Source organism: Haliotis rufescens, unplaced genomic scaffold (assembly GCF_023055435.1).
Source record: "Haliotis rufescens isolate VD_foot unplaced genomic scaffold, xgHalRufe1.0.p SCAF_18, whole genome shotgun sequence".
Lineage (NCBI taxonomy): Eukaryota > Metazoa > Mollusca > Gastropoda > Lepetellida > Haliotidae > Haliotis > Haliotis rufescens.
Window position 1 is genome coordinate 14,465,356 of NW_025963868.1, and position 63,912 is coordinate 14,529,267.

Below are 63,912 nucleotides of genomic sequence, written 5' to 3' on the forward strand. Positions count from 1 at the left end.
GAGAGACATGGGGTTTCCCACAAACAGTGGTTGATGGAGTGAGAGACATGGAGTTTCCCACAAACAGTGGTTGATTGAGTGAGAGACATGTGGTTTCCCACAAATAATGGTTGATGGAGTGAGAGACATGGGGTTTCCCACAAACAGTGGTTGATGGAGTGAGAGACATGGGGTTTCTCCCAAACAGTGGTTGATGCAATGAGAGACATGGAGTTTCCCACAAACAGTGGTTGATGGAGTGAGAGACATGAGGTTTCCCACAAACAGTGGTTGATGGAGTGAGAGACATGGGGTTTTCCACAAACAGTGGTTGATGAAGTGAGAGACATAGAGTTTCCCACAAAGAGTGGTTGATGGAGTGAGAGACATGGGGTTTCCCACAAACAGTGGTTGATGGAGTGAGAGACATGGAGTTTCCCACAAAGAGTGGTTGATGCAATGAGAGACATGGAGTTTCCCACAAACAGTGGTTGATTGAGTGAGAGACATGGGGTTGTCCACAAACAGTGGTTGATTGAATGAGAGAGATGGGGTTTCCGACAAATAGTGGTTGATGGAGTGAGAGACATGGAGTTTCCCACAAACAGTGGTTGATTGAGTGAGAGACATGGGGTTGTCCACAAATAGTGGTTGATGGAGTGAGAGACATGGAGTTTCCCACAAACAGTGGTTGATGCAATGAGAGACATGGAGTTTCCCACAAACAGTGGTTGATGGAGTGAGAGACATAGGGTTGTCCACAAACAGTGGTTATTGGAGTGAGAGACATGGGGTTTCCGACAAACGGTGGTTGATGGAGTGAGAGACATGGGGTTGTCCACAAATAGTGGTTGATGGAGTGAGAGAGATGGGGTTTCCGACAAACAGTGGTTGATGGAGTGAGAGACATGGAGTTTCCCACAAACAGTAGTTGATGCAATGAGAGACATGGAGCTTCCCACAAACAGTGGTTGATGGAGTGAGAGACATGGGGTTTCTCCCAAACAGTGGTTGATGCAATGAGAGACATGGAGTTTCCCACAAATAGTGGTTGATGGAGTGAGAGACATGGAGTTTCCCACAAACAGTGGTTGATGCAATGAGAGACATGGAGTTTCCCACAATCAATGGTTGATGGAGTGAGAGACATGGGGTTTCCCACAAACAGTGGTTGATGGAGTGAGAGACATGTAGTTTCCCACAAACAGTGGTTGATTGAGTGAGAGACATGTGGTTTCCCACAAATAGTGGTTGATGGAGTTAGAGACATGGGGTTTCCCACAAACAGTGGTTGATGGAGTGAGAGTCATGGGGTTTCCCACAAACAGTGGTTGATGGAGTGAGAGAGATGGGGTTTCTCCCAAACAGTGGTTGATGGAGTGAGAGTGATGGGGTTTCCCACAAACAGTAGTTGATGCAATGAGAGGCATGAGGTTTCCCACAAACAGTGGTTGATGGAGTGAGAGACATGGGGTTTCTCCCAAACAGTGGTTGATGCAATGAGAGACATGGAGTTTCCTACAAACAGTGGTTGATGGAGTGAGAGACATGGAGTTTCCCACAAACAGTGGTTGATGGAGTGAGAGACATGGGGTTTTCCACAAACAGTGGTTGATGAAGTGAGAGACATGGAGTTTCCCACAAACAGTGGTTGATGCAATGAGAGACATGGATTTTCCCACAAACAGTGGTTGATGGAGTGAGAGACATGGGGTTTCTCCCAAACAGTGGTTGATGGAGTGAGAGACATGGAGTTTCCCACAAACAATGGTTGATGCAATGAGAGACATTGAGTTTCCCACAAACAGTGGTTGATGGAGTGAGAGACATGGAGTTTCCCACAAACAGTGGTTGATGCAATGAGAGACATGGAGTTTCCCACAAACAGTGGTTGATGCAATGAGAGACATTGAGTTTCCCACAAAGAGTGGTTGATGGAGTGAGAGACATGGGGTTTCCCACAAATAGTGGTTGATGGAGTGAGAGACATGGAGTTTCCCACAAACAGTGTTTGATGGAGTGAGAGACATGGAGTTTCCCACAAACAGTGGTTGATGCAATGAGTGACATGGAGTTTCCCACAAACAGTGGTTGATGGAGTGAGAGACATGGAGTTTCCCACAAACAGTGGTTGATGGAGTGAGAGACATGGGGCTTCCCACAAATAGTGGTTGATGGAGTGAGAGACATGGAGTTTCCCACAAACAGTGGTTGATGGAGTGAGAGACATGGGGCTTCCCACAAATAGTGGTTGATGGAGTGAGAGACATGGAGTTTCCCACAAACAGTGGTTGATGGAGTGAGAGACATGTTTTTTTTTTCCACAAACAGTGGTTGATGGAGTGAGAGACATGGAGTTTCCCACAAACAGTGGTTGATGCAATGAGAGACATGTAGTTTCCCACAAACAGTGGTTGATGGAGTGAGAGACATTGAGTTTCCCACAAACAGTGATTGATGCAATGAGATACATGGAGTTTCCCAAAAACAGTGGTTGATGGAGTGAGCACAGGGTATGGAAGTTTTACTGTAATTGAACTGATACGATTAGGTGCCACGGGAGTTTCGATTACGTTCCGACGGATGGTGATTTAGCCCCAATTTCATTAAAAGTCAGATCTATTATTTCGGGTGGGTGGGGGCGCATAGCTGTGTGACTTTCAAGCAGAGAGGTAACGTATCGGAGTAAAAGATCTGGTTTCAATGAGATTGATGTCACACGGGAATAATACTTACCAAAACCGACACGTATGTGTCATTTGCCGTGGAGTTGCTAGCCGACGGTAACGAAGGAACGTCAACCGAGACCGTGACTTCAGTCGAGATGTTTTGCAGTTTTTTGTGTATCTCAGTTTCGGTCTTACTCAGGGATAACACGGCTGAAAGAATACAAATCAGTGTCGGGTATAACTGACTCGGCTATGAGAAGGCCATTTTGCACATCTTCGAGCAATTGCAATTAACACCGAGGTAATATTCCAGCTAAATCACGGCAGTCTCCAAACAAACCTATTAATAGCTATTAGGAGCAACGTCTCACGCCGTCTCAATCACCCAAGTCACCGAGCAAACCAAACGATCCGATTATCCTCTGCCGAAGGGTAACAAAGTGCTGGGGATCTATTCGTTTTTTGCCTCCTATCCTAGTTTTAGGCGACGGTTGGGGAATGTGTTAGGTTGTACGTAGGCATATGACCGACCAGCGATACCCTATCCGCTATTCGTACAATAAAATTTGACTTACACGTGGGAGATTAAAGGTGAGGTGAAATGGGGTTTAACGTTCGTTCAAGATAATATTGCACTTATAATAGCGACGTGCATGCACGTGTGTGTGGCTGCTTGTACTAGTTCAGAATAGTTTCATAGTTTTATAGTGTTAAATCACTCATATATCATGCCGCAGTTTAACATGTATACCCCACTCAGACACAGAATACCTACTCCGAGCCTACCAGTCCTTATTTCATCCCCTTAATGCCGGGCTCCACACAGGGTAACAACAAGCAGTTTCTTTACCGTCTTTTGTTACAACGAAACAAGGGAATCAAACCATCGACCTTCTGCTCTTCGGGATGATGCTCTATCCACTACACTATGAAGGTGATCTTTCTATTTTAGCATCTATCATCACAAGTGCCATTACTGCTGGTGACTGTTGTTTGATCTAGCCACCCCTACACCCAGTGCCACTACTGTTGGTGACTGTTGTACCCGTCTACATTCTCATGCACCTAGTGCCACTACTGCTAGTGACTGGTGTACCCGTCTACATTCTCATGCACCTAGTGCCGCTACTGCTGGTGACTGTTGTACCCGTCTACATTCTCATACACCCAGTACCGCTACTGCTGGTGTCTGTTGTACCCGTCTACATTCTCATGCACCCAGTACCGCTACTGTTGGTGACTGCTGTACCCGTCTACATTCTCATGCACCCAGTACCACTACTGCTGGTGACTGTTGTACCCGTCTACATTCTCAAGCACCCAGTACCACTACTGCTGGTGACTGTTGTACCCGTCTACCAACTCATGCACACAGTGCCACTACTGCTAGTGACTGGTGTACCCGTCTACATTCTCATACACACAGTACCGCTACTGCCGGTGACTGTTGTACCCGTCTACATTCTCATGCACCTAGTGCCGCTACTGCTGGTGATTGTTGTACCCGTCTACATTCTCATACACCCAGTACTGCTACTGCTGGTGACTGTTGTACCCGTCTTGCCACCCATACACCCAGTGTCACTACTGCTAGTGACAGTTGTACCCGTCTACCCACTCATACATCCAGTGTCACTACTGCTAGTGACTGTTGTACCCGTCTACATTCTCATACACCCAGTACCACTACCGCTGGTGACTGTTGTACCCGTCTACATTCTCATACACCCAGTACTACTACTGCTGGTGACTGTTGTACCCGTCTACATTCTCATACACCCAGTACCACTACTGCTGGTGACTGTTGTACCCGTCTACATTCTCATACACCCAGTACCACTACCGCCGGTGACTGTTGTACCCGTCTACATTCTCATGCACCTAGTGTCACTACTGCTGGTGACTGTTGTACCCGTCTACATTCTCATGCACCCAGTACCGCTACTGCTGGTGACTGTTGTACCCGTCTACATTCTCATGCACCCAGTACTACTACTGCTGGTGACTGTTGTACCCGTCTACATTCTCATGCACCTAGTGTCACTACTGCTGGTGACTGTTGTACCCGTCTACATTTTCAAGCACCCAGTGCGACTACTGCTGGTGACTGTTGTACCCGTCTACATTTTCAAGCACCCAGTGCGACTACTGCTGGTGACTGTTGTACCCGTCTACATTTTCAAGCACCCAGTGCGACTACCGCTGGTGACTGTTGTACCCGTCTACATTTTCAAGCACCCAGTGCGACTACTGCTGGTGACTGTTGTACCCGTCTACATTCTCATGCACCTAGTGCCGCTACTGCTGGTGACTGTTGTACCCGTCTACATTCTCATGCACCTAGTGTCACTACTGCTGGTGACTGTTGTACCCGTCTACATTTTCAAGCACCCAGTGCGACTACTGCTGGTGACTGTTGTACCCGTCTACATTTTCAAGCACCCAGTGCGACTACTGCTGGTGACTGTTGTACCCGTCTACATTTTCAAGCACCCAGTGCGACTACCGCTGGTGACTGTTGTACCCGTCTACATTCTCATACACCCAGTACCACTACTGCTGGTGACTGTTGTACCCGTCTACATTCTCATACACCCAGTACCACTACCGCCGGTGACTGTTGTACCCGTCTACATTCTCATGCACCTAGTGTCACTACTGCTGGTGACTGTTGTACCCGTCTACATTCTCATACACCCAGTACCACTACTGCTGGTGACTGTTGTACCCGTCTACATTCTCATACACCCAGTACCACTACCGCCGGTGACTGTTGTACCCGTCTACATTCTCATGCACCTAGTGTCACTACCGCTGGTGACTGTTGTACCCGTCTACATTCTCATACACCCAGTACCACTACTGCTGGTGACTGTTGTACCCGTCTACATTCTCATACACCCAGTACCACTACCGCCGGTGACTGTTGTACCCGTCTACATTCTCATGCACCTAGTGTCACTACTGCTGGTGACTGTTGTACCCGTCTACATTCTCATGCACCCAGTACCGCTACTGCTGGTGACTGTTGTACCCGTCTACATTCTCATGCACCCAGTACTACTACTGCTGGTGACTGTTGTACCCGTCTACATTCTCATGCACCTAGTGTCACTACTGCTGGTGACTGTTGTACCCGTCTACATTCTCAAGCACCTAGTGCGACTACTGCTGGTGACTGTTGTACCCGTCTACATTTTCAAGCACCCAGTGCGACTACTGCTGGTGACTGTTGTACCCGTCTACATTTTCAAGCACCCAGTGCGACTACTGCTGGTGACTGTTGTACCCGTCTACATTCTCATACACCCAGTACCACTACTGCTGGTGACTGTTGTACCCGTCTACATTCTCATACACCCAGTACCACTACCGCCGGTGACTGTTGTACCCGTCTACATTCTCATGCACCTAGTGTCACTACTGCTGGTGACTGTTGTACCCGTCTACATTCTCATGCACCCAGTACCGCTACTGCTGGTGACTGTTGTACCCGTCTACATTCTCATGCACCCAGTACTACTACTGCTGGTGACTGTTGTACCCGTCTACATTCTCATGCACCTAGTGTCACTACTGCTGGTGACTGTTGTACCCGTCTACATTCTCAAGCACCCAGTGCGACTACTGCTGGTGACTGTTGTACCCGTCTACATTCTCAAGCACCTAGTGCGACTACTGCTGGTGACTGTTGTACCCGTCTACATTTTCAAGCACCCAGTGCGACTACTGCTGGTGACTGTTGTACCCGTCTACATTTTCAAGCACCCAGTGCGACTACTGCTGGTGACTGTTGTACCCGTCTACATTTTCAAGCACCCAGTGCGACTACCGCTGGTGACTGTTGTACCCGTCTACATTTTCAAGCACCCAGTGCGACTACTGCTGGTGACTGTTGTACCCGTCTACATTCTCATGCACCTAGTGCCGCTACTGCTGGTGACTGTTGTACCCGTCTACATTCTCATGCACCTAGTGCCGCTACTGCTGGTGACTGTTGTACCCGTCTACATTCTCATACACCCAGTACTGCTACTGCTGGTGACTGTTGTACCCGTCTTGCCACCCATACACCCAGTGTCACTACTGCTAGTGACAGTTGTACCCGTCTACCCACTCATACACCCAGTGTCACTACTGCTAGTGACTGTTGTACCCGTCTACATTCTCATACACCCAGTGCGACTACCGCTGGTGACTGTTGTACCCGTCTACCAGCTCATACAAACAGGGTCACTACCGCCGGTGACTATTGTACTCGTCTACATTCTCATGCACCTAGTGCCGCTACTGCTGGTGACTGTTGTACCCGTCTACATTCTCATACACCCAGTACTGCTACTGCTGGTGACTGTTGTACCCGTCTACGAACTCATACACCCAGTGTCACTACTGCTAGTGACTGTTGTCCCGTCTACCAACTCATACACCCAGTGTCACTACTGCTAGTGACTGTTGTCCTGTCTACCAACTCATACACCCAGTGTCACTACTGCTAGTGACTGTTGTCCCGTCTACCAACTCATACACCCAGTGTCACTACTGCTGGTGACAGTTGTACCCGTCTACCAACTCATACACCCAGTGTCACTACTGCTGGTGACTGTTGAACCCGTCTACCCACTCATACACCCAGTGTCACTACTGCTAGTGACAGTTGTACCCGTCTACCAACTCATACACCCAGTGTCACTACTGCTGGTGACTGTTGTCCTGTCTACCAACTCATACACACAGTGTCACTACTGCTAGTGACTGTTGTACCCATCTACCAACTCATACACACAGTGTCACTACTCCTGGTGACTGTTATACCCGTCTACCCACTCATACACACAGTGTTACTACTGCTAGTGACTGTTGTCCCGTCTACCAACTCATACACCCAGTGTCACTACTCCTGGTGACTGTTGTCCCGTCTACCAACTCATACACCCAGTGTCACTACTCCTGGTGACTGTTGTCCCGTCTACCAACTCATACACCCAGTGTCACTACTCCTGGTGACTGTTGTCCCGTCTACCCACTCATACACCCAGTGTCACTACTGCTAGTGACAGTTGTACCCGTCTACCCACTCATACACCCAGTGTCACTACTGCTGGTGACTGGTGTCCTGTCTACCAACTCATACACACAGTGTCACTACTGCTAGTGACTGTTGTACCCGTCTACCAACTCATACACACAGTGTCACTACTGCTGGTGACTGTTGTCCCGTCTACCAACTCATACACCCAGTGTCACTACTCCTGGTGACTGTTGTCCCGTCTACCAACTCATACACCCAGTGTCACTACTGCTGGTGACTGTTGTCCCGTCTACCAACTCATACACCCAGTGTCACTACTCCTGGTGACTGTTGTCCCGTCTACCCACTCATACACCCAGTGTCACTACTGCTGGTTACTGTTGTCCCGTCTACCAACTCATACACCCAGTGCCACTACAGCTGGTGACTGTTGTACCCGTCTACCAACTCATACACCCTGTGTCACTGCTGCTGGTGACTGTTGTACCCGTCTACCAACTCATACACACAGTGTCACTACTGCTGGTGACTGTTGTCCTGTCTACCAACTCATACACACAGTGTCACTACTGCTGGTGACTGTTGTACCCGTCTACCAACTCATACACCCAGTGTCACTACTGCTAGTGACTGTTGTCCCGTCTACCAACTCATACACCCAGTGTCACTACTGCTAGTGACTGTTGTCCCGTCTACCAACTCATACACACAGTGTCACTACTGCTGGTGACTGTTGTACCCGTCTACCAACTCATACACCCAGTGTCACTACTGCTAGTGACTGTTGTCCCGTCTACCAACTCATACACACAGTGTCACTACTGCTGGTGACTGTTGTCCCGTCTACCAACTCATACACCCAGTGTCACAACTGCTGGTGACTGTTGTACCCGTCTACCAGCTCATACACCCAGTGTCACTACTGCTGGTGACTGTTGTCCCGTCTACCAACTCATGCACCCAGTGTCACTACTCCTGGTGACTGTTGTACCCGTCACTACTGCTAGTGACTGTTGTCCCGTCTACCAACTCATACACCCAGTGTCACTACTGCTAGTGACTGTTGTCCCGTCTACCAACTCATACACACAGTGTCACTACTGCTGGTGACTGTTGTCCCGTCTACCAACTCATACACACAGTGTCACTACTGCTGGTGACTGTTGTCCTGTCTACCAACTCATACACACAGTGTCACTACTGCTGGTGACTGTTGTACCCGTCTACCAACTCATACACCCAGTGTCACTACTGCTAGTGACTGTTGTCCCGTCTACCAACTCATACACCCAGTGTCACTACTGCTAGTGACTGTTGTCCCGTCTACCAACTCATACACACAGTGTCACTACTGCTGGTGACTGTTGTACCCGTCTACCAACTCATACACCCAGTGTCACTACTGCTAGTGACTGTTGTCCCGTCTACCAACTCATACACACAGTGTCACTACTGCTGGTGACTGTTGTCCCGTCTACCAACTCATACACCCAGTGTCACTACTGCTGGTGACTGTTGTACCCGTCTACCAGCTCATACACCCAGTGTCACTACTGCTGGTGACTGTTGTCCCGTCTACCAACTCATGCACCCAGTGTCACTACTCCTGGTGACTGTTGTACCCGTCTACCAACTCATACACCCAGTGTCACTACTCCTGGTGACTGTTGTCCCGTCTACCAACTCATACACCCAGTGTCACTACTCCTGGTGACTGTTGTACCCGTCTACCAACTCATACACCCAGTGTCACTACTCCTGGTGACTGTTGTCCCGTCTACCAACTCATACACCCAGTGTCACTACTGCTGGTGACTGTTGTACCCGTCTACCAACTCATACACCCAGTGTCACTACTCCTGGTGACAGTTGTCCCGTCTACCAACTCATACACCCAGTGTCACTACTCCTGGTGACTGTTGTCCCGTCTACCAACTCATACACCCAGTGTCACTACTGCTGGTGACTGTTGTACCCGTCTACCAACTCATACACCCAGTGTCACTACTGCTGGTGACTGTTGTACCCGTCTACCAACTCATACACACAGTGTCACTACTCCTGGTGACTGTTGTCCCGTCTACCAACTCATACACCCAGTGTCACTACTCCTGGTGACTGTTGTCCCGTCTACCAACTCATACACACAGTGTCACTACTGCTGGTGACTGTTGTACCCGTCTACCAACTCATACACCCAGTGTCACTACTGCTGGTGACTGTTGTCCCGTCTACCAACTCATACACCCAGTGTCACTACTGCTGGTGACTGTTGTACCCGTCTACCAACTCATACACCCAGTGTCACTACTGCTGGTGACTGTTGTACCCGTCTACCAACTCATACACCCAGTGTCACTACTGCTGGTGACTGTTGTACCCGTCTACCAGCTCATACACCCAGTGTCACTACTCCTGGTGACTGTTGTCCCGTCTACCAACTCATACACCCAGTGTCACTACTGCTGGTGACTGTTGTCCCGTCTACCAACTCATACACCCAGTGTCACTACTGCTGGTGACTGTTGTACCCGTCTACCAACTCATACACCCAGTGTCACTACTGCTGGTGACTGTTGTACCCGTCTACCAACTCATACACACAGTGTCACTACTCCTGGTGACTGTTGTCCCGTCTACCAACTCATACACCCAGTGTCACTACTCCTGGTGACTGTTGTCCCGTCTACCAACTCATACACACAGTGTCACTACTGCTGGTGACTGTTGTACCCGTCTACCAACTCATACACCCAGTGTCACTACTGCTGGTGACTGTTGTCCCGTCTACCAACTCATACACCCAGTGTCACTACTGCTGGTGACTGTTGTACCCGTCTACCAACTCATACACCCAGTGTCACTACTGCTGGTGACTGTTGTACCCGTCTACCAACTCATACACCCAGTGTCACTCCTGGCGCCTGCTGTGCATGTATATCCACCCAAAATGATATCTATAAACATTGAGTTGCTTGTGTGGTCAAGTGATGTAAAACGCTGCGATTTAATTGTGTAAAATTGCCCAGCTGCCAAGAAATATAAATTGTCGGTTCCTAAGGTTCACCATAATCTGAGCCAGGGATCCGCAGACCGTTTGATGCGTCTATGACGTTTGTCTTGTATTAACACAATAATCGTTTGAAGAAAGCAGTCAACGTCTACGACCTGTGTCACCTTGGGAATTTCCCCCACTCACTCACTGACTCACCTCTGCAGGCGCTGCGCTGTATCTCGTACAGGATTGTGTCTATCTCAGCGAAATTGTTCAGCAGGAAGTAGTGGGTGCAGTTCGGCTGTGTGGCCACGCTCATCAGCTCATCCGGGTTCACGCTTCCAATTCCAATACTAAAGAAAACGACACCCGCTTCTTTCGCTCTCTCTGCTGCGGCCCTCGTCTGTAAAGTACTGTCTGACCCACCATCAGTTAGTAAGATGGCTAATTTGGACGCCTGTGACCTCATCCCATTGGATGTCGTAAACACGCTCGACATCATCTCGTCTATACCACCAGCTGTGTTAGTACTCCCTCCAACATAGAAGATCCTGCAATATCACAAATATATAGTTTCGCCCAATATGTTCATCGTTGAACATGGTATAAATGAACGACTGAATAACGCTCGGGATTGTTGTAGGTATTTTGGTTTTATTGACCAAAGAGTTCCCCATGTGTACACACTATGATTTGGTTTTTTTAAGATTTGATAGCCTTTCGTTCACTGAAGATATGTGGATTTGCCAAAACCCAAGACATTATGCTTGTAAAGTGTAAAGGCAAATGAGAAGTTGTAGTTGTAGAAGAACAACTTTTACGAAATAAAAAATATTCTGGCACCCCCAACTGCAGCAAATAAGCCAGGGCTACCGTTGTGAAAAACATAATTAATTCGAGAAAGTACAGGGAAACATTGGCTTCAGACCTCAGTCCCTAAGAGTGTTCTGAAATAATATGTGTTGTGGATATAGTACAAAATGAAAAGCTCCTTCCAAAGTAAAACGGGGTGGTCGGATAGCCAAGTGGTTAAAGCGTTAGCTCGTCACGCCGAAGACCCGGGTTCGATTCCCGACAACGGTACAATGTGTAAAGCCCATTTCTGGTGTCCCCCGCCGTGATATTGCTAGAATATTGCTAAAAGCGGCGTAAAAACATTCTCACTCACTCACTCCAAAGTAAAACACGCTTGTCGTGAAGCAGCCACGACAACATATTTTGTCCCTTCGAAAAATTATACGTTCAATAACCTTCCTTAACATATTTCACAGCACCCTCGGTCATCCATTTCAATTCCATTATGATTAATACCGTGGACCTATTCGCCACTTAAGCTTCGTTTTGAGTTCCAAAATAGCCATCCATTTACATTACACGACATTTGTTACAAGAAGTACTCTCCTCGTGTTATTGTGTACCGTCTAATATACAACTGAACGCCACCCCTCCCATCATAATACTCAGGAAAACAGTTTTTCCAGCAAGAAGTTCATTCTGATCCATGAAACATATCGAGGGATCGCTCGAAACATGTATGAGGTGTATGCCAAACTCTCGTATGGAAGATTCATTTTGATTGGTTGTTGATGTCAAGCTTATGCGCGAAATCCTGTGGTTGGTTAGGGATACAGTAGACAGAGGTCGTGACGTCACTTCCGCAACGAAGCTGAGGTGCCGTATGAGGCCATGTTATATGAATCAGAACGGAATAACGATTTGATAATAATAATAATAATAAAAATAATGGATAATCGGGAATAGTTTCACAGGATCAGGTGTTCGGCTTCAAGCATATGGATAGACGAAAGGTGTTTTTTCTTGCCTATGGATATTTCTGACAATGTCATCGGTGTCGTAGTATTCATTGAGGCGGAATACGACCGATGGCGAGGAACTGAAGCGGACGATGGCGACGTGTGTCCCTGCACGACTCACACCCAGGCCCTCCACCACCTGCTGCAGGAAGCCCAGCATTACACTGAAGTCAGATGATCCGATACTGCCCGAACTGTCCACCAGGAAAGTCACATCCAACTCTGCGTCGCAGGATTCTAAACACACATAAGTCCTTGCATTAAAAAAATACAATTTTCTACAAGAAGTACAAAAAGAAACTACACCGCTCGGTTGATTTTATCATATGTTTGATTCTCAATTGGAAAGATCTAAGTTTGCGATATAATATCCAAAAATTAACTATACTGACTCTTTGTAAGAACTCAAAGAATACTTCTACAGTTGCATATTTTCTAAAATATATTTTGATTTACAAACTCTGAAAATTAATAGACATGTTGCGCACTGTTGATCCGTGTCTTAGGCTTCATGTTCATTGAATCAATCTTTTTTTACACGAAATTACCCAGCCACGGATTGCTTTTTACAAATTGTTGCAGGAATGACTGATGCCATCGTCTATATCTCTTGGGCTCTCAATTCAGTAAACCTACACTGGATCGATTACTGGGGTTCTCGCGATTTCAAAGTACCAATCCTTGATTTTCAATTTGACATTACCGACCAATCAAATATCGGGATAAGGAAAATGGAAGTGGGTTAGTGACTTGCGTAGGTCGTGTCAATGGACACGAAGACATCCTTTCCATCAAAATGATTTATGAGGGCTTTCTTTGCTTGTCAGTCAGTTTTCAATGTTAAATTTTTCGCAAACTCTATCGTACTCGATGATACCAACCGCCAGGTTGTTGATATCGCCAACCCAACATTGGCGAGTTTGTAACTCGCATTCTGATTGGTCCGTTAGACTGAGTAGCAAATCAAATTAGCTATGAAAATCAAGGGCAGATAATTTGAGATCGCGAAAACGACGGGAATGGATACAGGGTTTGGTGTAGGTTTACAAAAATGCTGTAGATATAGAAGATGAAGTGATGGTTAAATAGTGACAGTTCTTTCAATTTATGTAGAAATGTAGAAAACAAACTCGGTATACTTTGTTTTGCCCCTTAGTTTATTTATAGGGACCAAAACCAGGCCAAGATTTTTTTCCATCACCGATGGTCCAAATAAAATCCTGTACAATGCATTTATCAGAGTCCGTATGTAATCCACAAAAACAAAATTACTAAACACTTCATTGTCGAAATTACAGATTGGCTGGACTGCCACTATCTTCCGTAGGAATTGCGGGTCTTGGTCTGGTTATGCAAATCTTGGACTTTCACCACTTTTTAAAAAAAACCCAAAGAGTTTGGGAATAGTGCTGACAAACACTGAAGCACTATCAAGGCGAATCTTGGATTCGGACCCACGATCATATATTTCTGGCACCTTAAAGGGCAGAAATCTTGCCGTCAGTTGGTTTGTTGTTTAACGCCGCACTCAGAAATATTCCAGCTATATGACGGCGGTCTGTAAATAAATCGAGTCTGGACCAGACAATCCAGTGATTGACATCATGAGCATCGATCCACGCAATTGGGATCGATGACATACATCAACCACCGTCACATGTACAATACATTGAACATACGTGTAAAAAAGTTCGCTATACCCATACTGTCATCGAAACTCCTTATTCACACACACTTTATTCAGTGATTTTTGTACAAACGAAATACAAGTTAGGTGCAAACAGTATATTCGAATACAACATATTTCTTTGTTTTTCTAATGATAGCAATTTTAACATAATTGCATGTTATCAAAGTTGGAGTATTTGTGTACTAACAGCATTGGCATAAAACAAGTACTTTGCTGTATTCATATTGGATAAAGGCTCCTGCGATGACAAAATTTAGATTTTATGTAACTTTGCCTTAGATGGCTACACGCTGGACAAATTAACAAAAAGTTTTATCCTTTTTCTATATGGTGTAAGCTACAAACTTTACATTTTCTAAATTCACGAAGAATATAATTGTCGTCCACGTTCAACTTCTAAATTGTTAGAACTAAGCCGACTAGTCAATGTGGTACTTAAATTATTAACAGTGATACTACTCAAATAGTTCTCACATAAAACGGATGTTCTAAAACTGTGCATACTAACACATTTGGGGACTTTCGGATAAATCACTGTGCCAAACCTGTAAAAAAGTTATCTTTTAACCGTTGCCGTAACATGTTTAGTAATACGGTTTTATTACCACATGTTTGAAAGAGCCAGACATTACCAAATCCTAATCTAAATATAACAACTTTAAGTTTCTTTACCAAATTAACGTGGCCTTGGTCATCGAACAAACGTAAGATATAACAACAGTTTTTGGTAAACGAGATTCCTGCATATGGATAAGAGACAGCCAATATTTCAAAACATCAAGCGACAAAATAGAATAAACTCGTATACCACACTCGTCTAACACCTAAAAAGCACTTACAGCCATTCAAGTGAACATTTTGTAATGGTTCTATGTCACTGAACCCCAAATTTCTGCCCCGTATAAAAGTATTGGTATTATCTCTGCATCAAATAATTTGAAGTAAAGGTGAGGCGAGTATGTTTACAGGGAATGTATACTGCTTTACAAGACTATGAACATCTTTCTTGTCTGAATTGCTATATTCTTTGTAGCTTTTGACCACGGTAATCTCTTGCTAAAATGCAAGACAAGATAACTATATCCAGTAGTCAACTACTAATTTTGTTTTCGTTAGATCATCATGGAATATATCTAACTTTATTTGTAAGTTGTTGACAGTATTGTCAAACTAAATAAGGTCATCAACGAAAAGAAGTAGAAAAATATCAATAACAATAACTGAACACCAAAACGACAAAATTTCAACTTGAGTAACCAATTAGTTCATTAAAAAAACTGAAACAGAATGTACTAAGCGTACACCCTTGCCTCACACCTATGAGGCAAGGGTACTCTATTCTACTCTACAAATACTCTATTGTTTGAACGAACACATGCCTTTGCATCACTGTAAATTAATAGTATCAATTTACCCATTTTAGTACTCAAACCGTGTTTGTAGAATAGCTTCCATAGAAGAAGAAGCTGGACTCTAACATACCTGTTACCACGAGGGAGGAGAAGTTGGCAACTGGAGGTTTTGGATGGTATATGTTTTTCCAAATCTGGCTTTGGGCATCCACGCTCCCTGGAATTATGTCGTCATCTTGCCGCAGCTGGATGTAGAGGGAAGCAGCTAGACCAGAATATAGCGGTTTTAAGAGATCCCGCCATTGAACCTGACTCCAGTCAATGCGGAATTTGATCTGGATCTGGTTGCAGACGTGTCGGATGGATGCGGGACATGCAGTGGTAGCTTTAAACATAGACTCATCTACCTGTTGCAATGAAAGGAGTTAATGAATGGGATTTAACGCTGCTTTAAACAGTATTCCAGTTCAGTTGGAGGACAGGTCAATGTATTGAAGGCTGTTTCACCCCCCTACAGTAACATCAGTTTTGTTTCTTGTTTAACGCCGCACAATATTCCACCTATATGACGGCGGTCTGTACATAATCGAGGTCTGGACATAAAAATTCAGGGTACGATGACATGCATCAGCCAAGTAAGCGACCCAACCACCTGATACCGCCTCTATTGCCACAAGCATAGTTTGCTCGAAGACCCGTTCTAACCCAGGGTTCACCTCTGTCAAAAGTTTCCATGTCATTTCATGGTATGTATCTTTAACTGACCTGCCAAATACCGCCATAATATCCGCTTCTGTACGTCTTGGAGTCAAGGCCATCCCTGGACTCGACAAAGGCTAATCGTCTCAGAAAAAGCCTGTCCTTGGGGAAGATACAGCCATCTCGAATTTGGTCAATAGTTGCTTGGACAACATTCGTGCCCCTCTGATTGTCCAGTCTGGTCAAGTCTATGTCCGCTACAACTCCCACCCCAAACCAGAGCAACACCGTAACACACACCGCCCTCATCCTCGCCATCTCCTACCTATCTGGCACCGGAGACAATAGGTTTCAGCAGCCGTTATCAACTCCTTGTCAAAGCGCATGCGTAATAAGTTCAAGTACATATTGTTTTCCAATATTGCGATAACCTCGTGGTGTCACCTTCAACCGGGAAGTTGCATTATCATTTGAAGGGCTCTCGTCCTCAGATTCCAGACTTGAATGTATGGGTTGGGTAAGATTAAGACGTTGCATGCGTGTTATCAAATTCAATGCATAAACTATTAAAGCTAGATGGTCGACACTTCAAACAGGAAGTCCGTCCAGCCTAGGTCCTGTACAGTAAGGAATGGGTCAGTTCACACTGAAGGCCGAGGTAGGACAAGAGCCCTTAGTTCTTGGAAGTTCTTTGTAATAATGATATGAAAGTTATCAGACATGTTTATATGGTTCACAACTCGCCATTATTTTTCTTCCATACACTTGCAAGTTGTTATCTTCTGGCATGTCCAAATAGACAAGAATGGCTGAAATGAGCGTAAATGGCCAATATTTCCCACCTTAACTATGAGTTAAGTACACTGTTTGTACGTCTAGAAATAGACGTACAGGTCGAATCTGGGATTCGAACCCATGATCATAGGTTTCTGGGCCGCCTTAGGGACGCAACTCTGCACAACAAATTGCGGCGCCTTTAATGACTTGATCCCGGCGCCGGTCGAACAATCCTCACTATTGTTACTCTTTTAGTTTACGGGAAAATGTCGCTGAGCCTACTAGTCACACAAGGTCAAGGTTGAAAATTGAATTAACGTGATCGAATTACGGACATTCGTACTTATACATCTACACACGACAGCCACGTCATTCAGTGAGTGAATGTTGAAGCACGACGTTGTCAGTAATATTTCAATGTACCAAAGAATCTTGTAAATAATCCAACCATGACCAGGCAATCAAGTGGTTGATAGTATGAGCAACGTCCCACACCGTCGGAGTACGATAACAGCAATCAACCCATCAACCTGACCGCCGGATCCAGATCGCCTCTGACGACAACACAGATCACTCAGTTCAATTCTGGCCACAATCCTCACGGAGTTATTGAAGCAGAACCTGTATAGTGTGGAAGAAAATGAAGCGTAAACGCTTTTTGCATGATAGCTCTAATACCATGAACCTAACCAGTGTTTGCTTAATTGCCCAACCTTCCTTATCGCAGCATTCGCGATTCACTGCTTTTTAACAGACAATTTTACCGACAACAAAAACTTTTAATTATGTGAGTAAATAAGAGTGTTTATGCATGATTCTAGACAATATGGATGACTAGATATTTGAGCTGACATGCAAAATACGGGTTGAGCTTCATTAAGTAGCAAACTTAAGTTGAGTGTTTTCATTATCAGTAACTTTGCCCAAACTATTTGACAGGGCTGATACTAAATATTCTCCTGGCTTGATCTCCTCGCGAAACGAGTCCGACGTTTAGTGTACTTCAGTCAGATCGTATGATATTGAAGACAGTGGCTATCTGTTCAGTGTCGCAGTGTCACGATTAGATAGTATGATAGATGAGTAATGTCTTTGTCAGATTGTGGTCCTATAACGACTACTGAAACATACTGTTATTCGACACATACTATTTACGACACATACTGTTTACTCAGATGGTATATCGTTCATATTTCCACGTTATAATGTCCCCGGCAATCCATACTTGTCGAAATAGATCAAATAGTCGGGCTCGGCGGCTGCCTGAATGCGGGTCATCGTGCCCTAACGGCGTGGCAGGTTGCTCATCATATCAATCATCGGTTCGTCTGGTTCCATCATTTACATACAGTCGTCGTATAGCTGGACTGTTGCTGAGAGCGACGTTGAACAACATATATTACAGTTGCTCATTTACCCGGTTCGGATTGCCCTGATACAGCTGAAATATTGCTGACTGCGTCGTAAATCAACATTCACTCACTCACGCTAGTGTTCAAAGTGGCGTTAAACCCACTCTCTTCCCCTTATTCGTCCTGTGGAAAATACTTCTGTCCGTTCATTGAAGCACAGCATGAAAAGTCAACCTTTGGATGGGGATTAAGTACAATCCAATTTCTAGGGGCCCTATGGACAAGGAAGCACGGCCCTATCACAAATTTGGGATAGCACGAATTACAGTATAATGCAGACAGTTAATACAGTTTGCCAATTCAAAAGAAACATATTGAAAGGATAATATATGTTAAACTGAAAAACAGAAAACGGGGTCCAAGATTCTTCTCTAACGTCTTTGCGGACAAATTGTTTTCCCAAGAAGTTTTAATGGAAAGGATATTGGCTTGGGACCCTAATATATGTCCAAATCTGTCACGATCCAAAGAACCCGTTGTCAAACCCAGAACGGGTCGCAGAAACGCAACACCTTCCAAGGTTTAAATGTCACGAGAGAGGTCATGACTTTCAAATAGTCCGTAACGAAACGGAATCCTCTCTTGCCCTGTCCTATCCCATCTGGCTGTTAACTGTTAAAAGGTGATTGGCAGTCCAAAACATTAAGAGTTGTCCCCAGCATTTCTCCAGCACAGATAACTTTCAAAATATAAGATGTCCCTTTAAAAGCACAATGCCCCGAATGTACACTCTTCAAAAGAAGAAACGCACAGGTCGATTTTTAGTACATTTATTGTACCTTATAAAGTCGATATATTTAATTTAATATCATAGATACAAATATGAAATTTTGGAGCTCGATAGTCACATGTTGTCGCTGTACAAAGGCATTGAGAACTGTTCATTGTCACGTCACATAAGGCCACAAGGTTGCGCTGAACTCAGTATCTCGTGTGAACGCGGGCAGCAAACACTCGGCATCCCCTCGGCACTGACGCGATAAGTGTACGAATTCATTTTCCAATAACATATATCCAATTTATATACCGGATTGTTTGTGTAGTCAGGTATAATGAACTACATAGTACCTGTACGTTTCTTTTTTTGAAGACAGTATCTCGTGTGAACGCCCCGGGCAGCAATCACCGCTCTGCATCTCCTCGGTACTGACTGGATAAGTGTACGAATTCTGTCCTAGAGAATTCTGCGCCATTCTGCTTGTAACGCCTTTGCCAGTTGTGGTAGTGTCTGCGGCGTACACGTCGATCGTGTTCATCCCAGAGATGTTCGATTGGGTTCAGTTCTGGAGATCTCGACGGCCAGGACAAGAACTTGATGTTGGCATGATGTAGGTAGTCTACCGTGACTCGAGCTGTGTGTGGTGGAGCGTTGTCCTGTTGAAACAGGCCCATCTGGTGGTGAGAAGGTGAGGTTGAAGAATTTGATTCATGTACAAATTTGCTGTCAAATTTCCCTGAACCACAACCATATCAGATCTTGTGTTGTGGGAAATGCCCCACCACACCATGACACTACCACCCCGATACAGTCGATTTCACGTACACAATGTGGGGCAAAACGCTCATTTCGACGACGATAAACACGTTGTCTTCCATCTCGCCGGTGAAGATGAAATCGTGAATCATCGCTAAACCACACTCGTCTCCAGTTTCTTAAATTCCAAGGCTGTAAGGTATGGCACCAACGCAAGCGTCACTGTCGATAGATCTGTTGCAAATCAGGGACGATAACTGGGCTTCTGGTTCGGATTACAGCCTCGCGAAGATCATTCCTGACAGTCTGGTCCGATATCCTCCTCAAACCAGGGATGCGTCTCTGTAGCTGTTGCATTGCGATGACGTAGATGGAACAGTCGAATGTAGCGATCCTGTGCAGGGGTGATAACTCTTGGTCGGCCGGTTCTCGGACGGTCTGCAGTGGAATTGATCTGTGGGTATCGGCCCCGAAGGCGGCAAATGATGCTGTTGTGGATGTTGAAGAGGCTTGCAACAGAAGACTGCAATTTCCCTCTACGTATACGTCATATGGCGATGTTCCGATCGGCAGCGCTGAGTCTCGGCATTTTCGAACTTGAAAAATGTTGACAATTGAATGACAAATTATTGGCTTATGCTTGCCTTTTTATAGCCACTACCGCGAGTTACGAATGCCATAATTTGCACGCACATTTTGCTTTACTGTTTGAACAAGTGTGAAAACAATGCCGTTTAAGACATTGCAAGTCGACAATGGCTGCGTTTTGACGTGAAATATCAAGTGTTGTGTTCACTTGAATGAAAATATCACTGTTCTCCACTTCAGAAAACTCTGACACACACTGAGGTCTCACACTAAGGCATATAATAAATACATAATTTATAGTCTTTTTATCAGTGTTATATGTATGGAACATATACTTGATACAATTCATGATATGAATCATGACTCTCATAACCTAATCAATGGCTTTTGTAATCTTTTCTTGTTCTCAACAATGTTGTATATTTTATGTACAAAGGGTGAGACATTATTACACAAATGTTCTCTGTCTGTGTTCAAATTACATCACGGCGTGTCAGCTAAATGTGGGAGGAAAGCCAGAAGTGATGCAGGTTTTGGACGTTTACCACTTCTGTGAAACCCGCGAGCACGGTCACGGAGGTGGTGCTGACAGACAAAGGATGATAATCATGTCGTATATTTGAACCTACACTATCTAACCGAAACAGCGTCCAAAATGGCAGCAACAAATAATGAAGGATTCCTGATCACAAACTTACAACGATGACAAACAAACGGGATTCCCCCGTCGTGCATGCACGCCCATGTGACCAGACAGGTCCAGTAGGACATAGTTACCATGTGACCAGACAGGTCCAGTAGGACATAGTTACCATGTGACCAGACAGATCCAGTAGGACATAGTTACCATGTGACCAGACAGGTCCAGTAGGACATAGTTACCATGTGACCAGACAGGTCCAGTAGGACATAGTTACCATGTGACCAGACAGGTCCAGTAGGACATAGTTACCATGTGACCAGACAGGTCCAGTAGTACATAGTTACCATGTGACCAGACAGGTCCAGTAGGACATAGTTACCATGTGACCAGACAGGTCCAGTAGGACATAGTTACCATGTGACCAGACAGGTCCAGTAGGACATAGTTACCATGTGACCAGACAGGTCCAGTAGGACATAGTTACCATGTGACCAGACAGGTCCAGTAGGACATAGTTACCATGTGACCAGACAGGTCCAGTAGGACATAGTTACCATGTGACCAGACAGGTCCAGTAGGACATAGTTACCATGTGACCAGACAGGTCCAGTAGTACATAGTTACCATGTGACCAGACAGGTCCAGTAGGACATAGTTACCATGTGACCAGACAGGTCCAGTAGGACATAGTTACCATGTGACCAGACAGGTCCAGTAGGACATAGTTACCATGTGACCAGACAGGTCCAGTAGGACATAGTTACCATGTGACCAGACAGGTCCAGTAGTACATAGTTACCATGTGACCAGACAGATCCAGTAGGACATAGTTACCATGTGACCAGACAGGTCCAGTAGGACATAGTTACCATGTGACCAGACAGGTCCAGTAGTACATAGTTACCATGTGACCAGACAGGTCCAGTAGGACATAGTTACCATGTGACCAGACAGGTCCAGTAGGACATAGTTACCATGTGACCAGACAGGTCCAGTAGGACATAGTTACCATGTGACCAGACAGATCCAGTAGGACATAGTTACCATGTGACCAGACAGGTCCAGTAGGACATAGTTACCATGTGACCAGACAGATCCAGTAGGACATAGTTACCATGTGACCAGACAGGTCCAGTAGGACATAGTTACCATGTGACCAGACAGGTCCAGTAGGACATAGTTACCATGTGACCAGACAGGTCCAGTAGGACATAGTTACCATGTGACCAGACAGGTCCAGTAGGACATAGTTACCATGTGACCAGACAGGTCCAGTAGTACATAGTTACCATGTGACCAGACAGGCCCAGTAGGACATAGTTACCATGTGACCAGACAGGTCCAGTGGGACATAGTTACCATGTGACCAGACAGGCCCAGTAGGACATAGTTACCATGTGACCAGACAGGTCCAGTAGGACATAGTTACCATGTGACCAGACAGATCCAGTAGGACATAGTTACCATGTGACCAGACAGGTCCAGTAGTACATAGTTACCATGTGACCAGACAGGTCCAGTAGGACATAGTTACCATGTGACCAGACAGGTCCAGTAGGACATAGTTACCATGTGACCAGACAGATCCAGTAGGACATAGTTACCATGTGACCAGACAGGTCCAGTAGTACATAGTTACCATGTGACCAGACAGGTCCAGTAGGACATAGTTACCATGTGACCAGACAGGTCCAGTAGGACATAGTTACCATGTGACCAGACAGATCCAGTAGGACATAGTTACCATGTGACCAGACAGGTCCAGTAGGACATAGTTACCATGTGACCAGACAGGTCCAGTAGGACATAGTTACCATGTGACCAGACAGGTCCAGTAGGACATAGTTACCATGTGACCAGACAGGTCCAGTAGGACATAGTTACCATGTGACCAGACAGGTCCAGTAGGACATAGTTACCATGTGACCAGACAGGTCCAGTAGGACATAGTTACCATGTGACCAGACAGATCCAGTAGGACATAGTTACCATGTGACCAGACAGGTCCAGTAGGACATAGTTACCATGTGACCAGACAGGTCCAGTAGTACATAGTTACCATGTGACCAGACAGGTCCAGTAGGACATAGTTACCATGTGACCAGACAGATCCAGTAGGACATAGTTACCATGTGTGACCAGACAGGTCCAGTAGGACATAGTTACCATGTGACCAGACAGGTCCAGTAGGACATAGTTACCATGTGACCAGACAGGTCCAGTAGGACATAGTTACCATGTGACCAGACAGGTCCAGTAGGACATAGTTACCATGTGACCAGACAGGTCCAGTAGGACATAGTTACCATGTGACCAGACAGGTCCAGTAGGACATAGTTACCATGTGACCAGACAGGTCCAGTAGGACATAGTTACCATGTGACCAGACAGGTCCAGTAGGACATAGTTACCATGTGACCAGACAGGTCCAGTAGGACATAGTTACCATGTGACCAGACAGGTCCAGGAGGACATAGTTACCATGTGACCAGACAGGTCCAGTAGGACATAGTTACCATGTGACCAGACAGGTCCAGTAGTACATAGTTACCATGTGACCAGACAGGTCCAGTAGGACATAGTTACCATGTGACCAGACAGGTCCAGTAGTACATAGTTACCATGTGACCAGACAGGTCCAGTAGGACATAGTTACCATGTGACCAGACAGGTCCAGTAGGACATAGTTACCTGGTGGCCAGACAGGTCCAGTAGGACATAGTTACCATGTGACCAGACAGGTCCAGTAGGACATAGTTACCATGTGACCAGACAGGTCCAGTAGGACATAGTTACCATGTGACCAGACAGGTCCAGTAGGACATAGTTACCATGTGACCAGACAGGTCCAGTAGGACATAGTTACCATGTGACCAGACAGGTCCAGTAGGACATAGTTACCATGTGACCAGACAGGTCCAGTAGGACATAGTTACCTGGTGGCCAGACAGGTCCAGTAGGACATAGTTACCATGTGACCAGACAGGTCCAGTAGGACATAGTTACCATGTGACCAGACAGATCCAGTAGGACATAGTTACCATGTGACCAGACAGGTCCAGTAGGACATAGTTACCTGGTGGCCAGACAGGTCCAGTAGGACATAGTTACCATGTGACCAGACAGGTCCAGTAGGACATAGTTACCATGTGACCAGACAGATCCAGTAGGACATAGTTACCATGTGACCAGACAGGTCCAGTAGTACATAGTTACCATGTGACCAGACAGGTCCAGGAGGACATAGTTACCATGTGACCAGACAGGTCCAGTAGGACATAGTTACCATGTGACCAGACAGGTCCAGTAGTACATAGTTACCATGTGACCAGACAGGTCCAGTAGGACATAGTTACCATGTGACCAGACAGGTCCAGTAGGACATAGTTACCATGTGACCAGACAGATCCAGTAGGACATAGTTACCTGGCGGCCAGACAGGTCCAGGAGGACATAGTTACCATGTGACCAGACAGGTCCAGTAGGACATAGTTACCATGTGACCAGACTTGTCCAGTAGGACATAGTTACCTGGCGGCCTTCGAGAAGTCGGTAGATGAAGCGTTCAAGCTGATTTGTTTAATTTATGTTTTGGCCTTCAATGATAAAAAAGTAGTTCAAAATAGAATCACGCAATCGAAAATTCTTTATTTTTTAAAATAACCTCATTTGGTGAGTACCTTTTGCTTTCAAGTTTGTTATCATATTCGTTATTATCATTTCGAACATCCAATCACTATCTGTTCAAATGTAACGCCTTCATAAATCATATTTCTAAACCTCTTTCAGCTAATTATTATGAATTATCTAACCTGTATGAATATACGCCTATAAAAAGGCTAAGTAAGGACAGATTAACTGTAGTAATATGAAAGAATCGGGTGCTTCGTAACTTCTTTTGAGTAGTATATAATTATGATGCCCCGAATAATCACGTCTACTGAAGAGTTTTTGTATGGCGATTGGGTCCACACTTTAACAAACAGACAGACAGGCTTGCTCAGTAAAAGGCATTTGGCCCAAAATACATGCCATGACAGATTAACTATAGTTATATGAAGACATCGGGGGGTTAACTCAGTTTAAAATAAACTCTTGTCCGCTAGAAATATGTTTCCATGTTTAATAAACCAGTCCAAATGTATTGCAGTTCCACATCGTCTTATTAGAACTGAATGTAAAACGTCATCGCCATTGCGATCGTGGTGATTTGAGAATAAAGACTAGAATTGAATAGAAATGCCATCTTGGGCACTGGTTTTGTCTGACTGTTTGATGAGCATTCTAGAAGTAGTGAGTAAATAAGAAAACGTACAGCCATGTGCATAACAACTTCTGGTTTATTGCATATAGACGCTTGTCCATGTAGATTCTTACACCGTTATCAAGCTGGAGTGACAACAACCCCAAGTGATGAGAGGTATACATGCATGACACCTTGTGATAAGCAGATAAACATTGACAACAACAGGTAATAGATAACAAGTAGCATACAGATAATTGGATAAAGCCAGATCTAACAAGAATAACAAATAGCACATAGGTAATGTAGCCAGATGTACAATGAGGATAACAAATAGCAGATAGGTAATGTAGCCAGATGTACAATGAGGATAAGGGTTAAAAGGATTTGAAACGTTGTTCCAAGTTATGCGCATTGTATACTAATAAATAAAAGTCTATTTCTTGATTAGATCTTCATAGGCAGTATTCATTAATTATTGCCAGGCATTATATCAATCTGCAATGAATATCGAAGCATTGGGACATTCATTTCGCCGGGTAATTTTACAGTGCAATATCACCGAGTACAATGCCGCTCAGACAACCACAATGGCCGAATCTTGATCGATCACTGTAAACATAACATAATATCAATTAAACAATCATTAAATGATTATTTATATTATTTGATCAATACTGAATATTCCTCGCCAGCACATGACAAGAATCTACTCAATTTTAGCATCGTTTAAAAAAACACATCAGTTGTTTCCGTTTTCGGTTAGAGAAAGGAATGAGTAATATGGAATAATACCATCAACCGACGAAATGGTGAGAAGGTTGCCTGATGCTCTAAATCATTTGTAAACAAATTTAACATTCAATGAACTCTTTTTTCTATTGGTGATTTATAAAAAAAAACAAATTACATGCATCAAATGATACTAAAATAATATCACAATTGTAGGAAATCCTAGGCCGTAGGCAGCCTACTTCACTCTATCTCATCCCCATCGCGCTCAATCACACCCCCATCTCTCCCTGACCTCATCGGAACTTCACATACCATTTTACTCCTCATTTAATCCCATCCCACCTCACCCCATCCTCACCTTGTTCCCTGTCATGAAACCGATAGCCCATGGTATTCACATTCCCCTCTGTTAACCCCATCCACGTTCCATTCCATGAACCCAATAGTCCCTGGATCTCACATTCCCCTCTGTTAACCCCATCCACGTTCCATTCCATGAACCCAAAAGGCCCTGGCACTCACATTCCCCTCTGTTAACCCCATCCACGTTCCATTCCATGAACCCAAAAGGCCCTGGCACTCACATTCCCCTCTGTTAACCTCACCCATGTTCCATTCCATGAACCCAATAGTCCCTGGATCTCACATTCCCCTCTGTTAACCCCATCCACGTTCCATTCCATGAACCCAAAAGGCCCTGGCACTCACATTCCCCTCTGTTAACCTCACCCATGTTCCATTCCATGAACCCAAAAGGCCCTGGCACTCACATTCCCCTCTGTTAACCCCATCCACGTTCCATTCCATGAACCCAATAGTCCCTGGATCTCACATTCCCCTCTGTTAACCCCATCCATGTTCCATTCCATGAACCCAATAGGCCCTGGCACTCACTTTCTTCTCTGTTAACTGTCAAGGTCAGGCCCGGCCCCTTGATGTAGCAGTACCCACATAATCCTCCACAAATCACCTTGATATTGGACGAAGATGAAGCCTTGAAAGATATGTTGGTATCGTTGGATGCTCTCCACGATGTCTGTAGGATAGACAGTAGGGATTGAGTGAACAGTGATGTTGGTCTCATATGATAATGGGATCTATGATAATGGGATCCTTGCGTGGCTGAGGGATGCAACTCTGCCACAGCGAATTACGTCGCTTTAGACCTCTAGGTACCATCGTCACCCCAGACAAACAGCCGTAGAACTGCATGTAATCACACACATGAACAAGATAAAAGGGTCTTCTGACTGACAAAACTGAGGCTAAAAAGACTACAAGCAAGCTTTACGCGTAACCATAACACATGGTATTGCTGACACCTGGTGTCTCAAGTATCTTTCAAGGAGACGATGATAAAGTAGAGACAATTTATGGATAACAACTTCTTTATTTTTTTTATTTTTTATATATATAGCAGGTGGAGGATTAACGGTTACGACAACTGCTGACATCACCGACTGCCCAAATCACAACATCAACTGGGAAAACGTCCAAATCTTCTCCAACAACCACCATGACTTCAAAAAAAAGAAAACTAACAGAAGCAGTCCGCATTCGCCGCCACAAGCCACCAATCAACAGAGATCAAGGTTATGTTGCCATCCGTCCACTATGACTTAAGTAAGTAATAATCACACTTAATCTTCTTCAGTTGGCTTCCTGTTCAAGTGTTCCCTGTCCATCATGTTTCAGTATTATCCTTCTGTTGTCATTGTTTAACCTACTCACGTTTATCTCCCTTTACAATAATTCTGTACCATGCTCATCCTTCAGCCTTGCTTGACAACGAAGAAGGATCTATACCGATCTTAACAGTAAATAAAGAAGTTGTTATCCATACATTGTGTCTACTTTGTCATCCGTCAACATCTAAGTAATGCCTATCAAACAATTGGAGAAGATGATGACGCTACTCCTTAAGAAATCTCCTTCACTGACCTTGCCATAGGTCCTCAGTCCTGTACCATCAAAGTTAATGTGAAATGATCCAACAGGTCCACATGGACCCTTCTGGGTTGGCGACTGAGGGGAGTAACAATCTCCTGCTGCTCCATAGGGATACCGCTTGCCCGTCCAGTTCGCAAAGGTGTAGTCGTAGTTGTGTGTCACAACTCTCTGAAAACGGGTATGTAGGGTATGTATGAAGGTCCATTGATTCGAGGCTGAGGCGGGGAGACCTACGGGGCCCTGTGAGTTTAGGTGATGATAACTAGGTTAACGAAAAGACGAAGCCCTATGGCTCCCTAAACTCACGTGAAAGGGACCGGTTATATATTGCTACCCTATCGACCACGCAACACGAAAGCAGCACTGCGCAGCGCGTCGGCATAAATAAATAGAAGCCCAGACTAACGCAGCGCGTCAGCTCAAGAAGTGATTGTTGCTGCCTGCTGCCTTGTCGCACAGAGGATAATATCATGGACCCAGCCTCTTCGTTTTATTTTCAGTTTCAGTTTATTCTTTGACATAAATACATGAAATACATCTCACTAATGCTTTCTTCTGACACATGTACCTGCCCGTCATGTGTGGTAAGGTTATCTGTTGTTCAACTGCATACGCATGTAGTAATATAAACGTCCAATATTATTATTTTCACTTCAATCATATCTAAATATATTTTTTGGAACAACTGCCCTGATACGTTGCCTGATAAGATTCTAAAATAGAAGCGACAAAACCATTTCCATAAGCATAAAATGACCGAAGCAGAAACCATAATACTTATGATATGATGTTCGTGAAAAGATGGACGCCGTAAAACTCGTTCTGATGTGCAGTGGTACTTCAGTGTGAGTCGGTCTCAATTCGTATACATAAGATATCTACGGGATAAATCGCAAAAATGAAGAACAAAAACGGCTTTTTTTCACGACATAAAACATTGTTCTATCATGACGTCATTTCTGGAAATTCGAACATGCACTCGCAAGGTGATGACGTCGAAATTCAGAGTGTCTAGATCTAATGAGTTGTTCCCATAGATGAACCTGGGCAACGTAGATGAACGAAATTGCCGAACGATCGCACCCAAAAGTAGGAGAGATCTGACAATCGGTATCAGGAGAAAAAGTACAGATAATCAACGTGAAAATTGTGAAAATGTGCGGGAAAGTCAAAATTTGCCGCGGTCGGATTCTATTCAAGGGGTAATCATTATTTAAATACGTCTATATATTGATAAAGCATGTACTTTTTACTGACATCTTTAAAGAGGCTTCCGTGATGTTGATATCTCATATCAGAAATCTACTCCCACCTGTCGTTTATTCTTATATGGTATCTTCCTCCTAAAAAAAGACATGTAAATAAATTTAACTTCAGTCATCCTGAATTGTTTTTGTTTTTTAATTGTCAGTCATCGTACATGATTGTGAGTTTCAGGGAATGTTTCAGGGAGCTGTTAAATTTCTTTATTAAAAAATAATCAAGGCCATACAAGGTTGCCATTTTGTGATGGTTTGGCTCACCGTGTTATACAGCGTAGATAATCCATACATAAACAACTAATGTTGACAACCCTTGGTACCAAGGCATCTTTATGTCATATTGTGGTGGGAAAGTGTCATGATGTAATGGCAAGTGATAACATCATGGTGACATGGATATATGGTGTCGTGGTGTCATAGCCATGGCGTCATGGTGGCATGACAAAGTTCATTTAAACACTGCACACGTTCCCTACTTAGAACAATCCAGACCTCCATTATCTACTCACCACTGAATCAACCATGACCTTCACCTTGTAGAAGGTCGTGGTGCCCTCGTACCCCGAGGACATTACCACCTCATTCGTGCAATCTGCGTTTCTCAGAGCGGGAAACACTCCGACATTGGGGTTGAACAAGGAGATGTACTCGAGGGGTGTTGTTTCAGACATATTGTGACAGTATATCCTCACTCTGTTGCCGTACAGACTGGAGGCTTCAGGGAAGAGCCAATAGTGGCCTTCAACGCTGGCCGGATCATTCTGTTTAACTTCAGAGCAGGTTCGTGGTCTCTTGATCACTGTGAAAAATAGAGACTGAAAATGAGTGGACCTCCTTTGAATAATATATGAAATGTATGTAGATATTGTACATGTAATCTTTCTTTTATGAACGTCTCAGTAAATATATAACGTCACAGCTACCAAATTATCTCGAAAATCGAAAAGTTAAATAGTTGATCCAACTGTGTTTAGAATTGGTCTTCAGCAACCCATGCTTGTCGTAAGAGGCGACTATGCTTGTTGCAAGATTCGACAAACGGGATCGGATGATTAGTCTCGTTGACTTGGTTGACATGCATGTCATCGTATCCCAATTTCGTAGATCGATGCTCATGAGGTCAATCACTGAGCTGTCTGGTCAGACTTGATTATTTAAATACTGTCATATAGCTGGAATATTGCAGTGTTTAACAACAAACAAACACTATATGTTAAAGATGAGGGATGGTACTGAGTTGTCTATTTAGCTTTGTTCTTTTTTAAGGACTGAGTGAATGTTGTTGCCGTCAGCAATATTTCCCGCTAGAATAACGGTGGCCTGCAAGTAGCCGAATCGAGGCTAGGCAACCTGTGGTTGATGGCACGAGCAAGGACCCATGCCTTTGGGATAAGTTATTTGGGATAATCATAATGTGACCACCCGATCTTCGTGTGATGCTGGAGAAAATAGTGAAACTCATCAATGTTCGAACACAAGCATGGCTTAGCTGTCTTAGAGACAACGTTTACACACTGTCGATGTTACTTTGTATTTGTTTCATAACAAATTCTTTTTAAAATAGTTTACGAGGTTTGGAAATAATTTTACGGAATTTCAATGACTGCACACGTCGAAGCTACAATGATAGCTTAAAATAAGCTTTGCTATGTCGTTTTTCTTTTTACTTAAATGTTTGTTTTTCGAGACATTTTCAAACAGTTCCCAACTGTGTTACAAAACGAACATATTTCTTTAACGTTTTTCTTCACATATGAACATCGTAAAGAGTGTGCTTGTACAGAGCAGACAAAATTCAAAACACATCTTCCAAACACAACAATGCTCTATGGATAAAGTGCTATACGTCCACGACACGTTTTTTGCAGCAGAAACTACACGTAAATAAGGTTTTATAAATGAAACGGATACAATTCACCACAGAAATGGCACGATTGACACCCGAACAACGCGGACGGGCCGTGGGTATTATACAGATGGGAGCCACCCATGCCCACATTGCTACAACTTTTGGTTGCTCCCGAGTTGCTGTAACTAATCTGAAACAACGTTACAGACAAACCGGGCAGACATCAGACAGGCCACGAGTGAGTGAGTGTGTGTGTATGGTTTTACGCCGCTTTTAGCAATATTCCAGCAATATCACGGCGGGGGACACCGGAACTGGGCTTCACACATTGTACTCATGTGGGGAATCGAACCCGGGTCTTCGGCGTGACGAGCGAACGCTTTAACCACTAGGCTACCCGACCGTCCCCAGACAGGCCACGAACAGGCAGACCCAGGGTAACTACGCCCAACGAAGACCGGTACTTGCGTACTTTGCATCTCCGTAATCGATTCCTGACAGTGATGTAATCAGCGACGAATGATTAGTCGACAGACAGTGGCGAGGCGACTCAGGGATCAAGGAATTAGGGTTTACAGACCTTACAGACAACAGTTATTGACAGCGCTACATCGTCGTCAGAGATTGAGATGGGCCCGGACTGTACGTCGTAGGCAGCGACGTGACTGGCAGAGGGTCGTCTTCACTCATGAAAACCGGTTCTGATTGTTCACAGCTGATGGAAGACAGTTTGTTTATCGCCGAAGGGGAGAATAAACGGCGGCATGTTAAGTCCAGGAGGGCGTGCCGTATGGTGGAGGGATGTTATGGTGTAGGGAGGAATTTGTGGCCTGGAGAGGACACCACTGGTCAGCGTTTACAGAAATTTGACATCTCGGCGTTACATGAATGGCATTCTTCCTCCGATTGTCCTACCATTTCTGCAACAGCTGCCACGTGGTGTCCTTTATCAGCAGGACACCTCCAGACCCAATGCTGCCCGAATCGTACAGAACGTCCTTGCAGCCAACACCATCAACGTGCTGCCGTGGCCAGCACGCTCCCATGACATGTCCCCCATAGAACACCCCTGAGGTGTCATACATCGTCGTGGTCGACAGCGACCACATCCTCCGGGCAACCGACAAGAACTGATCCAGGCCCTTCAAAAAGAATGACGACATTTCCCAAGTGACGACTGATTTCTTTCTGTGGGCCGGAGAGTTTTTACGTGTCTTGTAGCAGGGGGTGGCCGTACACGTGAACATAAGCGATTTTATATGTGTATACCCTTTCCCCATTACGTTAAAAGCATGTTTTTGCTTCCCTATCTCAAGTCGGGCAACTGTCATGACAGATTCGGGTGGTGTAAAACTGTTATTTTAAATGTTGCTTTTGTTGAGAGTTTCATCTTTTCAATACATTTTACTTCAGGCATCTATCATTTGCGGTTTTCAAACTTGAGTGATATAAGATTATAATAACGTTTCTTTTGGTCGTCAGTTAATTTTGATAAATCATTAGCTCTATAGACAGACACTGCAGATGTGTGCTAGTAGTACAATACATAAAGCTAGGGCATGATCAGATGACAATGGATTTAACAAAACCTATATCAGCCATAATATCAGCAGTAATATCAGCAAATGGCACGAACTGGACTCTCCTTAAATATACATTAAGACAATTGTTCAAATGATGCCGACACATCTTATAGATATAGTGGAATAACACTTTCCACCCGTCTCTCAACACATTATAGTCCGTGCCTCCTTCAAAGGAAGCATCGATATATCGGCAATAAATAGATCATGTATTCTGATGCGTGTTTTTCTGTGAAAGGGCTTTTGTTCTTCCACTTCTCTGCAAGTGTTTTATTTCTGGCATGTCCAAGTGCACAAGAATAGCTGATATGAGGGGAAAGGTTTGATTTTTCCAACTAATTCATGTGAAAATCTAACTGTGTGCAAGCCTGTGACTTAAGATGATCTGCCATGAAAATAAGCTTTGGTCAAAGACTTGGTCAAAATGCGACTAAAAACCTCTAAAATACGTATTTTGGACACATTTGAACCTTCCCTATAAATGTAGTGTTGTAAAAAGTACAAAACGAGAATGTGTTTAATTGGTATATGTTAATAATTTTAGTAGCCGTGTAATCTGTTGTAAATATATTTGTAGTAATTGACAGTGACATATTCTTCAAAAGACAAAACGCAATATGGATATTTTTGGCCATAAAAGCAAAACTAGCAGACCAAGAGATGCAAAATGAAGAGGTTAAATGTGTTATGGTGTCAGTGACAAATTTCCCGGATCAAAATGATCACAACAAGGACGTGCGAACCAGTAGTTTGGGAAACACGTACGATTCGGAAAAACGCAACCAGTGCATTAACAAAAGGGCCATGTAGCTGCACGCACTGAACGTTCAGCAGCACTATGGACGGTATGAAAGTGCGGGGTTTTTGATTGTTTGGCATCTGCGTCAATCGAACAGTGACAGTTCAACAACATGCCAAGATTAACAGAAACAACGTCAAAGGCCGCTTGCAGGCAGGGAAATCCCGATCAGCTGTAACCAGGTTTCGATTGTAGCGCCCAGCACCATCACAAGGCTATGGGATCGGTTTCAACAGCATGGGTCACCACGTGATCGACCAGGTTTCTTCTGTTAAGCTCTGATTGTAGTGCAAGGGCCTACAGGCGTCGAGGGTAACGTTTTAGCGACGCTTGCGTTACTCATAGTCGTCAGCTTGGGGACGGCGGTGTAATAGTATCGGATGGCATCACAACTCATGGGAGAACACAACTCATCATTATAAATGGCAACTAAACGGCGTACGCTACCGGGACGACATCGTTCGAGATCATGCTCCAGGCTGTGTGCCAATACAGGGGCGTAACGATATAGCAGGATAATGCCCGCCCACATGTTGCAGGTGTTGTTGGTCATAGCCAATAGTGACATTGTTAATTGAGTTGTTATCCCACCCTTCTTTTAGGGCCAGTTGCTGTGTCTCCTGTTACCAGGTATGGGTTTGTCAATGAATTTGTTATGATAAAACATTGATGAGACGAACGATCACATATCATGTCGTTATTTTCAATAACATACCATTTACACCACTTTAAATGAAGCACAGTTGTTTGTCTGCGTTAGTACATACACAATATTCAAGGGGTTTGCTTTCTTCCAAAATTATGGACGGCCTCCGTTGTCTGGCGGGTGGTGTGTATCAGCCCATAGAGGTTGGTGGTTCAATCCCCGGTCGCGTCATAAAAAGTTAAAATATGGTACTTGATGTTACCTTGCCTGCCCAAGCTAGGCATTACGGGGAAAAGACAAGGACTGATCGGCTCGAAGTCAGTATAATTGTGTCTGAGTGGGGTATCCATGTTAAACTGCGGCATGGTAACTCAGTGGGCTAGCACTAAATCGGTATTAGTCCGGACTAGTACAAGTCACCTCTTAAATTATGTAGGGGCCCTTCCCATACCTTGCACAGTTATAAAATAACGTTGTCCGTAATACTCCTTTTGACATGAATATTTGTAGTTGGAATGTATCGCTTGTCTTGTACATACCACATGTATATGTACTTGCATATTGTAGTTTGATATGTACTTGGGTAAACCACACATATGGAGATATATCCTAATCAGTGTGACGACACAGTTAGCGTTACTGACAATACGAAGTGCATTACACATTCTATTTTTTTTTCATTCTTATTTAGACGCTGACCGACAGACCGACACGATGCATTAGTTTAAAAGTCAGACGTATATATCATGAGCGGACCCAGAGGAACTGGTGTGGCAAGGGTGCTCATCCCCGTTTTGAAAGCATACGATACATATAAATATAATAGGGAAGTTTGTAAGTGATCGAGTATACTAAACGTAAAACGTATAACAACACTATAAGTGAATCATTTGGTGATATACTTTCAGCACAATTACACCATTGTTGAAGGCGAATTTCCAAATCACAAACGGCACCCCTTTTACAGAACGTTGTATTAACGTTTGAATATACTTATAATTACCCAGTTTAGTGCCAGAGAAGTTAAGTTGACATCATGTAATAAAAGAAAAATAGTTTCAGAGATAAAATATTAATGTTTAAGTCGGTATTTACCTGAATTATGACATAAAACACAGAACATATAACCGTGTTTGCCAGTGTCATTCCAGAACATAGGAACACTTCACATCAACTAAGACCACAGATACTTACCCTCCTTCACAAAGTACTGAAAGGAGCCTTGGGTACTCTGGGTTAACTCGGAAGGATGGAGTACGAAGGTGTTGGTAAGGCAACGTTTTTCTTCCTTGCTGTAATAAAACGAGAGACAAAACACATCCTTGTCGCAGGCACCAGCACATGATACCTTGGACACGACTTTATGATCCATCAAAAAAAAGTTTCTGTCGTATGGATTATCAACAAAATCTTGCATTATGAAACGGGAATTTTGAAGAAATGCCAAACATGGAATATAATTAAAAATTATTCTCAGAACGAGAAATGTCTTCGACATTTTGCTTAAACAGAATGCTGTCAGCTCAAAGCCTACTTTCGTACTAAGCCTACTTATGTATGGTTTATATATATACCCTATTGTGATCAATCATGCCGTCTTTGGATCAATGGTACAGTGTCGGCTACATGATCTTTTCTTAAGCAGCGGGAGAGAGTAAATAATGCTACCACTAACCAAACATCTAACAAACTACCAAACATCACGCCCTTAATTACTAATTAACCACTGTGTTTGGTGTAGGATGTCGTCAACTGAAACGACAAGACAGACACAGAGATCAGCAAGGCAACAATAATAATTTGAATTATATATATATATATTGGAGGGGGGGGGGGGGGGGGGTGGGGGGGGGGGTAATCACATGCATTTCAGAACAAATCAAGTGTGCTTCCCAGTTGATATGACAAATCAGAACAGATCCGGTCATGTCACTGTTTAAACGCTCCATACATTTTCAGGTACGGACAGTTAGTTGTCCAATAGTCATTATCTTAAGCCAGCATTTCAATAAATTTACACATGTAATAGACGGACTTTTTTTCTAGTTTGAAACTCAAGTGAATGGTTTCAAAGTTTGTTGGGAAACGTGTCACAAGCGGGTCTCGATCCCGCACCGTTTGATTAAACAGTTAACGCAACATTGATGAGAAAAACTGAAAATGAGAAAAATATACATGTACATATCCTTATCCAAGACGCAATCTGTCAGACGCCATCCGTCAGACGCCATCATACTTGGTCAGATATCGACAACCTCTCAGCAGGTGTTACAAGTACTAGTTATCAGCAAATGTTTATATGTGCAAAAACATTATCAAGTGACGTAGGTACATGTAGCGACTATAACCGTTATACCTCTCAGTCTTGTTATTTATTTACTGTTTTTCATGTGGTTTATATATGTTACAGTCAATGTGTAAAATGACAATTTTAAATTAGGCAATTTACAAAACGCCAAATACTTCGGTCATTTTACAATGATTTTTTCCGTCAGGTTGACTAAAAGTTATTAAGAAGTGAAAGGGCTTAACAACTAATTAAGTTAGGATTAGAAACCAAAACATTAACAAAACTTCCGTGATCTCTTAATCATATCATTTTCTTTTAATCTTTGATCATTTTCAGCCACTAGGTGAAGAAATAGAGAATAAAAACCTTTGAAATTCGTTATCATAATATAACAAATGGAATTTACACAATGACTGTGACATAGATACCCTATAAACATGTATTGACATAAGGCTTATGTTTAATTATAAGATACTATTGCATTCTCATGTAGATTTAATATTATACTTACACCGTGTGTAATTCTTATAGACTTGATTTTCAGTTAATTCAGTTAATGTACACAGCTACATGTCTACAAAGATAGCGACTTTCTGAGACTACTGACGGGATCGGGTGGTCTGGCTCGCTGACTTGGTTGATGCATGTCATCGTATCCCAATTGGATAGATTGATTATCAGGACGTCAATCACTGGACTGTCTTGTCCAGGCTCGACTATATACAGAACGCCGTCATTTAGCTGAGATAAACAAACAGTAGGAAAGTACAGCATTCAAACACAGGAGCGCATAATTGATACAGCAACAAGCGCTGCAGAAACCTGACGGAACAATAACGCAAACATCTCTTTTTCTTTCTTTTTTATAAAGTTAATACGCAGAAACGAAAATACAATTGCAGCGTCCACCTGTTCCTTAACAAGAGAAGTCGAATCAGTACATGGACACTGGGAACGAACATGACCATGGGTATAGCACTTAAAGAAGCTGGGTATTCGCCCTGGTGCAGTGATCAGCATGCTCTTCTGAGGTATGCGCTCCTTTTCATCATCAGTTAGTTCCATTTTCACGATGCGATCACCAGAAAACTATAAAAGTACACCTTGTCACTCCCGACACTAACTCACTGTAGCTTCAAATGTATCTGCACACAATCCACATTCTTCATAGTAATGTAAACTTGACCATACCCCTCAGTCTCCCAGGCACCTCGACAAGCTGACAAGTCAAACTTGTACAGACGTCTTCAAGTACAACACCAACTCCTTAACAGAAGATACCTTAGCAGTCAGGTAGACACGCAGAGTCCTGGCAACAACGTCCTGGTCCACATACTTCGCAGGGGTGGGACCCTCGTTGACTGCTGCAGTGAACGCCATGGTAAATGTAAGGAGACCAATGAAAATCACACGAATGCCAAGCAAACGATGCCTTACGTAGACCTATAAAGGAAGTGGCAGTAAAATACAAAGCACAATGTCATTTAGCTGAGATATTGCTGAGCGCGGCGTTAAACAACAAATAAACAAACAGTAGGTAAGTACAGCATTCAAACACAGGAGCGCAAAACTGATACAGCAACAAGCGCTGCAGAAACCTGACGGAACAATAACTCCGACGTCTGACTGCATGGTGAGGACTTCCAACTCGAGGAGAATGCACATCTGACTGCATGGTGAGGACTTCCAACTCGAGGAGAATGCACATCGGACTGCATGGTGAGGACTTCCAACTCGAGGAGAATGCACATCTGACTGCATGGTGAGGACTTCCAACTCGAGGAGAATGCACATCGGACTGCATGGTGAGGACTTCCAACTCGAGGAGAATGCACATCGGACTGCATGGTGAGGACTTCCAACTCGAGGAGAATGCACATCGGACTGCAAGGTGAGGACTTCCAACTCGAGGAGAATGCACCAATGCATGTTGGCTGCTTTCAAGAGTTTCATTTTCGGCGATGAGGGTTTGTGTTGGGTTGGGGTTATTTATTTGTTTGTTATAAAAAATATAAACACCTGTTTATACTCAAATCAAGTTAAGGTGCAAACTTATATTCCTGCCAGATCGTTAATTGGAAAACATAGGAATTCGACATCTCTAATCGGAAATCCGGTTGAAATGGGTTCAATGTGACCTAAAGCTCTGCATTGTGTGCAAATCATATGCACTGTGAGATTCTTTTGACAAATCACCGATTCAAGCTGAAATATATATACACTCTTCAAAAAAAGAAAACGCACAGGTAGATTTTTAGTAAATTTATTGTACCTAATAGAGTCGATATATTTAATTTAATATGATAGATACAAATATGAAATTTTGGAGCTCGATAGTCACATGTTGTACAAAGGCAATGAAAACTGTTCATTGTCATGTCACATAAGGCCACAAGTTTGCGCTGAACTCTATCTCGTGTGACCGCCCCGGGCAGCAATCACGGCTCTGCATCTCCTCGGTACTGACTGGATAAGTGTACGAATTCTGTCCTGCGGAATCTGCGCCATTCTTCTTGTAACGTGTTGGCCAGTTGTGGGAGTGTCTGCGGCGTGTTCTGACGTTGACGTACATGTCGATCGAGTTCATCCCAGAGATGTTCGATTGGGTTGAGTTCTGGAGATCTCGACGACCAGGGCAAAAGTTCCATGTTGGATAAAAATCTCAATTCTTTAAGTTTAGGGGTATGGGGTAAATGGCATTGCAAATTTTCCATCCGACAAAATCATCTTACCTGATTTCTCAATGCTTTATGTAGTAAGAAAACTAAACAAAGACTCCGATCCTATTTATATTCATATACTGTTGGGAGTTGTCATTAAATACATCCTGGCCCATCTGTTCACCCGAAAAGGTTTTTTCGTCGGCTGCAATAGTCCATCTGGTGCAGTGCCCAGTATATTATGGCAGATTTGATCTATTGACAAACTACCAATAACTGTCATCACCTAGTTAATTTACTTCATTCGCCGAATAAACGTTCTGACGAAGCAGGGCAAAACACAAGAATGCGTGACATGAAGAGGTCATTAAATTCGGGAATTTAACATTTTAAAATTATTTTTTAAGACGTTATGGGGTATGTTAAGGAATTAATATTTTTATCCGACATTGAACTTTTGAAATGGTCCCTTAAGCATGTTAACTATGCCTCTGTTCACCCAGCAGTGAACGGGTACCCGGTAGGATGAGATGATAATGTAACTGCTAACCTAGCGCGTCATGAGACAGCCTCGGTTGTATACTCCCTAGGGATTGTAGATGAAATGAAACTAGACTTACGCTGGTCCATTGACCGGGGTTATGATAATGCAGCGCTAGGAGCAGTCGCGTGGTGAATGGAATTTGACGCATTTTAAATGAAGTTTATTTCCATACACACAACAAACGAAACACGTACATACAACTCATAACATCAACACATATATCATGTAATACACAGGCGCTTTGTGCACAGAACCGTCCATTCGTACAACGTTTCGTGTTGGGTAGAACGTTTAACAACAATACCCTGTCATCGAGCAAGGCCTTCGTGATTCACGACTTCGGCTACTTGAACGACCGTGTTTGTGTATCCAGGCTTAGATCATAATGATTATTCATCGGGCCCTTGTGTAAGATATAAAGATAGACGACAGGAATAACCCGCACACCGACCCACTCACGCATACGCCTGGAACCCTCGTGGTGCAGGAAGTTTTGAAACAAATTTATGACCTCCTCGATTCACTGATATTTCTTCGCACGTGCTTCCCTATATCACAGATTGATCTGGTTTACTCCCAATGTCAGACATCCCATTTGTCAGACGACCCAATAGTCAGACATCCCATTAGTCAGACGACCCAATAGTCAGACATCCCATTTGTCAGACGACCCATGGTCAGACATCCAATTTGTCAGACGACCCAATAGTCAGACATCCCATTAGTCAGACGACCCAATAGTCAGACATCCCATTAGTCAGACGACCGAATAGTCAGACATCCCATAAGTCAGACGACCCAATAATCAGACATCCCATTAGTCAGACGACCCAATAGTCAGACATCCCATTAGTCAGACGACCCAATAGTCAGACATCCCATAAGTCAGACGACCCAATAGTCAGACAGACCAGTCAAGTGTGACCAGTGCAACTGCCTGGTCTTACCTACTAATTAATGAACTAATTAAAGTTGCGTTTGATCTGTGTCGGGTTGCGTGTGTTTTATCAGCAACGATTTAGAGAAGTTTTTTTCCAGTGATATTGAATATAGGAAACTCAGTGAAGATTAACAAACGATGTTAAATACGATGTTAGAATAAGAACACGTTAAATAGATTAAACATCTCCATAACCTGATCTAATCTCACATGTACTATATTTGGTTGGTTGGTTTGTTGTTTTACGCCGCACTCAGCAATATTCCAGCTATATGACGGCGGTCTGTAAATAATCGAGTCTGGACCAGACAATTCAGGGATTGACATCATAAACATCGAACCACGCAATTGGGACACGATGACATGCATCAACCAAGTCAGCGAGCCTGACCACCCGATCTCGTTAGTCGTCTTTTACGGCAAGCATGGGTTACTGAAGACCTATTCTACCCCGGATCTTCACGGGTCTACATGTACTATAGGTACCGTACTATATAACATGTAGCCTAAGTCAGTAAGGTGTCACCACCATGGCTGGTATATGCAGAGTTGAGTACATAGAGTCTCAGAGAGGAACCCCACAAGTATTCCTCGATGAGTTCACTTACTCTAAGAATCGAACCAGAGGCCAGACCACACACAGGAGATGTATCATCAAGACCTGCCGTGGGAAATGTTCCACTGTTAGGGACTTCCTTAAAGATGTCTCGGACCACTGCCATCCACTTAGAGATCAGACTCCTGTCAAGTGTGTCAGTACTTTGAGGGAACCGACCAGAGAAGAGGCGGCACCTGTCCAGGCCATCTACAATGCAGGAGTCGGTCGCCAGACTCCAGAAAACGTTCCACATCTTCCTTCGTTCCCAAACTTAAAGAGCTTCCTCTATCGACATCACCTGAGGTGGCAAGGTGCCAAGATTTCAACGATTACATGGTGACGACATGGGTTGACGACGAGGCCCGTTTCAGACTCACAGCGACGTCAGGGGGATATTCTCTAAGTGTGTTTTGATTAGATAGATTGACCATTATCTCCAGTGAAATCAGCCGATATGAGTGAGTGAGTGAGTATGGTTTTACGCCGCTTTTAGCAATATTCCAGCAATATCACGGCAGGGGACACCAGAAGTTGGCTTCACACATTGTACCCATGTCGGGACCCGGGTCTTCGGCGTGACGAGCAAACGCTTTAACCACTAGGCTACCCTACCGCCCTCCGATATGAGTATAATTGTGTAGTCCTGTAGTCATGGGTAACCGTTTAAATCTAGATTACGAGCTGTCAATAAAACTGATTTGTGTCCCACGGGAGAGGACTGTGCCAAATGAAATCCGTGTATTCATAGCCAATACCCACCCTCTTAACCCTATTATCGATTCACAAAATGACTTCCAACATAATACTTTGAACGAAATGTAAAGTCAGTGTAAAAGCTTCATTCATATGCGCTGTGTACTAGATATTATAACACACGAAGTTATAATAGCCTCTTAACGTCCAGGTAACATAGACAGACAGCGTTACAAGACACTCGCAGTCTACGTGAGTCTCCCTCTTGAGTGAGTTTGATATACGATACATTGCACGCAAGGAAGGAGACCGTTATTAATTGTGTTCAACTTTTGGATAAGTTCACAAGCATTTGTGAGTATTTATGGTAGTGTATTGACAGTTCATATATGTAAGTGATTGTGTATATTAGTATTGTTTATATCTGTGTTTGGAATACACGTATCGATCAAAAATAGCAGGTCGATGTGATCCCGTATTGGTTGAATCAACCATAGCAAGACCCGACCAAGACCCGACGATTTAGCGGTGGACACAGACTGCTCTACATACCCCGCCCCTCTCTGATACCTAACAGCCCGTCGTTACATCTGTTCATGTTTTCTGCGGAAATATACTCACCACGAGGGACCGACCCGGGGTTTCGTTTGCAGATGAGATATTTTGTCAAAACCAAATATTGTAAATGTTAAAACTATGAGCCTGAACATTTCTAAAAAATATAAAACCCTTGCAACAATGTAAATTTTGAGGCAGACAAGTTTTTTGTTTTTTTCAGACTGAAGAATAATTATTTTTTTAAAGAAATTCCTGGGACAATTTGTTTTTTGCGATAGAATTCCAGTCGAGCTTGTCACTGATACTTTAGTCATTGTCTTTAGCGAGTTGCTATACGCAACCAACAACAACTGAACATGTATGTCCGACTGAAGTCAAACCAACCTGGAAGAAATATGACGACAATCTATTCTTCGGGAATATAAACCTCCCGCAGGACAGGCTTAACATGACTTGACGTGTGGCTTTCGTTGCATACAGTCTGTTGAACAATAGCCGAACTTGGCCTACCTTTTGAATACAGTTCTCGTTACTTTAAGAGTATGAAGTACAGCCTATGATTCCCGTATGGTATACATCACCATCAAATAACCAATCCATTACGTTTCACTTTAGCAACCATCAAACATTGGTGTATACTTTCTCATGCTCAGGAGTTAATGTTGACATATCTGATATATACCTGAAAGTCACGCACAACACCTGACTAATGATTGTACCTGTGTTCTGATATATACCTGACAGTCAAGCACAACACCTGACTAATGATTGTACCTGTGTTCTGATATAAACCTGACAGTCAAGAACAACATATGACTAAATGAGGGTATCTGTGTTCTGATATATACCTGACAGTCAAGCACAACACCTGACTAAATGAGTGTATCTGTGTTCTGATATATACCTGACAGTCAAGCACAACACCTGACTAAATGAGGGTATCTGTGTTCTGATATATACCTGACAGTCAAGCACAACACCTGACTAAATGAGTGTTTCTGTGTTCTGATATATACCGGACAGTCAAGCACAACACCTGACTAATGATTGTACCTGTGTTCTGATATATACCTGACAGTCAAGAACAACACCTGACTAATGATTGTACCTGTGTTCTGATATATACCTGACAGTCAAGAACAACACCTGACTAAATGAGGGTACCTGTGTTCTGATATATACCGGACAGTCAAGAACAACACCTGACTAAATGAGGGTACCTGTGTTCTGATATATACCTGACAGTCAAGAACAACACCTGACTAAATGAGGGTACCTGTGTTCTGATATATACCGGACAGTCAAGAACAACACCTGACTAAATGAGGGTACCTGTGTTCTGATATATACCGGACAGTCAAGAACAACACCTGACTAAATGAGGGTACCTGTGTTCTGATATATACCGGACAGTCAAGAACAACACCTGACTAAATGAGGGTACCTGTGTTCTGATATATACCGGACAGTCAAGAACAACACCTGACTAAATGATTGTACCTGTGTTCTGATATATACCGGACAGTCAAGAACAACACCTGACTAAATGAGGGTACCTGTGTTCTGATATATACCGGACAGTCAAGAACAACACCTGACTAAATGAGGGTACCTGTGTTCTGATATATACCGGACAGTCAAGAACAACACCTGACTAAATGAGGGTACCTGTGTTCTGATATATACCTGACAGTCAAGCACAACACCTGACTAAATGAGGGTATCTGTGTTCTGACATATACCTGACAGTCAAGAACAACACCTGATTAAATGAGTGTATCTGTGTTCTGATATATGCCTGACAGTCAAGAACAACACCTGACTAATTATTGTACCTGTGTTCTGATATAAACCTGACAGTCAAGCACAACACCTGACTAAATGAGTGTACCTGTGTTCTGATATGAACCTGACAGTCAAACACAACACCTGACTAATTATTGTACCTGTGTTCTGATATATACCTGACAGTCAAGCACAACACCTGACTAATGAGTGTATCTGTGTTCTGATATATACCTGACAGTCAAGCACAACACCTGACTAATGAGTGTACCTGTATTCTGATATGAACCTTACAGTCAAGCACAACACCTGACTAATTATTGTACCTGTGTTCTGATATATACCTGACAGTCAAGCACAACACCTGACTAATGATTGTACCTGTGTTCTGATATATACCTGAAAGTCAAGCACAACACCTGACTAATGAGTGTACCTGTATTCTGATATGAACCTGACGGTCAAGAACAACACCTGACTAATGAGTGTACATGTGGTCTGATATATACCTGACAGTCAAGCACAACATCTGACTAATGAGTGTACCTGTATTCTGATATGAACCTGACAGTCAAGCACAACACCTGACTAGTGAGTGTACCTGTAGTCTGATATATGCCTGACAGTCAAGCACAACACCTGACTAATGAGTGTACCTGTATTCTGATATGAACCTGACAGTCAAGCACAACACCTGACTAATTATTGTACCTGTGTTCTGATATATACCTGACAGTCAAGCACAACACCTGACTAATGATTGTACCTGTGTTCTGATATATACCTGACAGTCAAGCACAACACCTGACTAATGAGTGTACCTGTATTCTGATATGAACCTGACGGTCAAGAACAACACCTGACTAATGAGTGTACCTGTATTCTGCTATGAACCTGACAGTCAAGCACAACACCTGACTAATGAGTGTACCTGTGTTCTGCTATGAACCTGACAGTCAAGCACAACACCTGACTAATGAGTGTACCTGTGGTCTGATATATACCTGACAGTCAAGCACAACACCTGACTAATGAGTGTACCTGTATTCTGATATGAACCTGACAGTCAAGCACAACACCTGACTAATGAATGTACCTGTGGTCTGATATATGCCTGACAGTCAAGCACAACACCTGACTAATGATTGTACCTGTGTTCTGCATCAAAATCGATGTTTATCTAAGAACCCTGCTACATATCAACATACATGGATATCAACAGACCCTGGTGTATATCAACATATATACATATCAGTATAAAGATCCAGGGTCGAATAGGCCTTCAGCAACCCGTGCTTGCTGTAAAAGACCGTCCATGCTTGTCGTAAGAGGCGACTAACGGGATCGGGTGGTCAGCTCGCTAACTTGGTTGATGCATATCATCGTATCCCAATTGCGTGGATCGATGATCATGATGTGAATCACAGGATTGTCTGGTCCAGACTCGTTTATTTACAGACCACCGTCATATAGCTGGAATATTGCTGAGTGCGGCGTTAAACAACAAACATACAAATATATCGATATACACCAGGGTAATTTGATATACATGTTGATTTACACCAGCGTATATTGATATACATGTAGGTTGATATACACCAGCATATATTGATATACATGTAGGTTGATATACACTAGGGTATATTGATATACATGTAGGTTGATATGCACAAGCATATATTGATATACATGTAGGTTGATATACACCAGGGTATATTGATATACATGTAGGTTGATTTACAAAAGCGTATATTGATATACATGTAGGCTGATATACACCCGGGTATATTGATATACATGTATGTTGATATACAGCAGGGTAATTTCATATACATGTTGATTTACACCAGCGTATATTGATTTACATGTAGGTTGATATACACCAGGGTTTATTGATATTCATGTAGGTTGATTTACACCAGCGTATATTGATATACATGTAGGTTGATATACACCAGGGTATATTGATATAAATGTGTGTTGATATACACCAGAGTATTTGAAATACATGTACATGTATGTTGATATATACCAGGGTATTTGATATACATGTCTGGTGATATAGACCAGGGTATTTGATATGCATGTATGTTGATATATACCAGGTAATTTGATATGCATGTATGTTGATATACACAAGGGTATATTGATTTACATTACATGTATGTTGATATACACCAGGATATTTGATAAACATGTATGTTGATATATACCAGCGTATACTGATATACATGTATGTTGATATACAACAACGTATATTGATATACATGTACATTGATATATTCCAGCGTATATTGACATATCGTCCCCCCCCCCCCCCCCCCCCCCTCCCCCCCTGCCTGGGCTCCCTTGGAGTCAGGGCTGCCCGTGGCACTGGATATTATGTCTGAGTAAGCTCCTCTTTTCTTTGTACAATATTCCAGTAGAATATTCATGAAAAGGTTACGTGTACATTCAACTGGTTCTATTCTCTACCGTGTGAATGTTAGAGCGAATGAATAGACGAGTGAATGTCGGCATTGCTGCCCCACTCAAACGCCCGCACATAATAGCCCTGTGCATGAGTCATTGATCACACATTCGTCGCAAGTCATAAATATTTACATGCACAATTCTCAGTCCCGAGCAGTGATTCCAGGAGAAGGGTGACGGTTGGAGTTAATGCCCTCAGTTGTATTTCACGGACCCCAGACAACAGAGTGACTTACATGAGCGCATGCCGTAGTTATGATCATATTTGACATGAAACAAATCCTGACCGAAATATATAATTTTATATCCACCCTCTCATACAAATGACTACTTTTTAGACGTATTATCCGTGCATGTTATAACGAAATTGTAACTCATTGATATCGGTTTTTTAAAATGGCTATAATTTCCTCTGTTTGTATTTTGTTGTAAGTGATAAAGGGCGTACACGCAATGCCTGTTTTATAACAACGTGCCTTTGCTATTGAAGCAGCCAGGGTGTTAAGTAATGGCATGTGCACTAAGACAATCTTAATGCTAAAGCCGTGCACACATGACGGTAGACAGCTACACCCATAGCTCGCACAACTTGATATAACTGTAGCTTCATCAATGCACGTGTACGTTGCATACAGTCAAATTATATATTTGATACCCTAAATGTAGTATCATATTATCGGTATATTTACGCAGATTTCGTTATATACTGCCCCGTGTTCTTCTCCTCCTTCTTTTTATTATTATTATTGTTATTGTTGTTGTTGTTCTCGTTGTTGTTGTTGTTGTTGTTGTTGTTGTTGTTGTTATTATTATTATTATTATTATTATTAATATTATTATTATTATAGTTGAAAGCTGACTAAGATGCTGGATCACGGCAAGTTGTGTGTACTGACACTGGCATGGCTGGCCTGCATTAGTAGTGGTGAGTTGAACGTTTGTATTTACAAACCTGAATTCTGATGTAACCTGACCGGGGTCTTACATATAATTACGAAAGGTGTCACCTCAAAATGACCGCCTCCATGGTCTGGTGGTAGAGCTTCTGCAAGGAGAGCGGCTAGTCCGGGGTTCGATCCATACCAAAAAACATTGAAAGGTGGCACTTGTTGTTGCCCTGCCTGGCCCTCGGCATTAAGGACTGGTCGGCTTGGAGTCAGTAAACTGTCTGAGTGGAGCAATCTCGTTAAACTGCGGTATGGTTTCTCAGTGGGCTTGTACTATAAAAAGGGCATTAGTCTTGACTAGTACAGGAAGCCACACACAAAAACACACACACGTGCATGCACGTCGCTATATAAGTGCAATAATCTTGACGTTAAACCCCATTTCATCTCACCTAAAACCTGATTGTTTTCTGTACAGATGTATGTTCTGGCCAGACCCTCTGCCCTGGTGGGGACGCTACCCTCAGCGCAGAATACAGTATAACTGGTGACAAGGGCAGCTATGAAGGGTTTATCTGGGTGCGACCAACTGATAACAGATATGTTGTCACATGCAACCCCAACTGCAGTGCCGTGTCTGGATACAGTGCCACCAAGAATGATACTCACTCTACACTAACTATAGAATCTGTGAATATGGATGCGGATATTGGTGTATGGAAGATCGAGGATGCTAATGCCGGTTCGGTTCTGATTTCTAGCGTGTGTAATCTGACTTATAGCGGTAAGACTTCATCCATTGTGGGCGCTAGCTCCCTATGTGTGTGTGCGTGCGTGTGTGTGTGTGTGAGTGTGTGTGTGTGCGTGTGTGTGTGTGTGTGTGTGCCTGCGTGCGTACGTGAGTGCGTGCGTGCGTGCGTGTGTGTGTGTGCGTGTGTGTTCGTGCGTGCGTGTGTGCGTGCGTGCGTGCGTGCGTGTGTATGTATGTTGCGGATGGGTGGATGTTAAAGACAATTGTTTAAAATCATTTCTTCCAGAAAATATGTTTTGCCCAAATAAATTGTTCGCTGGAACCGAACCGCTGGAAACTTAAAGACCACTATATTCTCAAAAAAGTAACACGGAGTGATGCTGATGTTTTCACAGAGCGAGTGCTGAAGCGAACACAATCTTATATCAAATATCATTCTTATCAAATGTCTTTGGCTCTTCATCCGCAAAACGGTTTCCTTGACCCAAGGTAAAATATTAATAATAAATGTAAGAATTTAACAATGGGTCAACCAGATATTTCTTATATAATCACAGCACGGCATCTTTATTACTAGTATTATAATTAAATGTTTTTTATATGTTTACGATTTTTATACGTTTCAGACAACAGCGATTCGACAACAACGTCGTCAACACCAACAGACAACTCCACAGAGAATGGTACGTCAACAAAACATATCTTTTTTAAAGAGTCTGCATTCAAAGTTTTATTCACAAGCATTGAAGTGATCAGTAAGAATCGGCTTGTGTTTTATCTTACTCCTAACAGTCGTAAGCATTTCCAGAAGTTCGTCTTTCTAGTTTACTGTCTTACCTCATTCATGAACAGTTTTGTCAACAACGCAGGCTGTTTAGCTTTACTGTTAATGTAGTAGCGGCATATATACATAGGCAGCATAATGTGCATGTTATATCATTTTAATCCATTGAAAACGGCCATACTTTGTATTTTGAGCGACTTTTGTGCAATGGTAAATCTGCTTCGAATAAGGCAGCAGTAGTATATATGTTCATAGCCAGCTGCGTGTTGGAATATTGGGTATTGATATTAATAATGGAATGACACAGGCACCATTTCAATGTTACAAAATGCTTAAGCAATTAGATGATGAAGGGAAAACGAGTCGGGTGTCTGGTGTGTGCGTGTATGTATGTTGCGGATGGGTGGGTGTTAAAGATAATTGTTTTAAATCATGTGTTCCAGAAAATATGTTTTACCCAAATACATTGTTCGCTTGGCAAGCTGAATGTTTTAAAAAAAAACTGTTCGGTTCCTCCTTTTTTAAAGACCGATAATATATTCGTCTCTAATAGAAACACCCCCAAAATTTAAGGTTATAAAAAATTCAACCGAACCGCTGGAAACTTAAAGACCACTATATTCTCCACATTGTAACACGGAGTGATGCTGATGTTTTCACAGAGAGAGTGCTGAAGAGAACACAATCTTATACAAATGTCTTTGGTTCTTCATCCGCAAAACGGTTTCCTTGACCCAAGGTCAAATATTAATAATAAATGTAAGAATTTAACAATGGGCCAACCAGATATTTCTTATATAATCACAGCACGACATCTTAATTATTATAATTAAATGGGTTTTTTTATATGTTTACAATTTTTATACGTTTCAGACAACAGCGATTCGACAACAACGTCGTCAACACCAACAGACAACTCCACAGAGAATGGTACGTCAACAAAACATATCGTTTTTAAAGAGTCTGCATTCAAAGTTTTATTCACAAGCATTGAAGTGATCAGTAAGAATCGGCTTGTGTTTTATCTTACTCCTAACAGTCGTAAGCATTTCCAGAAGTTCGTCTTTCTAGTTTACTGTCTTACCTCATTCATGAACAGTTTTGTCAACAACGCAGGCTGTTTAGCTTTACTGTTCATGTAGTAGCGGCATATATACATAGGCAGCATAATGTGCATGTTATATAATTTTAAATTATTTGAAAACGTCCATACTTTGTATTTTGAGCGACTTTTAAGCGATGGTAAATCTGCTTCGAATAAGGCAGCAGTCGTATATATGTTCATAGCCAGCTGCGTGTTGGAATATTGGGTATAGATATTAATAATGAAATGACACAGGCACCATTTCAATGTTACAAAATGCTTAAGCAATTAGATGATGAAGGGAAACGAGTTGGGTGTCTGGTGTGTGTGTGTATGTATGTTGCGGATGGGTGGGTGTTAAAGATAATTGTTTTAAATCATGTGTTCCAGAAAATATGTTTTACCAAAATACATTGTTCTCTTGGCAAGCTGAATGTTTTTTTTAAAAAACTGTTCGGTTCCTCCTTTTTTAAAGACCGATAATATATTCGTCTCTAATAGAAACCCCCTCCAAAATTTAAGATTATAAAAAATTCAACCGAACCGCTGGAAACTTAAAGACCACTATATTCTCCACATTGTAACACGGAGTGATGCTGATGTTTTCACAGAGAGAGTGCTGAAGAGAACACAATCTTATACAAATGTCTTTGGTTCTTCATCCGCAAAACGGTTTCCTTGACCCAAGGTCAAATATTAATAATAAATGTAAGAATTTAACAATGGGCCAACCAGATATTTCTTATATAATCACAGCACGACATCTTAATTATTATAATTAAATGGGTTTTATATGTTTACGATTTGTATACGTTTCAGACAACAGCGATTCGACAACAACGTCGTCAACACCAACAGACAACTCCACAGAGAATGGTACGTCAACAAAACATATCGTTTTTGAAGAGTCTGCATTCGAAGTTTTATCAATACGCATTAAAGTGATCAGTAAGAATCGGCTTGTGTTTTATCTTACTCCTAACAGTCGTAAGCATTTCCAGAAGTTCGTCTTTCTAGTTTACTGTCTTACCTCATTCATGAACAGTTTTGTCAACAACGCAGGCTGTTTAGCTTTACTGTTAATGTAGTAGCGGCATATATACATAGGCAGCATAATGTGCATGTTATATCATTTTAAACCATTGAAAACGTCCATACTTTGTATTTTGAGCGACTTTTGTGCAATGGTAAATCTGCTTCGAATAAGGCAGCAGTCGTATATATGTTCATAGCCAGCTGCGTGTTGTTACATATGGGGTATAGATATTAATAATGGAATGACACAGGCACCATTTCAATGTTACAAAATGCTTAAGCAATTAGATGATGAAGGGAAAACGAGTCGGGTGTCTGGCGTAAGAAGCATGTTTTTTAATTCTGGATTTACCTTTGTATGGATCTCACAAGACACCGGAAATACGTTTAAACAACTATTATTAGATATATTTCAGCAAAACTGGCACCAACACATTTCTGGAAGCGCACGCTTGTTTCACCATATGATTGTAACATGTTCAACCTGATTGTTTTCTGTACAGATGTATGTTCTGGCCAGACCCTCTGCCCTGGTGGGGACGCTACCCTTAGCGCAGAATACAGAATAACTGGAGACAGGGGCAGCTATGAAGGGTTTATCTGGGTGCGACCAACTGATAACATATCTGTTGTCACATGCAACCCCAACTGCAGTATCGTGTCTGGATACAGTGCCACCAAGAATGATACTCACTCTACACTAACTATAAAATCTTTGGAAAAGACGGATATTGGTGTATGGAAGATCAAGGATGCTAATAACGGGTCGACTGAGGCTTCAAGCGTGTGTTGTATGAAGACAGGCGGTGAGACTTTGTTTATGTTACTATCTTAGGCACCAACCATTTGACAATCTGTAGGTGACCATGAGGTGTGTGGCTGGGGTATTATCTTTTCTTAAACAAATCTTTTAATATGACCATACAGATGATGTAGCTGAAGCCCTTGAGTGTCGGTGTAGTTGTGGCCTATGTTAACATAACTATGCATAGGTTACGGCAGCAGGAAACATGCAGGCAATTCCACCCTTCACAGTGTGCCTGCCACCCACTACAGTATTGTGTTAAATAATGTTAAATAATTGGGTTTGCGACAAATGAAAGGCCTTACACACTATGCGTTTATTGGCTTCAGAGTCAATGGCATATGCAGGCGATCTTCCTCGGGACCTGGCTTGTATACACACATCTAGATCTGTCCTCATTTTCCCATTTAGCAAAACTTTACATATCAATTAAGTTAACTAAAATTTTAAAATTTTAGAGGCAGTTCATAAATTACTGTGTGATAATGTGAACTAAACACTTAATGTTGACCTCAAATGTAATTGTGAAAAGAATGGGTGTTTTTGCTGTAATCTGATCGATTGAAACATGTTTTTCTTTATGATCCGAATTTTGAAAAAAGGATCAGTTTGACCTGGGGAAAGGGGTAAAACGTTAATTAGATATTAAGTTACATCAATGTTTATCAAAACAACTTTTGATTTACTTTTTGTAAAGTATTTTTCACATCCTGCTAACCAGGCGAGTTATAACGGAAGCATGTGACGACATTTATTGTGTCATGACGTCAATGAAATTCCAGGGCAACGTCATATCAGTCCAGGATGACGTTATGGCCTCCTCCCAAGTGTAAGAAAAGTATACGGCTTTTGACTAGCTTACAGATATACTTCGTCCTAATGTCAGGCTATTGATGACAAACAAGTAAAAACATGCATTTCGTTTTCCACACTTCAGGCCTTCAGATTCACGATGTACACACAGGCGCTGGTTACACTCCATCTTGTCGTTACTACCACTTTCAATATCTATGTATTTACTGTATCACAATCGAAGAAGTACTTTCAAGTGTCAAGGGATGTCAGTTCATAAATATGTTCTACATTTAAGATTGTTTTAAAGTGCTTATAATAGTAACATCTTGAATCATGTATAGAGGACGACCTTGACTGTTGCAAGTTATCAGACAAGTTTATGTAACCCGAATGTTTTTTAATATTAAACAGTATTATGAACATGAGTCAATAAAAGTTTGAATCTCCGACGAGTGCGGATATATTTGAGATTAAGATAAACAAATGTTTATGAATCACTGTCAAACAGTGATGATACCAGCGTATCCTGCCCAACCGGTGGCACCCGTTACAAACACATGCAAAGGCAAGCAAATTGTTCACCTGAATAACACGGGAACACATGTTACAAGTCTGAATGAGGAATAGCCATGAGGAGGAGATTCTATTTATCATCCTACATCATTCTTCAAACGTTTTCATTTTGAAAACTGTCACATGCAGTCCTTGAATTAAAAAGTACTGCTAACCAGCTTTAGTGGTGGAGTTATTAATGATGTCATTAAAATGTGACGTCATGGTAACCGATGACGTCAGCATTGCCTGCAAAGCATTGTTATTAATTTTATTTTAGCGACATGGCCCACTAGAAATCGCTTGAACTGACCCAAGCGATATCTCCTGTGCACGCCTGTTTTGGGTGATAAATTAGCAATTATCAACCAACTGCAAAAGAATAGTTTGCACAATTGTTGCCCATGTCATAGGGCCACTGTCATCTAACGAGTTTAATTTTATAAAAGCTTATCTATATAGATTCAATAACGTTACATGGGGAGGGTCACCTAGATTTCTGAATAAGTATATTGCGGAAAGGAAATTATTATAAACTCACCAATGTATTAATTAATCTGCGTTTGCTTCCAGGAACATCTTCTCCCATCACGACTGCCAGGCCCGGAGAAACAGCAACTACTCCAGAGGATCCTCTACCATTGTATCTGATAATTGTTATTATAGTTATTGGAGTGGTTCTCCTTATCGCCCTCATCATTATCATTATCATCATCTGTGTTAAGCGTAGAAAAAGAAGTCAGAAATATGCGGTTGAGGAGGCTCGCAAAGCCTATGAAAAACGTCCTCCCTCCCCTGGAATGGTGCATCCAAATGGGGGACTGCCACAGTCACCTGATTATGAAAATAAGGAAAGGAATGGACGTGTTTGGTACGGAAGGGAGGAGTCTGGTGATCTTGGCACAACGGAGGCAACTTCAGCAATAGAACTGGAGGAAACAGTTCCCGATCATACCGGAGAGTCTGAAGACGTAAACGCAAACACACAAAGGGGTCTTGAGGACATTGGGTCAGATGAAACAACGGCAGATGGAAGTATGTTCAACGAAATTGCAGAGCCTACCGAGGATAAGGCAAAGGAACACAATTATACAGGGGAATCTGATTCTAGGGGAAATGTTCTCCCAGAAAATGAAGTATCCTTCGAGGGGACATCTGACAAAGGGAGTGATAAGAGCCCCGATGAAGGTGATAACGATGTATCTGATAAATCTATGTTGGAAAGAGTGGACGAGTCCGAAAAACAGAGTGACCAACACAACGAGGAGTCGGTTTTACAAGCGTTTGATGAGTTTGGGGATTCCGACGATGACAATGAAAGTGGTGGTACTGGCAACGATGACAATGAATGTGGTGGTACTGGCAACGATGACAATGAATGTGGTGGTGCTGGCAACGATGACAAGGAATGTGGTGGTACTGGCAACGATGACAAGGAATGTGGTGGTACTGGCAACGATGACAATGAATGTGGTGGTACTGGCAACGATGACAATGAAAGTGGTGGTACTGGCAACGATGACAAGGAATATGGTGGTACTGGCAACGATGACAAGGAATATGGTGGTACTGGCAACGATGACAAGGAATGTGGTGGTACTGGCAACACCGGAAATAGTGACTTATCTTTGCATGATCCTAATGGTGTTGGCGAGTCAGTGTGAATTCCAGGGACTGGAAAACAAGAACATGTCGAAGGTGAAGAAACTTCAACGCTCCAAGGAGGTGCACTGAGTCAAAACTGGATAATTTAATGTTATTACGACAGTGTGATGCTGAGGATCACTTTCATGCTGAAAACCAGGACTCACTTCCTAAAACGTCGCGCCACGCCAACTGCAAGCGTGTATTGAACTATTGGAACGGCACCACCGTAGAACAGGTGCTACAACTGTAGGCGATGTATAATGGGATTAATGCCGCGCACGTGTGTGTGGGTGCGTGTGCGTGTGCGTGTGCGTGTGCGTGCGTGCGTGCGTGCGTGTGTATGTGTGTGTGAGTGAGTGAGAGAGAGTGTGTATGTGTGCGTGTGTGCGTGCGTGCATCACGTGAGTGTGTTCGAGGCTGGTAAATATCCCGCATTAGAAATAAGCATCTAACCCAAGATTACGTTTTGTTATAGTGTGTCTGTCTGTCTAACGTTACGAAGTGTCCTCGCGAAGTTGTTTCGCAGTTGATATCTCCAAAGTTACCAAGACTTGTAAAATGCCTTGGCTACGTACGCCACAGCTAGACATTGTTTTTTTAAGTATATTAGATTTATTTTTTTATAATGATAGGAATTAGCACAGTAGTTTCTCCAAATTCCCGATGTTTAGTTCTGACACGATCGCCGAACGACAAGTGCGCCGCCAAGTTTGTTCCGCATATGAATATCTTTTTTTTGCGTTGGCTTTATCCTGTCGAGACCTACCTATATCATAAATATAAATATTGTACATTTGTGTTTTATATGACGTAGAAAATATGTTGTAATTAACGTAATATAAAAAATAGTTACTAATATTTACATGTCGTTATGCTGTTGTATATTGCCCATTGCTATTATTAGTTCATATTGACTGATAAAGTGTGAGCCTCGCGTAGAAGGAACTGCGGAATAGTGAATCATTTCTGGTGGACATTGCAGGATTTCAAAGAGATGTATCTCCGCAAACATGAGTCAGTTGAGCACATTGTTTCGCTGTGACAATAAGCAGGGACATGTGCCTTTTGGAAATGGGACAAACTTGAGGACCATGCAGTGAACAAGTACTTACAGACTGTTGTTTGGACTCAGGAGGGAAATCTGAGGACCATGCAGTGAACAAGTACTTGCAGAATGTTGTTTGGACTCAGGCGGGAAACCTGAGGACCATGCAGTGAACAAGTACTTGCAGACTGTTTTTTTGGACTCAGGCGGGAAACCTGAGGACCATGCAGTGAACAAGTACTTGCAAACTGTTTTTTGGACTCAGGCGGGAAACCTGAGGACCATGCAGTGAACAAGTACTTGCAGACTGTTTTTTGGACTCAGGCGGGAAACCTGAGGACCATGCAGTGAACAAGTACTTGCAGACTGTTGTTTGGACTCAGGAGGGAAACCTGAGGACCATGCAGTGAACAAGTACTTGTAAATTTATGTTTGGACTCAGGCGGGAAACCTGAGGACCATGCAGTGAACAAGTACTTACAGACTGTTGTTTGGACTCAGGCGGGAACCCTGAGGACCATGCTGTGAACAAGTACTTGCAGACTGTTGTTTAGACTCAGGCGGGAAGTGGTGAACCCAGGATTCCTCCATAGTCTCACGTCGCCTCCGTGGTCTAGTGGTAGAGCGTCCGCCCGGAGAGCGGAAGATCCAGGGTTTGATCCCCGGCCGCGTCAAACGAATAGACGTTAAAAAATGGTACTTGTTGTTACCCTATTTGGCGCTCGGCATTAAGGGGCTAAAACAAAGACTGGTCGTCTCGGAGTCAGAATACTGTGTCTCAGTGGGGTATTCATGTTAAACTGCGGCATGGTATCTCAGTGTGCTAGCACTCTAAATCGGCATCAGTCCGGACTAGTACAATCAGCCACACACACACACACACACACACACACACACACACACACACACACACACACACACACACACACACACACACACACACACACACACGTACATGCACGTCGCTATATGAGTGCATAAATCTGGGACGCGACGTTTAACCCAATTTCACCTCACCTCACCTCACCTCACCTCCATAGTCACAAATCGTTGCAAGAACCTTTTAGGAACAGCTTCAAACAGATGTCAAGCTTCGGAACCCAACGATGTATGCTTCAGTGCCAAAGTGTCTGTGAAAATGGAATGTACTCCTTGGAAATAACCAACCGAAGTTGCAAATATGCTGTCACCTTACACTGAACTGTAAAAAATGTGTTTGGGTACTAAAAACAAACGTAAACAGATCCTTGTCCCATAACTGAGACATGTTTCGGTCTTAACATGTTTGGGGTTGTGTTTAACAGCTGAACGTGTTTAGGGTCTATATTAAATGTGTATACCCTCCTTGACATTCATTGTAGGTAATTTAAAATAGTGATGTTTTCTGTGTCTTATTAGCGTTTAATAGGAAAAAAAGTGACTGTGTGGGGTGGGGTGGATAAAAGCTATTTTAGCAGTATAAATGGATTAATCTGGCGGTGGGATACGAAACTGCAACGTGTTGATTTGTTGTCTTTCTCGCTACCACCTGTGCTACCGCGACTGTTGTAGTCACAATTGTTAATTGTCCTTGTCAGCATTAACCGAGTTTGGTTAAGTTGTACATTTTAATGTTAATATTGTACCAAGTTCATTGCAAGTCCTGGTGGTATATGTGTTATGCAAGTGCGTGTCAATCTGATTTGCACATCTAATTTCAATATATATTATACATCTTACCCATATTTGACTTTTTGCCGAAATATATGAACTTTATTGAAACAGGTTTAAATTCTAAACGTGCATTACATGTCGTGTCTACTTAATTTGTGAGGAATTCGAAAGACAGAAGTGACGTTGGCCATAGTGAGTGAGTGAGTGAGTTGGGTTTAACGCCGCTTTTAACATTATTCAAGTTATGTCACGGCGTGTCAGCATAATGTGGGAGGAAAGCCCGAAGTGATGCAGGTCTCAGACGTTTACCACTTCCGTGAAACCCACGAGCACGGGTATGGTGCTGACAAACCTAGAAACATAATCGGGGTGAACCGGGATTCGAACCCACAATCATAGGTTTCTGGCGTGCCCAAAGGGGCGCAACTCTGCACAGCGAATCGCGGCGCCTAAGACGACGGTGGCCATAAGCCTTTACCGCTTGGGTAAACTCTACGAACACAGATATGTTACCGGTGGACCTGCTTACCTTTTCCGCGAGCACCTGGTGTCATCACTGATTTTCAATGATCCATTCACATAATTTGTTCCAGTATTTTACCTTTTACCCCCTACTGAATCCACTTTGGCTGATAATCGGCACTGAATATTCGCTGGCATTGACGTTTTATATTTAGAGACAAAAGACTATATTTGGAGGGAGTCCGGGATTCGAACCAATTCGATCTGCGGATCCTGTCACGGTTAAGTGCCGCAACTCTACGGCGCGTCAAACCACTGGGATCCCCGTCCCCCCTGTAGAGGCAAGCCATCTATAAACATGAGCCCCACTTGAGTTATGTATCGTCGTACATGTCCTACAAGTAAGCTTTTGTGTGTAGAAGTCGTGATCTATACCACCGTGTTTTGTATAAAGTCAAAATGATGCACGTGTCTTGTGCGTGTGCCAGGAGTTCGTATTCACTGCACGATTCCATTGTCCGATTTCTGAAGCTTGAATCACACAAATACACCGTGGTGACACAATGCATCGACTGATCAGATCGCTATCAATTGACAGCGTAATGTGCGTTGCTCGTTATAGATGTATATATACACGCGAGACCTACACAATAACAGATCTCGCGTAGATTTACGTTGCAGACTTTACGCCTTCACATTGATCTGTACTAAAAACCGAAAGAAAAATCTTATTCAAAATTTTCAAATAACTTTTAATGAACCTATCGAAACAGACGTAAAATGTATCTTTCTGGCGTATGTGTACTCGAAAAAGTGAGTGAGTATGGTTTTACGCCACTTACAGCATTATTCCAGCAATTTCTCGTCGGGGGACACCAATAATGGGCAACAAACGGGTCTTCAGTGTGACGTGCCAACGCTTATACCACAAGGCTGTCCCACTTACTAGGCTTCAAGTACAAAAGTTGCAAGGATTTTCCATGGAACTTACCTGGGACAGAGAGATGTACTGTAGAAGGTACCTGCTAAAAGTCCCCTTAAAACAATAGCAAGACGTCTCTTAAGGTTTATAAATCAGGTGTAAAGGACGGATCATAATATTATCTCGGGGGTAGAGAGGGGTGGGGGCTGGTGGGCGGGGTGGGGGTAGGGGAGAGAGGGGGTAGGGGGGACTGGGACATGACGGAATAGTGTTTGACTATATCGTGAATGTAAATACACAGCCATGTTATCTCAGTGTGCTAACACTATAAAACCGGCGTACATCCGGACTAGTTCAAGCAGCCACACACACACACACACACACACACACACACACACACACACACACACACACACACACACACACACACACACACACACACTGCATACACATCATCAACAGCACACGCGCTATATTCGTGCAATAATCTTGAACGTGACGTTAAACCCACCTCACGTCACATGTTGTATGACATCATACTTATGCCTGTTATGGTGTCTTCATTGATTCGTGAGAGCAGGATTTATAAATGATTCCTTTCATCATGAGTGAGTGAGTGAGTTGGGTTTAACGCCGCTTTTAACATTATTCCAGTTATGTCACGGCGTGTCAGCTTAATGTGGGAGGAAAGCCCGAAGTGATGCAGGTCTCAGACGTTTACCACTTCCGTGAAACCCACGAGCACGGGTATGGTGCTGACAAACCTAGAAACATAATTGGGGCGAACCGGGATTCGAACCCACAATCATAGGTTTCTGGCGTGCCCAAGGGACGCAACTCTGCACAGCGAATCACGACACCTCCTTTCATCATAAGTGTCCACTATTATAAACATTGGAAAGTGCAAGATTGAAAGTGATGGAACATGCTACCCAAAAAACACGCCTGAGTCAACCAGTGGTTTAGTCAATGCACGTGCAATACATGACAAGTAACAGTCAATGTGGGCTGGAATATTGCTGAGGGCGGCGTTAAACAACAAACAGACAGACAAGCAACAACATCCACTCGCGCACTTAAAACAAATCTCATTTAATTGTAAAACACATCAATCAGGCGATGTCATTTGCTTTATTCTGTTCATTGGTCCTATGTATATTTCTACAACTACACGAGTGTGTATATTTCAAATAAATTAAAATCTCTCTATCAGTAGTATTTCCTGAATTGCAAACAGCAGACCCAAGGCTTGCACAATGCTCAACTCCTGGGACTGTTTGCACGAACTGATCTTAGCTCTACACAAGTTATTATATACAATATTTGTCGCTAAAAGAAGGCCAAGTGGCTCAGTGGCTTAAGTCGACTCAACACCTGGGATGTGCTTGTTGTGAGTTCGAATCTAACGTTCAACTTAATTTAATCTTTGTTTTGACAGCACCATAGTCGTAATCACGTGATCGGGGCCATTGGTGGCAAGGACGTCCTTTAGGAGTGCCAGAATCTGTGTTCGTGGGTTCGATCATCCTTATCCCGGCGGTTGGGTAGCCTAGTGGGTAAAGCGTTCGCTCGTCACGCCGAAAACCCGGGCTCGATTCCTGATAGGGGTACAATGTGTGAAGCCCATTTCTGGTGTCCCCCGCGGTGAAATTGCTGGAATATTGCTAAAAGCGGTCAGTCCAAGCGGTAATTACCTTCTGATTTGTCTTATTTTCTAAGGGAATTTAATGAACGGTCTTGTCTTCCATAACAAGTCATGAAAGTCTTTTATTCCATAGAAATTCTAGAATGGCCGTGTCTTCCACAAAAATTCTAGAACGGTGTTGTCTTCCATAGAAATTCATGAAAGGTCTTCTCGTCTAAAGAACACCAGCAAGATTTGACAACGAGATTTCCCCGGTATTTCAGCATAGCAAGATTAACATATGGGCCAGTAGCATCGACACATGGTATTAACGTCCAGGTAAACACGATTGCGGGTTTAACGTCACAAAACATGATTTATTTACACTAACTATATGTATGTCTCTATTTACTGATCACATCGCTAAATTTATGACGACGTTGGTGACAAGACATGTCCTCCGATCAGTCTAAAACTCAAAAGAATAATCGATATGACATAAGGCCAATTCCTAACAGTGCACTAACAAGACTTGCACACTAGCTGGGACAGGTGCGTGAAGCTCCGTCCAGTAATTTAAGATTTGAGGATTGACGCAAAATGTGCACATCAGATTTACGTTTATAACTCCATAAACACACAACAACTGTCGGGAACAGTGCGACATCAGTGACATCGTTGAGTGTCATATGTTACACCAGCCCCGCCCATTCAACTAATCAGGAAATATGGGTTGTCTGTGGGCGTGGCCTAATGAATGTTTTCGGTTGATTGAAAAAATAAAGGCAAAACTGTTGCTTGGCCAGCCAGTCAAATACCACAGAATCGCTTGCAATGCATGTATAGCAATAATACAATCACAATGATACTTTTGTTAATCCATGTTGAAATATTTTGACACCCACCCTTCTCCTTGGCACGGTAACTGACATAAGATGTCACATTTCCTCTAACCCATCGAATACTAACCACACCGACATATTAAATGCACTGATTTAAGATACTTCAGTGTGAAATACTGAGTTTTCGGAAGTTGAGAAAAGTGAGGCTTTAACTGCAGTGAACAGAACACTTGATATTTCACTGCAGTAAACATAACGCCTTGCCGGAACTATTGTCCTACAAGAGTTACCTCCCCGTAAAATATCAAAGCGTGACGCCAGTACACAAACTGTTGACGTCCTCATTACAGCCGTTCCACACTGAGATGGCAACATAATGGTAGATGGAGTTAATATCGCAGATTCCCGTTTGTTATTGTCTCAACAATGTTTCGTTATAAAGCGGAAATTTCTCATTTTAGTTACTTGAACAACGTGTATTCTTTCGCTTCCATCAACGGTCTCGTAGATTTCAAGAATATTTTTTGAGTTAATTTTGTATATAATCATAACCAAATTCAAATCAAATATTTTTTGTTACTTTTGTTTACATTTCTTACGATTTTGCGAATACGGAACTACTTTTTATTCGCAATTACAGGGGATGGTGAAGCGTCTATGGGTGAAAGGTAAGGAGAATATACGTTTCAAGGTTTAACATTTTAACTTTTCGGTACACAACTACACAATACGTTCTAATAAATAGGATAGTCCATGTGTCTCGTGTGACGGGGAAAAGGAGATATTTCACTCGTTTTGCTTGCTACACCACTTGGGTTTGTTTGTTGTTTAACGCCGCACTCAGCAATATTCCAGCTATATGACGGCGGTCTGTAAATAATCGAGTCTGGACCAGACAATCCAGTGATTAATATCATGAGCATCGATCAACGCAAGTGGGATACGATAACATGCATCAACCAAGTCAGCGAGCCTGACCACCCGATCCCGTTAGTGGCCTTGCCGAAGACCTATTCTACCCCGGATCTTCACGGGTCACGCCACTCGTGAAAATATTTCCTTCGCCACCCCGGCCACTCGATGACAGAAAAATGATGTTAACACATGGTATCCTCTATATACTAACAACATCGATATCATGACCACACCGGCATACTAACTACACTCACATACTAACTACGCTCACTTATTAACCACACTCTGATTCTCATCATACACACATACTAACCACACTCACATACTAATTACTCACATTCTAACCAGTCACATACCAACCACTCTCGTATACTAACCACACTCACATACTAATTACTCACATTCTAACCAGTCACATACCAACCACTCTCGTATACTAACCACACTCACATACTAATTACTCACATTCTAACCAGTCACATACCAACCACTCTCGTATACTTACCATACTCACATTTTACCCGCACTCACCTACTAACGACACTCACATTATGATCCTACTCACATTTTACCACACTCACATACTAACGACACTCACATTATGATCCTACTCACATTTTACCACACTCACCTACTAACGACACTCACATTATGATCCTACTCACATTTTACCACACTCACATACTAACGACACTCACATTATGATCCTACTCACATTTTACCACACTCACATACTAACGACACTCACATTATGATCCTACTCACATTTTACCACACTCACATACTAACGACACTCACATTATGATCCTACTCACATTTTACCACACTCACCTACTAACGACACTCACATTATGATCCTACTCACATTTTACCACACTCACCTACTAACGACACTCACATTATGATCCTACTCACATTTTACCACACTCGCCTACTAACGACACTCACATTATGATCCTACTCACATTTTACCACACTCACATACTAACGACACTCACATTATGATCCTACTCACATTTTACCACACTCACCTACTAACGACACTCACATTATGATCCTACTCACATTTTACCACACTCACATACTAACCACACTCACATAATACTAACCACGCTCACATACTAACTACTTTCACATACTAACCACACTCACATACTAACCACGCTCACATTATGATCCTACTCACATTTTACCACTCTCACATACTAACCACACTCACGTACTAACCACACTCACATACTAACCACACTGACACACTAACCACTTTCACATACTAAACACACACACATACTAACCACGCTCACATACTAACTACTTTCACATACTAACCACACTGACTTACAAAACACACTCACATACTAACCACTTTCACATTCTA

At 42.9% G+C, this 63,912-nt stretch overlaps 3 protein-coding genes across 7 annotated transcripts in view; 1 reads left to right on the forward strand and 2 right to left on the reverse strand.

Annotated features, from left to right (window-relative positions):
• LOC124112990 overlaps positions 1 to 16,581 on the reverse strand; it is a 22,658-nt gene extending 6,077 nt beyond the window's left edge. The window contains exons 1-5 of the mRNA XM_048398273.1: positions 16,297 to 16,581; positions 15,662 to 15,938; positions 12,498 to 12,726; positions 10,892 to 11,226; positions 2,716 to 2,858 (exon numbers count right to left, since the gene is read on the reverse strand). Coding sequence (XP_048254230.1) covers positions 2,716 to 2,858; positions 10,892 to 11,226; positions 12,498 to 12,726; positions 15,662 to 15,938; positions 16,297 to 16,548 — 1,236 coding nt within the window. The 5' untranslated portion in view covers positions 16,549 to 16,581. The remainder of the gene's footprint in view (positions 1 to 2,715; positions 2,859 to 10,891; positions 11,227 to 12,497; positions 12,727 to 15,661; positions 15,939 to 16,296) is intronic.
• Positions 16,582 to 25,465: 8,884 nt separating this feature from the next.
• Positions 25,466 to 35,921, reverse strand: LOC124112967 (A disintegrin and metalloproteinase with thrombospondin motifs 9-like). Its single transcript, XM_046473180.2, has 5 exons — positions 35,386 to 35,921; positions 29,824 to 30,113; positions 28,044 to 28,220; positions 26,997 to 27,138; positions 25,466 to 25,979 (listed from the first exon to the last, which is right to left on the reverse strand). Exons 1-5 carry the CDS (start codon positions 35,687 to 35,689, stop codon positions 25,945 to 25,947), a joined length of 948 nt encoding a protein of 315 aa, XP_046329136.2. The 5' UTR covers positions 35,690 to 35,921; the 3' UTR covers positions 25,466 to 25,944.
• Positions 35,922 to 42,077: 6,156 nt separating this feature from the next.
• LOC124112972 (mucin-21-like) lies at positions 42,078 to 56,791 on the forward strand. Of its 5 annotated transcripts, XM_048398276.1 has the most exons (9): positions 42,127 to 42,270; positions 47,580 to 47,656; positions 48,097 to 48,402; positions 48,996 to 49,052; positions 50,027 to 50,083; positions 51,057 to 51,113; positions 51,776 to 52,078; positions 53,998 to 54,747; positions 54,778 to 56,791. In XM_048398276.1, exons 2-9 carry the CDS (start codon positions 47,596 to 47,598, stop codon positions 55,086 to 55,088), a joined length of 1,902 nt encoding a protein of 633 aa, XP_048254233.1. In that variant the 5' UTR covers positions 42,127 to 42,270; positions 47,580 to 47,595; the 3' UTR covers positions 55,089 to 56,791. The 5 variants fall into 5 exon arrangements, with proteins under 5 accessions (XP_048254232.1, XP_048254233.1, XP_048254231.1 ...); XM_048398275.1 differs by having other exon boundaries at positions 42,078 to 42,185; positions 53,998 to 56,790; XM_048398274.1 differs by having other exon boundaries at positions 53,998 to 56,790.
• Positions 56,792 to 63,912: the final 7,121 nt, after the last annotated feature.

Bases quoted from the DNA above. Each gene is read 5' to 3' on its own strand.
- LOC124112967 (XM_046473180.2), bottom strand. From the start codon at position 35,689: ATGTCGAAGACATTTCTCGTTCTGAGAATAATTTTTAATTATATTCCA. The intron at 30,114-35,385 runs GTAAGTATCTGT...TATTTTTCACAG, and splicing joins TCAGTACTTTGTGAAGGAGG to TGATCAAGAGACCACGAACC. The intron at 27,139-28,043 runs GTCAGTGAAGGA...TCTATCCTACAG, and splicing joins GACTGAGGACCTATGGCAAG to ACATCGTGGAGAGCATCCAA.
- LOC124112972 (XM_048398275.1), top strand. From the start codon at position 47,596: ATGCTGGATCACGGCAAGTTGTGTGTACTGACACTGGCATGGCTGGCC. The intron at 50,084-51,056 runs GTACGTCAACAA...TATACGTTTCAG, and splicing joins AGACAACTCCACAGAGAATG to ACAACAGCGATTCGACAACA. The intron at 51,114-51,775 runs GTACGTCAACAA...TTTTCTGTACAG, and splicing joins AGACAACTCCACAGAGAATG to ATGTATGTTCTGGCCAGACC.